We start from the raw sequence: 72,089 nt of genomic DNA, 5'->3' as shown, positions 1-72,089 counted from the left end.
CGTATAATTGAGGAATTTCCATTTTGTGCGTTTCAAAATAACTTATTCGCGTAGAAATGAAAACATTGGATACTTTGTTAATTAAATCACCTTGTGAATATTTGCATTTCTACTGTATTTTCAAACGCATCATCAATTTATCAATGATGGTAGCACTAGAAGAACCGACCTTGTCATTTTTATGAACAAATAATGACTAACAAAAATTAAGTTAAAATTTTAATACACATTGTATCATCGACTATATTATTTCCTTCTACACTGCAAAAATCTCATTGAAAAATTGAGAAAGTTTAAAAAGGTCAACAGCAGAATATGACAGCCTTGTAAAATTTGAGGGGTAACCATCAACTGATATTTTTTAATGTATATCTGTTAACTACAGTTATCCCAAACAAAAATCACTTCTTCAATATCATACTGTATACTATAAACTGCCCTCAAACTGGAAAAAATATTCTCCATAACGTTAAAGAAGCGCTTGGAATTTCATGATTTGAATAACAGAAATACAGATAAATAGAGAAATTTTCTTGGTTTTGTGTGATTTTCGAATTTTTTTGGTAAATTTATAGAATGATAGGGTTCAATTGACGTAATTAGAAAATATGAGGAGATTTACTGGAAGTTTAGTCGAATTCATCGTTTGCAACGTAGAATTTTAGACGGGAAATAATTAAAGACATAGAATTAGTGCCTCATCTTTATGCATTTGCTTTAGGAAGAGATTTTACATTTGTCACATCATAGGGACATAGCTAAGTACTTTACTGATTCTCATTTTATAACTAAATAATCAAGGTTTAATGTAATTAACTTATGACTTCATTAACTTGTCTCAAAAAACAATAAAAGAAGTAATTATTGGCCATTAACGTTTACTATCACCAACAATTTTCATTCCTATTAACGATGGCGGCTATGGTGAGATTGACATCACTTCCGCTATTGTGATTGTTTTTGATGTTATCAAAATTCCTAATAAATCTAACAAATAAATTAGTTTCAATATCCAAATAGAGCGAATAGTTTTCATTCTTAGAGCTTAAAGGAAAAAGCAACTCTCGTTGTCCTAATCTTTATTTATACGTTATTTTTATAAAGAAAAATAGTGAAAAAACGGTGAAAAGCTCCGTGAATATTGATCTGTATGTGGAGGTTAATAAAATCTATGCCCTGGAAGTATATAAGGTGATTAATGAAATAAATATTCTAACTAAATCAAACCAATATTTTGCATAAATAATTACATATGAATAAGTTGTCTGCAAAGTGTGTGCCACTGTTGTTTAATGCTGAACAAAAGTTCGTTTGCATCATAAATACAATCAAAATCCAAGTAAATTTGTCCAGAAGCAATAATGCGATGGAAATAATGAACTTTATCCGAAGAACGTGCAAAAACCATTTTTTTTATCAATATAAACGGAAAAATAGCTTCGGTTGCTCTAAATTATATGTATACGTTGCTTTTACAAACAAAAACAGCAAACAAAAACGGAGAAAAGTTCCGCAGATATTATTCTGGAAATGACTCGGCTATATTAACTGAAATAATGCTGGACGTCCTGGACCTTCGTCATCTTCATCGGAAGAAGATGAGTTTACAGTTTCTTACTAATACTTCACATAGTATTCAGATTATGTTCTTCTTCTCATCTCCCTCAGCATTTAACTCAAGACCAATCTTTTCTTAGTGAGTTTTGTCAAATTTTACCAAACCAGTGACGACAGTCTTAAATGTTGCAAGTTAGTTGACCACCTGCAGAGTCCTTGTCTTTGAATAAAAATCAATCCCAAACAAAAATTTGTTTCAATAACGTATACTTATTACTTTTTACCTCTTAATTACATTAAATTGCTTATTATATTAGTATATTTTTATAGTGTGCGATCTCACCGAGTATTAATTGCTATATACTGATATCGAGTCACGATTTTTTACTAAATATATTAGAACACAACGTAAAATTATCATAGATAAATAATTTCTTGAGCAATTAATATCATCTTGACATTTCTGAGATCATAGATGTGAGAATGAGCATTATTCTGGTGATTGTGGTTACATATTACATATCATACATGACTACATGTATGATATAATCCAGTTTCGTACCCGGATTTTCCCAAGAGGTTTCACGGAATTCAGCGAAAGCTCAACAAGAATGATGCATATAAGTTGTAAACATTTTTATTAAAATGTTTCATTTGCTTGTGTTACATCCGGAGTAAATAGTGTTTATATTTCAATCATCTTGTTTCATTACAATTCAATAAATATACCGGGTGGAGAAAAGAACATCAAAAGAAGAAACGAATTATATTGATTTGATTTTATTCCACAGCTCAACTCTATCCACTATATTGATGAATATTTTAGCTACAACTTGACGAATTTCCAAAAAAAGTGTGCTAATGACTACAAGAATAATATTATTAACTTTTGCGTTAAAAAACTTGAATTTAATATTCTCTAGTAACAAAATTATCAGGGTTAAACACCTGCACTAAAATTTTCGATGGAGTAAACTCATATAATAGTATATCTCTCCGTCTAATAATATATCTCTGATCGTTCTTTTTGACTCAGAATCGTGGGTATAGACCAATGGAAGCAGTTCTGTCATAAATAATTGTTTCTCTTGCTTATTTTCTCATTTTGGTCTAATTCTACATAAATCCCAACGTTCTTTTTAACTGAGAATTGTGGTCATAGACCAATGGAAGCAGCTGTACCACTGATAAGTGTTTCTCTAGCTTATCTTCTTATTTGGAAGTAAATTCATATAATAGTATCTCTTTGTATTTATTAGTAAATCTCTGATCGCATCTTTTTGACTGAGATTCGTAATCATTGACGTGCTATAACTATTTTCCATTGACCTCGATTAGAACCTTCATCGAGTTCCCTTGATCTTATATCAACCTCTCCAAATTTTTATCATATCTTAGTACAATTTACGGAAAATATATGATTGCAAGGCAATTACAAGAGAGTTTATTGATCTATGTTCATTAAAGATGGGCTTGATGTACTTGGGCCCTGTCCACATTAATGGATCAATTAATTGTCTTTCCGCTTAATTTGATCGTCTACAGTTTAGTAGTATATTTGAAGATGTTTCGATATCATATCTGGTCGTAATACTTTCAACAATTTAAATTTTCGTCTTCGGATGTTACTTGCCTTTGAACTTGTGTTCACTAGGTACATGCTCGTTATATTTTTTTTCTTGGCTTCTTATTTCTTAGACCCTTTCATCAGTTTTTGTTGCTGAATTGTCTTGATTTCAGGTCTCCTCTGTATGTAAAGTAGATTTTTAAACTGTTACAAATTGACATTTCGAAGTATTTTGGTCTTAATCGAAATAAATGTCAATTTTTACTTGTTTCAAAATTCAATTTCCATTCAGAAGAGATCTAATACAAATTCATTACAAAAAAAATTGTTAAATATATTATAATTAATACATTTTGAAGTTTCCTGTGGATCTATACGACTAATTACACAAAAAGTCTCAAATTGTTATATGAAGTTTTAATGCATAAAAAAATGGGCTCAACCGGGATTTGAACCCGGGACCTCTCGCACCCAAAGCGAGAATCATACCCCTAGACCATTGAGCCTCCACGTAAACATTTATCTAAGATAACTATAAATTTAGCATTCTAAATCTGTACTTCTTTTCAACATAAGTCATGAAAATAAAAAATGATTACATATTCCTAATAGGCATTAAACTTCCGGTTCGAGGTTTTGCCAGAAGATTTTATTTGCTTTTATGATTATTTCACTATTGAAATGTTTAGAGAAACTTGATTATCAGTTATACGGATTCACGATTATCCACACTATCAATTGCGACCAATTAAATAATTCAGTAATATTGAATCAAGTTACAAAATCTTTAATATATGTACTAAAAGTCGAATTTATGCAATCATAAACGAGTTGGAACTGGCATTAACCCGCCGACGCCCCACGGGATCGCTGCACCACGCGTTTCGTTATTGTTTTAGTCAGTTAGTCAGTTAGTCCTTTAAAATCTTACAATTTCAGTACCCTGCCCTTGGAGGCTCAGCTGTTTCTTCTTCTTAAACCTTTTCTTGTATCATTTACCTTAATAACTAAATGTCGTTTCAACAGACGTTTGAGTGAATGAGCTGACAACGTCCGATTACTTCCCAAATAAAAAAAAAATTCGTGGTTAAGAATTTCAGGTAAATGAAGAAGTGATAGCAACTCTAGAGTTAAGAGGAAATTATGATGTAAAATAGAATATTTTTTTAATACTTTTTCATTGAAGTCAAACCGCCCACGTATATCTATTTCCAAACAATACTTCCCGGTATTACATCTACTGTACATTGTAGGTGGATTTCCTAATAATGTATTACAATATATAATAAAGAAGATTTATGACCTTGTAATATCAAGGCTACAATATTAGTATTAATTAATGTTAAATGAAATAGCCTAAGAAAACTATAACAGGATACAAGAATTTAATAGCTGTTATTTATATTATTAACAATATAGATTGAATTGAATACGGAAAATTGCCGTAGTTAATTGCAGGTTATGTAGCGTCTACAAATCAGGGTCGGATTCGAATGATATAATAATGAGGTTTTTTTTCTACGACATAATTCGTATAGGCAATCGTTGGATAATCATAGAGCTACTTTTTAATTGAAATGATTAACCTAAATTGTTATTCTTTGTGAAAAAAAAAGGAATAATACAGGTTAAAAAAATTACATAGATTAGGTATAATAGAATTGTTTTTCAGCAAAAATCACGTCTTTACAATGTTTTCTCCACTATCAATTGTCATATTTGAATTGATATCAAGAATTCTATAGAACAGTATAAAGTTTGAAGTATTCAGATAGATGCTGCTAATGAAATAGCTCACTTAGTAAAGTATATTTGATTTTTCGTCTTCAAATTAGCAAAACTTATGCAGAATTTATGTCAATCAAGTAACTTATAGAGCTAGAGCTTTGTTTATTATTCATTATAAGAGATTTTTTTATCATTTAATTCTATGATGACCCCAATTCTTATTTCATTTGTCTGGAAGGTTTAGGTGAAGTACTATTGACCTTAATTTCGTATTTGTTATTAGACGAAAGGACTTTCTAAAGGAATTGCCATAACTTTGGTCAAATCATCGAAGGATTTGCGGATAGAAAGGATAGAAAATACTTGATGTTTGTATGAGTCTTACACTTTGTTTGAGTCTTACACTTTTTCTTCCCAATATGCGTTGAAATTTTTCATGTTTAGCGTTCGATCAAGGTTATTTTAAGCAGATAGAAGTGTTTATGAGAACATCGTATTATTATTTTTAAGGTTGAAGGTATAATGACGCTTAATCGTATATGGACATCTTCGAATGCCAACTATAATTTCAGAAGAAAAAATTCCCAGGCATCGAGTGTAAAGATATTATAAACATTATATTTAACTTTTTGAAGTTTAAAGACAACAATAGTTGAGACCAAACTTACGCGCAATTTGAGCATCGTATGTGATTTAGTTGGTTTATCTCAAAATTTTTTCTTGTACACGTGCCGACTTATGTTTTTCCTTCTCATTATCTAGCATCGTACGACCAAGTGAAGATCGTACTTTACAGGGTTGTGCATCAAATGACCAAACTTACGTCTCTTTATAGTGTTGATTGTTGAACTTTTCTAGAAAATACGGCGATAAACTTACATTTGAAAGGCTTTGTTTGAACAAATTTTTTGTGCAGAAAATAACATCATAACATCCTCATTTATTAAATTTCTCGCTTTGACTATTCTTGCTATTTATTGTTTATTTACTGTTCCCAGGTACAATAATTTTTCTGCTTGTTCTATTTGTACGTTATTAACGGCGATTTCTCTTTCTGGTACATTCTATCGTTTAATTATGACCATATATTTAGTCTGCAATTTTGGCAGACTGTAACACAACAAAGTGTGAGCCTCTTCAGTTCTTTAAATAAGCTGGTTACTAAAAGATTGTCATCGGCGTAACGTACTTCGTTGACAACTTTTGTCATTGACTGGGACACCTTTAACATCGTTTTCTAAAATTTCTTATATATTTCGTTAGAGTACAAATGAAAAAGCATTGGAAATAGTATGTACTTTTATCTCATTCCCTTGTTTCAGCCTCGGGGAAACTTTGGTAAACTACGTGGATGCTAACGGTCTCATGCCAGTTATCAATCATGTGTATATCTCTGTCATCTATAGAATTTCCAGCATATTATCATGTCTCACTCTATAGAGCACTCTCTCAAAATTGATAGAATATATATAAACATCTTGATTCATATCTCTACACTTGAGCTTAAAACAATGAATCATGCTCCCTATCCATTTCTGAAACCAAAGAGTAATTTTGATTTCTCCTTTTCTAAAACTTTCTGTAGATTATTTTAAAAAATGTGGCTTACTAGTCTCACAGCTCTGAATTCACTTAAATTCGTTGCTTGGTGCTTTTTTGGAATAACCACATTAACACGTTGATGGACATTCGTATGTAAACCGGCCCCATTTTGTCACTTACGTTTCAGAGTTATTTTTTAAAGTATTTTTGTTACATAATTTTAGGCATAACTTATTGCTTCCACAAATAAATAAAATTGAAAAGATATGTGGACTGTTTTTGCCCCCCGGGACATACCTTTTGTTTGAGATGAGACGTAGCGGTTATTGCAGTCATAGATAAAACGTACTAAATGATTTGAGATCCTTTATTGAGTATAATATTTCCAACAATTTTGGAATTAGTTATTTATATCAAGATACCAATTTCCGAAACATGGAAATGCACAGAGAGCAGGCTTACTTTGGTATATCTTGCATCTTAGATTCGTCTCTCTCCTTTTGTTTGTTTATGCGCAAATAGGACTTTCGTTTATAATTATTAATTATCTGCTCGTGGTATGTGTTCCAGATAATGTTGAGTGCCAAGCTGTACATTAGGGGGTCGCCAGAAGATCTGTTCCTCTGTCATGAGCTGGTGTTAACTTTAATAAATGACGAGCATCTTTGATATTATGATCAATTTCCACCAAATATTTTATTAATGATGCTCTGAAAGTTATAAACTGCAACTTGTATGAAATCATTTGGTAGGATTTGCTTGACCATGTCGATTTTGATCATCTACTAATGCTGGGTGATGACTCGTTGTAAGAACAATTACATCGCGCTTACCCCTCCACTTTGATACATATACTTTTTTTTTGGCGATTCCAAATGTGATCTCCCCGACCCAGTTTCTTCTTCACGACCAATGTTGGATTGCTTCTTCTATTAGAGCGCAATTTTCCAGTCACATGTGTTTGGTTTTGAAGTTGTCTATTTGCAAGATTCACGCTATTGTAATAATTGTCTATGGCTATGAAGGGCTGCAACACATAATACGACTTGCCTGGTGGGACACCTATTCTAGGTCTCATATACTTGCTATAACAGGTCTGACCCCTAAAGCCTAAAAACTATGACGGCTATAAAAGGCATGTTCTTGTGAGCAGGATGACTTTAACATGCGTGTCCATCAACGTGTTAAACAATCTGGTGGAATAGTGCCAATTTCATAGATATCAAACATTTCTTTAGAACTTTGATACCATTTTCACCCTCATATTTTCATAATCAAATCTGTTACTAACAAATAGTTCTATTATATCTTCATATTATCTTATATAAATGATATTTAGTGTTCGTTGTTTATTTAGACCAACCATAAACTTAAGCTTTTTAAGTAAGTTGCATTCCATCTGCATTTGATTTCCTACTTTTTCTTCTAATTACTCTCTCAAAAAATTTGAATTGCAAAACTGAATACCCCATATTAAATGTTTCTGAACTTGAATAGGTTATCAAGTCTGACTTACCTCGATCATGACCAATTTCGTACTTCTGTACGTAGTTACTTTTATTGCAATTGAAGAGCACTGAAAATAATATTTCTGCTAGTCATTGAGTACCATTGATCAAAGTTTCCTATAAAATTTACATATATAATTTTGCAAAACAACAGAAGTTGTTCATAGTATTATAATAGTATATTGTTTCTCATAACAAATGCAGCTGTCAGTTGGTTGTCCAATTTGTGCTACGGTTGGTAGCAAGTTAAAGAAAGAAAAATAACTGAAGGCATCTGGTTCGAAATTGTTATGTGTTGGAATTTAAAGTGTTGCACTTTCACGCCTATGATGTGCGATGATGAGTGACGTATGGGAAATATTCGCATCGCTTTTTTTGCTCTTTTAACAAAATCATATGCTTGATAATATAATTATTACTATGTATATTCACGATTATGATCGACAAAGTGATTGGAAGAACTAGCTGAAACGAAATAATAGTATGTATTTGTGAACGGTGACTTATGCAACTATAACGATACAGTCAATATCTTATCATCTCGGGAAAAAATTGAATGAAATAAATTTGATAACCTATCGAGAAATACTTTCTAATAATTGACTGAGCATTGGATATACGAGCCCTGTCTCAGTTGACTTGGATCAGCTACTAAAACAAATCCTTACAGAAGGAGAAAACTATTCTTCCTTAGTTTATATAGCAAAACTCCTAGACGACCTATTTCATATCTAGCTCCATAATTACAAATTATAAAGAATATTCTCCACTTCACTGAGACAAGGTTCGTAACTTTCACCGAAGTTTCTTTGATAATGGTTTCATAATTGTATCGTCTATTTATTGTGTTTCAAATATTCCTAAGGAGAGACTTTGAAAAATAAGAAACTGTTAACATCATCAATGCGAAAAGAGACTCAAAGGAATGAATGCTTTGTAATCGAAAAAATAATCTGTTTCTTAGTTGCTATATCAATTACTTTTTGGTCCAACGTAAGTAAACATGACAATAAATGCGCGGATAGTTTCATTCTTTTGAAATGCCATTTGCCTCTCACATCTCTTTAACCTTAATCCGGAGGTCGTTCTCTACCACATTAAGAACTTTTTCAATAATATCTCGGGTTGTCTCGGTTTTTGGCCGTCAACGCTAACGCTCGTGGTCAATCTAGCTGACACGGCCAAATGTGAATTCAGCTACTCCGTTCAGAGTGTCTATATCTTTCAAAAACAAATATTTTATGATAGCTCATTTTTTCCATTCCCTTGAAAACAGAAACTGCGCCACCGAAATGGCTGAGAATACCTCTACGAATGCGCAAATATATTTCCCATTTTATATTGATAAGATTGAAGTCGGAAGCTTTTCATACAACCCTCTTAGTTTACTCTATTGGTCTATTTTATTACCTGAATTTCATTTTCAGAGGTACACTATTGATCGTTGCACACTAGTTGCGTCCCCGGTTATTCGGACCTGTAAAGGTCTATGCTAGGTTCGACCGGGTTGATTAGGTTAGGTTAGGTTAAGATTGTATTCTAGAGCGACATCAATAATAATTTCATTTTTTTCATTAAAAAAAAACCATCAGCAACAACTAAGATTCTCCAAAACGAGCGAATGTTCAATATTATATAAAATATTGATCAACAATTGACAGAAAAAACTATTTTTTCTAAGAATGAGTACATTTTTGGTATAAGGTTCAATATAATTAGATAATTACGTATTTTGAATTTTCCACAAAGAAGCCTTTTAATTTGAGAATGGTTAGGTTAGGTTAGGTTGAGTTAGGTTAGGTTAGGTTAGGTTAGGTTAGGTTAGGTTAGATTAGGTTAGGTTAGGTTAGGTTAGGTTAGTTTAGTTTAGGTTAGGTTAGGTTAGGTAAGGCTAGATTGGGTTAGTTTCCACTCCTGGGAGCTGTAAGACCTTGAAGTTGGTGGAGTGGCTCAGTAACTTTCTCTCTTCTTGTGCCGTCTTGACGGACTGGTGGAGAGGAGTGAAGCTAAGAAACAGCTCAAAAATCCAAAGGATTAAGTGTTGTACGCTGGTGCAATGACAATTTGTTGTCCTCCCGGCGTACTCCTGAGGATTGAGGAGGGTGGTTTAGTGGGTGAGAGTCCCACACAAACTTCTTTTAGTGACGGTAATAAACGTTTCAAGCTAAATACAGGTATTGAAGATACCATCTTTATACCTGCAAATGTGCGCTCTTTGCATCCTTCTATATAATAAGTGCGCTCGATCTACGCATTCATTTCCAATACATTTAGAACAACAACACATTTTTATAATATACTCGTAACTAAAACTCTTCAAATACTTACAAATCGAATACTAAAATGAAATAATGAAATAAAATAATGGGAATGAAATTTGCAAAAATATTTATTTATCATAAAATGTCAACCAATTATGAGAGGTATGAGGTATTATGATTATTACGTTGATAATATGTATTTTACGTAAGCTCCAGGTAAAAAAATGGTTAACCAGAAATCAATATTTAGATAGTTCGCAGTAGTATTCAGTACCGCATTTTTTAGAAGATCTTCGGGACGCAATTCATATACGTCCCTTACAATAACCCTGATTTCACATCGAAACAACTTTTATAACTATAGGAATAATACGTATATACGTATAATATATATATAATATGTTGTATCGATTGAGTTCATTAAACTTTGGTCTCACTCGAATATTTTATTAACATTGTCTTTAAATGAAATATAGCAATAAGCAGTTTCTAACATTGCCCAATAAGCTATGATAGTCCACTAAATAAATTATTGATTAAAATACGGTCATAACATACAGTTTATACGCATAAATTACTTTTATTAATATTAAAGACCATTTGTATCATTTCCCACTCGAGGTCGTTCCATTAAAAGCCAACCAGCTCTTCTTCTTTACAAATGGCAATATCGTAAATTGTCTTTTTGTTAGCAAGGTAATAATATTATAAAGTAATGGCCGGTGATATTGGAGTAAAGAAATTTAAATCGAGTGCCTTACTGGCTTTTTTGTTCCAAGTCTGTACGAATAAATTCAAAATTTAAATGTACGTATACAATCCCGCAGAGTATAAGCTATAATTAATGATGAAACAGATAATACTTTCCGTTATTTAGTGCATTTCATTTGAATACAAACGGCACTTTATTTGTAATTTGATACTGTTTCAAGAATATAAGTATTTTTAGTATAAAATGCATAATTTTTGGTTAGTATATGATCATTTCATACGTTTTATCCTACATACGAGTATATTGATGCACTTCCAAGCTATTTTGCAAATATTGTGACGTTTGTCGTATGTAACAAATTCCGTAAAATATTTTCAGTGTTTGGAATAGCTTCGAAAGTATTACCATAAAATATTTATCACCTAACTTGTTTAATGAATTTTATTAAGATTCATCCCTTATTGGCTCACTATTCAAAACTAGGGTGTTATCAAATTCTCTTGTCTCATCGTGTACAAGTATTATAAAGCATTTCTTGGAGTTGGAAATATTTTCTGTTAATATCTATTAATGGATTTCCCACTAGGAGAGAACCCATAAACATTGGCCCCATATACACCATTTGACAATCAATTTTACCCGGTCGTGCTCACCTGTGCCGTTTATGAATCATGGAATAAATAGATCTTATGACGTTATGGAGGTGTTCCATTGTGTTCTGACAAACCAAAATCGAGCAAAAGTTTTCAATGGCGTATCTTCTAAACATTTGAAAGGGAAAATTAAACCAAGTCAATAGCATTTTACAAGATGCAAGGCAATTAATTGTACGCAATTTCTTGCCGGTAAAATTCAATGTAACAATGCACAATTTCTACTTCAACAACAAAAACGTCATGAATATTGTCTTTGAAGAACAGTACGGGCGTATGAAAACAAAAACCCACTCAATTCAGCTTTAAGTTACAGAATTAAAAAAAATATCTATCTAAAATCATCAAAATCCTCGAAATAGTAGTAGTAATGAGAAGATTTGAACCACATATATATACATATAATTTGATTCATAAATAATCAGAATCAAAAACCAAATTTTGTGATGGGGAGATTCAGTTATTTTGAACTTTATTGTGTCGAGAACCATCGAATAGTTTTAGTAATGGGAAGATTTCAACCATATAGAGCTTAGCCGAGTCATATAAAAACATCAAAATTCAATAAGAAGAAGAAGATGTAGTAGTAGTAGTAGGAAAATTTGAGCTTTATAGAGTAAAATTGAGTAATAATTTTGTTGCATTATCCACATTCATCCAGATCGAAAAAATAACTTTAGAAGTTTACGAACCTATTTCAATTAGCTTTAGAATCAGTTAAAATTGCATGTTTCATGTGATGAAACTGCTATAAAGGCCGATTGACATGATGCAAGGCAACGTGATGCAATGCAAGATGCAAATTGTTCCATCCAAGATCTCGCGCATGCAACATTATCGGTTTGGTGCCATTTTTATTACGTGCAGGTTGCAATTCTAAAGAGAAATGAGTCAATAATTTCTTAGTTATCTTATGTTTCGTTTTCATTAGGAGTTTTCCAAATGTTTTTTGTTTTGTTTTGTCCACTTTTTCGTATTTACTCTACTTAGCTTTGTTATTTTCATTTTTAAGCCGGTGACAAAACATTGAATGAAATTTTAGGTTTTTATTAGTGGCAATTCTGACTCAAATGACTTGCATGATGTCAAGTGATGTGCAATATTCGTCCATTAAATTGATTTTGCAAGAAATTGCATGCAATTCCGTGCGCATTGTCTTGCATCATGTCAAGCGGATCTATGATCAAAAAAGTTACAATTACGAGATCTTCTATGAATACTCGTAAATCCACTGAGCTGGTGATGAAAGATTATGTCTTTGAACAATTTTAAAGTGAAATAATGCGTACTATGTATATTTAATGCGAATTTAAAAATTATAAAAGTATGATAACAAATTCATTTTCAAATTATTCAGTATTTTGGAAATGGATAGAAATGCGAATCTTTTGTTCGCGAATCACGTGACAAACCGAGAGATTTTTCGAGAAAAGGCGTTAGAAAGCTTCCCGAAAAGTGGTAAAGGGTATAGAGTGTGATCAGCTGTTTTCGATAATTACGCTTAGCAAAACGTTCAGCGATTCATTTTTATATTGTAGGAGACTGTAGCATCTAAAAATAATGTGAGAATAACAAAAACGTCTATAAAAAAGAGAGTTGTGTTACATATAAATAGGAAATGAGTATCTAATTTATTTAAGAGTGGGATGCGTTAATAATGAAATATAATTTCAACTTTTCTCTTTTTGGAAATAATAGTTAACGATATACCTTAAAGTACGCCCTTGTTTATAACCCACTCGGCTGTCTGAGAGCTGGCAATATGCGTGTAAGAAACCTAATCTTGTCCCACGAGCGGCTTTTCATCATCTCGGTCGAGGCCTAATTGCTCACAACTGTATAATTAAATAGCTGCACAAACTCTTTATATGTCTACTTATTTCTCAAACTTGTCCATCTGTTAATTATTTTTCATTGTGCGAGATAGGAGAAGTGCAGACATGCTTTTATTAAATGGACTTATCGTGAGAGCTAGACTAAATGGAGGATATAAATTGCAGTGCAAGCTCGACTAATTTGGAGAATCTGGTCTAATAAGAAGTTGTATTAGACAGATTTTGAAAAATGATATGGCATGAATCGAAAGTTCATGATGTTTTTAAAGTATTTATGTTAATGGAACTAGGAAGATCGCCTTCTTTATTTCAGACATAATCGATACTAGTATGTATAAAAAATTACACTTCACCTTATAAGTTGAAGAAGCCGAATTCTTCTACGATGCCGATTAGAAGACTTGGTTGTCGAATCAAATATGCGAAGAGCCATCTCTCGTGTTATCCGCACTGATGACCAGAGGAGACAGATCAAGAAAATAGTCGTATTGCTATGTCAGAATTGCGTTCATTGGTGAGTGATAATGAAGTAGATAGGCTTAGAATGCAATAATAATGAAGTCGCAGTGGACACCTCGACCGGATTCATCAAATTACCCACAAATTTCTGTCACATAACAGATTCAAAAGAGGAGCTTATAAACTTATAAATTGGCTGGGTAAACGAGCACTATTGGCGGCGAAAAATGAAGATGTCGAAGATCTCAATGCAGAATTTTCTTCCGGGACAATTGGTTTCCATCATGTTACGAACAGGATGACGTAGTTAACTATCCTACGGAGTTTTCAAATTCACTGGAATAGCCTGGATTACCACTCACAAATTTGCAGTTAAAAGTAGGATCAGTTGTCATCATGCTACGTAACATTAATCAACGTCGACTGTGCAATGGAACAAGATTGGCTGTGGGATTGAATAACATCATTGAGACAACAATCATAGGGGAAAACTACAAAGGAGAGGATGTTTTGATCTCGCGTATACCGATGATTTCAACGGATTCTGCATTCGATTTTAAACGTTTAAAATTTCCGGTACGGCTAGCCTATGCGATGACCATAAATAAATCGCAAGGCCAGTCGCTGGAATTTTGCTGAATCAACTTGGAGTTTCCCTGTTTCACGCATGGACAATTATACGTCGCGTTATCGCGAGTCGGAAAACCGTCATCTTTGTTTATTTACGCGACACAAAACAAAAGAGAATATATAGTTCATCAGAAAGTTTTAAATTGATTAATAACAAACTGTATCATAAATGTGTGTGTTTATCAATACCAAATCGAAACCTTATAAATAGACAGTATTTCAGGAAAACTCTGAACTCTGTTTTGTAAGTAAGTAACATCATGTGTAATTAATCGAGAATAATGATGAAGCCTTATTCATACCGAGAATTTTTTTTATTTGTTTTAATAAAAAAAGGATTCCTCTCGTTTCTTTTGAATTTATTTCATGCAAAGTTTAGGTAAGCTGGGTCAGCTAGTTATGTGATAAAATAGTGTGAAAATGAACACTCTGATATAACTGCTTAAGAAAAAAACTCGCCTATATGACAGTTATAAAGCACCGCTCTTTGAGTCTAGAAGAAAACAATGGCGGCTCTATCTACTAGATTCATTAACCAGAACTACATGTGTATCTCTGCTTTAGGGGATGCTACTAAGTGAATTGCAGTGCTACCTGTCCATGAAAACTAGAACTTTAACGAAGAAGAACGCATGCGAGTTTTATCACTGAATTAAGCGAAAAAAATGTCTATAACGCGTTATAGACATTTGATTGTTTGGTTATTTTTAATCGATTTTTTTTGCTTAATGCAAATGTTTTGAAAGGCCCCGTTATAATTGAAAGGATTTATGAACTTACTAAGATAGTTTCATGAAATTTTTCGTAATAATTTTTGGCATGGCACGGCAGATTTGTGACCATAATGATGATGAATATCAATTCAATAAATAGAAACAGGACATTCAATAGAAGAAGTGAACCATGTAATTTCTTAATTGAAACCCATTAATGAATGATAATAACTGATTTTATGTCTCCGTAAAATCGTATCCTGTCCACACCGACAACGTTTTCAATAAAATCTCACAAACCGATTCACGCAATAAAATTAAATCTCGGTCCACATTTTAAAATTGAGATTCTATTTGAATCGGACTCTGGGTTTGAAGATCTAGTTGTTTTTCTCTACCAGACGGTGTAATCAGTATTTATCGCCCCCGTAATTTGTTCGTTATATCTTTAATGACGCTATTCTAGTATAAAGTACACCGGTTCGAATGTGTGGTCTTTGGATCTCGTGCTGTCTGGACAGCTATTCCACACTAAATACATGACAATTTATATGCCTTTCTATTGCCTTAATAACTATAAATTTAGATTGTTCGACAATTCGGTTTGACATTGACTACCCGAATGAAAACGGCTGAATGTAGGTTCGCGATATTATTTGCAGATCTTTTGTTTATGAACAAAAACTTCTTATTCTTATTTTATAGAAGTCCATAAAAGTTAAATCATCACATTAAAATATAAAACTTGGATAGTTCTAACACTATGTCGTCTTCTGAGATGTCCAATGAGGCACTGACTGCAATCACAAGGGATTAATGGTTCCTAATGCTTAATTGAGGTTATAAAATCTACGAGTAATTTCAGTACATGAACTGCGATTTAAAATGTCTATCGTATATCTCATTGTTAGAGCTAGAGTTAACTATATTATCTCCATAAAACGGATTATACACAGTCTCACAGTCTCAAATTCACACCCCACAGACTTAATAGGCGTTTTGCAATCAGCTTAACAAATGCCCCTGAGATGTCAAAGATGGATGACATCCCGAAAGATTTATCAAATCATAAAGTTCATAAAATATTTAACCTCTGACGAAGCAGCAGTATCAAAGTATTGCTTACAACCACAAATCACCAGATTACTTTAAAACTAGAGCTCGAATGTCTCTCATATATGTTTTAATTTTTCTCAACAAAAATTGGGTATCAATTGAAATTATGTGTCTAACAATTATTTTGTACTTGGAACAGCAATGAAACCTGTGCCCTGTTGACTCAAAGTGATTTCTGAAGCGGTATTGATTACATTTATTTAGAGCAAACATAGTTCTGTTGTACTTATTTCCATCAAATATTTCTGTTCAATAAATTTGGGTAACCGTTATTCATTGGTGTCATAAGTCAACGTTTTCTGTTTGCATCATAACGATAACACATTAACACAAGTGAAAATGAAAATCTTAGCAAATAGTATAAAAATTTGATGCAATAGGATTTTTATTAAGAAAAATATCGACTTAATTTAACATACAGAGTGAATTTTATGTAAGGAACGCCTCAATTATCTCGGAAACGATTTGTACGATTTTTATAAATTTTGTGTACAACGGTCTTGTAATACGGCCTATATTATGGTGTTATTAACATTGCTGTCAGATGTTTCCTTTTTCCGGAAAAATAATGAGCTTTGTTATTTCAAATGGATCACCCTGTACTTATTATTTTCCATCTAATGTTTCATATACCGTAACCATTTCGGAGTTAATAGCTACATTTGCGTTATCTCCGTCGAAGTTAAAATAATACATTTATGACTTCTACAATAACAAATTTGACATTTCAATAAAGTATTATTGTTGAAGTTTATTTAAAATCACAATGAATCGTTTATCTGAAAACGAACAAATTGATATTTTAATCATATAGAGATATGGTGATAGACTTAGAAGTCAACAAGAAACGTGTAATATCTTTAATAATTTATATCCTAACCAAAATGCCATAACAAGATCTACTATCGAAAAATTAGTAAAAAACTGTAACGAAATTGGTTCACTAAAAGATTTATCCTAATCATGGCGCAGAAAAACTGCATCAACTGAAAACAAATCTTTAGATGTCTGTATCCTGTTAGAAGACGATCCACACTTGAGTCCAAATCGAAGTAAGTATTTTCAATTACATTTGAAAAAAACTTCATTATTGAAAATTTTCAGACAATAACAATATCCCAAACGTCAATATTTGGCTACAACAAGATGGTGCCCCACCTCAACATGCGTGTGTGGTTAGGTTCACTTAAAAAACATCCAATTGAAATAATAAAGTTCATTATATTTCCGGAAAAAGGAAAGATCTGAGTATTTACCACCGTATCACAAGACCCTTGCGCACAAAAAATTATAAAATCATACAAACCTTTTCCGAGATAATTGAGGCGTTCCATACATGAAATTCACTCTGTATAACTCATACTAGGGCCGGTTTCTTCACGTTCTAATAAAGTGCCAAATAATTATTAGCCACATAACTTAAGTAGGAACTTTTAATTATCGAACAAATGTCTACCGTTTCTTCACCCTAGTTGGTTTAAATCCGAACTAACTAATAAGTTTTTGTCACTTTATTATGTTTTTAATAAATAGTCTACTGTTGGTAATACTATGAAAGATGCCTATATAGCAATCGTCCATGTTTTGAATAAGGAAATAAATAAGCGAAAAAACGTTTGTGTTTGTGACAACGATCTGTATGTAATTGTAATTGCACGTGTTTTGTTAAAGTTAATGTTGAAGTAATCCCTAGCTGGAGAAATATTTGTTGGCCTGAAAATTATAGTTTATATTGAAAATAACTGATAGGAAAGGAAAAAGAAAACAGTCAAAAAATTTCGTCATTGGAAAAAAAATTGTAATCATCAATTTTATGACTAACGGAATAAGCTTGTTCTTAAATTTTCTGTATTTCCTCAATCAAGTCTTCATCAAACAAAATCTTCTAAATCTTGAAAACCATCCATATTAATATTTAAGTATTTGTATGACGAATATTTCCAAAACTAATCAAATAAGGTATAATAACTTAATAAATCACTTTGAAGTATAAGATTTTAGGTTGGGTTTCTACTAAACTTCTTAATTGACACTTGTGACCGCCTAATAACTTATTTGGCAAATAACTCAATTTTCTCGGAGGTTTACTTTACTAGAAGGTGAAGACGCCGAATTTTTGGTTACTAGGTAAATAATAGTTAGAAGGAACTTTAGTAGGAAGTGAAGAAACCCGGCCTTACTAAGACCAATTTTACAAGCAAAGTCTAAACCTCAGATATCCACGTTTTCACGTTTTATATATAGCGTTTACCGAAACTTTAGTTTAACATGAAATGGAGCATTCGAACCCATTTTTTTCAAATTGGTCACAGTTTTTTAATATCCTTTGGTAGACTGATTGAAGATTAACAGTTTATATTTGATGAAATTGACGAAGATGATTAAGAAATTGTCGACGCGCCGAGAAACAAAAAGTTATTCGTTCTAGAGGAAATATTTAAATTATCCTACTTATGTTTTAAATTTGTTATGCTTCTATCGAAAATATTTCTATGTATTTTTTCACAAGGTTTATCAAAAGTCCTACTTCATTGTCAGATTAATTCCAATTGCAAATTGTTCCTTTTTTTTGTTTTTGTCATTTCAACTTTAAATCAGAAAAACTTCGGTCATATTTGTGACAACTGGTAGGAAAATGTCTATGACCTGTAAAATAGAACATTTTTTTTTATTCTTAGTTTAAACTAGAGTTCACACCATAGTTTAAACTTTAATCTCCAGTTTCACCTTAGGTTGTTGAATTGGCCCTACATACAGTATTAATGCAACTTTTTTTTGCACTAAGTATCAACAGGGTGGCAGTTGTGATTTTTTAAAATCAAAAATAGCGAAAATCAAGTGTCAAGACACTCGATTTTCGTACAACAATTTTGATAAATTGATAATGATTCAAGATTACAGATTTCCAATGAGGAATAAGTAATAATCTAGTCGTTTACTTTACTTTTCGTGTAAAACAATTGTTGTAAACGATATTTGCATAATGTGTTATTGACATTTGTGCTAACGACAATGGTATTAAATATTAACTCACTCATATTTCTCAACGTTGTGTATAAATAATAACAACCTTTCAGAATCATCAAAAACTGATGATAAAGTTTATTTTCATGCACATTACATATCAATAGTTTCGCAAATTGTACAAAAATACAAGTTCTCTCACCAAACACCGTAATATGTATAATTTACTTTTCAGAAAAACATGCATTATGTTGTTCCACATAAGAAGTTATGTAATAAACATTAGAGAGAAAGACAAAAAATAGGTTTTTGTGACAATAAAGACAGGCAGTACATTATGGAAACGTGTTATTGATATGGGAAACAAGTTAGTTCCGGTAAACTTGCCTTGGACTTTTTATTTTAATGATATTAAGACAATTTTTTTAACTTTGATTGAATATTTGAAATCACGGACAAAATTGATATAATAAATATAATCATGTGAATAATATACTATAATTTTATAAATTATAAAAATATAGAGATCGTCAAAAAATCTTGACATATTTTCTATCCAAGGTAAGTTTTTTGCTGTTAGAATCATTAAAAAGTGAAGTTGATGAGAATTAACGAAATCGGAACAAATCGTGAAAATAGCCGAATGTTATAATAGTGTTAAACTGGCAAGAAGGCCAAAGATAGAAAATCAGAGGTGCAGGATGAGTAAATAGACTAACAAAGCGTCAATATAGTAAGAAAAGAATAACGAAGTTTGTAGTGCCAAGAATTTGGAGTGATTATTACACTGTTTGTTATTTTTCTATTGTGAATCCACTCAGAGGTGAAAATTCGAAGAATACAACTTATCCTGACCTACCATCCACATCTGTTCCAAAAACACATACAGAAGCAGATATTGTTTTTGGAAAAGCAGTTACTCTCTCAAGGCAGCCCAAAATTAAGAAGTTTATCTGTATCCGTACCTCATCAACTCAAAGAAATGGAATTTAATTAAATCTTTTGTTCGAATATTGCGTCAAAGAAAACGTCATGAAGAATTTTCTTGTTTCTTCAGTAAGAAAGATAGCCTCTGTTTGTGCCATAATGTAAAAGGTCTATTTGAAGAAATCGCTATTCCATGTCATACATCTGAATGGAGTCTTTTAAATAATGTGTTCAAGTAAAAGTCTGAAAGCTAAACACCTACTAAACAGTGGCAACCAATATTTGAAAAGTTTTTTTCCAAAGCTGTCAGAGGCGAAAATTGAAGCTGGAAGCTTTGTTGGCTCTCAAATAAGATGAACTAATTATTGTGATATTTTTGCAGAGTTACTCAGCAGTAAAGAGAGAAAGCCAGGATCAGTTTTAAATCAGTAGCTCATGGTTTTCTTGGAAAATGTAGAGGTGAAAAGTACGAAGAGCTGATCACTGACATGATCATAAATTTTTCTATCATGTGATCTAGAATATCTCTAAAAATGCATATGATACATTCTCATGAAGATAAATTAAAGATAATATGGGAACTTATTTGGAAGAACAAGGGGAACGCTTCCATCAAGATATAGTGGAATTTGAGGGATGTTTGATATGCTTTTATAAATCATCTCTTTTTCGATTTTCTATGTACTTTCATTGATTTTATACTCATAAAAACAAATTCAGAAGTACTTTTAGTTCTAATTCTTATTTTTAGATATAAAAGCAATAAAAAGGAATATTATTACAGAAATATTTGAAAAAATATGAAAACGAATGTATATGTGTAGGCATCTCGAACAGGTGAGTTCAAATGTGAAGTGAATCGAGCTCCTATGATGAATGAATTAATATATGATAATAAAATTTTCATTTTTAATCAACAATAGTAACTACAATGTGTATCATGACCACTCCTCGTTCAGAAAATGACAAATGGTTAACAGTTGCATTGAACAGGGGTAGAAATGTTACAAGCATATTATATTACGTGATAAATTGATCGGCGTATCAGAAAATAATTTAAAATTATGTAATGATTGTATGCTAATACCGACTGTTATATATTTCTATTATGAATTCAAGAGCAATATCAATTATTTATGAAAAGTTGAATGTATCCGCGATTCGTTACTTTGAATGTATAATGGTTTCTTCGTTGTGTTAAATTGTTTATAACAGACGTAATGGTATGCTAGATGTATTATTACTCGTCTCTCGTACTAACTTCCACGTGAACATTTGGTCTACAACTATGAAGTGTTTACCGAATTGATGTAACTGTCTGAAGGAAAAAACACCATAAATATCAACTCTTTTTTTAACCTGTCCTATCATAAGTGGTATTTGCATTTTTAATATTAATCACGCTTTGTTTAGTACAGTTATTCTTGTTAAGTACTTCCACAAATTTTCTTCCTTGTTCTAACGTGCTGTTTTCATTGTCGTCGATGTAATTTTGAGCAGCCAAGAATTTCATAGGTGGTATAGTTCTTTCAATATCAATCGCAGATTATAAAAACTATTGTTTGATCTGCCACAGTCGTAGCCCCATTTTGTAAATTTGTTATTTTTATAAATACTTTTGGAAATATGTATATCTTATGCGAAAAATTATTCGTGAAAAGGCAAGGAATATAAATTATTTGCAAATAAAATAAAATAACATTTCAATTCCAAAGTATCTTTATAAATAATCACGGTAGTCAGAATCGTCTGAACTAAAGTCATCATTTGATTGAATTATGATGGATTGGAAAGAAGGTGATACCACATACTCCTCATCTTCTTCTTTGATAACATGTTCAGCACAATTTTTCCAAAGCTCTAGACGGTCTTCTGCTAGAATTTTCTTTACGAGTGCTGCAACCTCTTTACTCAGTAAGGAGGTAATATGAGAAGTGTATGACCCTGTTCTTTGCACAACTTCTCGATATAATAAATTTTCTCTAATTTTAGACCTTTAATGACAGTAAGCAATTCTTTGTTTGTTAGGCTTTTTTTACGATCGCTGACATGAATAGGAATATTTTTTTCAAAAAAAAAAAATGCTAAAATTTGAGATTTGTTACTACTATTAGTTGGTATCTTAAGTAGTTGCCGCGAGTGGTAGGATGCGTTGTCTATAACGATTACTGACTGTGGTAGAATGTTAGGTGAAAGCTGTTCATTAAACCACTTTTCATATATTTCTGCTGTCATATCCTCATGATAATCAGCACAGTTTTTAATTTTTTTAACAGATATTAATAAAGCATTGGTCACGAAACCGTCTTTGTTTCCAGCGTGAAGTATTATAATGTGCGTCCCTTAAAATATGGCCACATCAAACAGCAATTTTTACTATTGTCAACCCAACCGAAATTCACTATATCGTAACTGTCAAATCATATTTCATCTAGATAAATTATGTGTCTATTAAACCTTAGTAGCCTTTAATCGAACTATCCTTGACGATTTGGTTATTGGTTTGAAACCATATACTGAAAAAACTTGACGCAATATTTCTAAACCGGTATAATTGTATTCTGGATAACCTGCTACCTTGATATTAGAAGTGTATCACCTCTAATATCGCAACACTGTTCGCCTTTTATGAACTATAAATTGTCTTACGTATGAAAACTTGAGTAGTTTTGTAAACTGATTTCAATTTTTCTTTACATAGTTTTGGGTTCTGTGATTAATCCTCAGCAACCCCTTTTGTTACTACTCGATAAATGGAAAATTCATTTATTCTAGTTAATTCAGCAATTCTTATTATGATTGCTAAATATTTTCCTTTTTTAAACATTCGAACATATTTAAAATAACTCGCTGTATTTGTATATCTAAATCTTCATTATTAAATTCATACCTGTCTTAATTCCCACTACACTACAATTCATTGTCTCCATTCGCCCATGGTCTGAAGAACGCCATATTTTTATTTATTTAAAGAAATTTATGAATTACATAAATCTCACCAAACGAAGCTACTGGTCGAAAACTATCTCTGGCAGAAATTCTGTAGATACAGCTTCGGCCAATGGAAATGCGTTTATGCTTCAACTCAAACTAATTCTTGGCATAATAATAACATTATTGATTAGAAATTTATTGTCATAATAAAACGATGGGGTACTTTTCATGACATTCTTAAATCAACTCTTATTTTGTAACGAACTGAAGGATTATAACCAGTAATATCGAGTCCTAAATTTTTAACGAGTTAGGTATATGGGGAAAGTAGTAAAACAGGAAAGGAAGACCCACTCATTGAGTAATTTTTGGAACCATAGTATCGCGCTAGACTCTTCACCGGTTATGCTATCCTAGTCACACGTACGGCATTTATATTTTAGTCATCTATATAAGAAACTCAGCGAGAGCCACTACCGTCCATATATTTCACTCATCTATATAAGAGACTCAGCGAGAGATACTACCGTCCACCTTACGGTAGATAGCCATTTAAAGTTTATATAAAAAGAATCAGATCTAGTGGTTACAAAACGCAACATTTTAAAACATCAACACCTCCTTGTTTTATCATAGTAATTTTCTTTTCAGTTATTTCATTTTATTTTCATCTCATACTAACTATATTTTGGCTGCGCAGTTGAGTTCCTCGAATTTTGAGGGATTGTCTAAACGATGATCAGGAAAAATTATCTTGTAGTTTGTTTGTATGATCAGAGCTGTAGAGCTCAACACTCGTAAAAAAAAGAAAAATAATTATATTCAAACCAGGTCAGCTCAAAAACCTCAACCACAAGACGATTACTATTCAATTTCTACAGCGCTTTTCGTCGACGCAACAGAAGGTGATACGTGAAACTACGACAGCACAGATCTAGAATTAGACTTTTTCAACTCATCTGAACCTCAATTAATCATTTAGCCCGAATTAAACGACTTAGAGATATACATTTATTGAAAACACAATAAAATACACATTCTGGAATCGCATTTAAATTTTGACCTCAATGTTTGCGATGACTTGGTGGAGTGGAGTGAACGTTTCCACTAGTAGATAGCAGGCATAGGATAGCGTTATCAGCGAAAGTGGAGCCTTGCTATATTAGCAGACTATTGGTGAACGTTTAGCAGAGGTGTGAGGTTTTTATTCTTATTATATATTCAAAGAAAACCGAGCTAATCAAGACATACAATTCTTTCCACTGTGAACGTTTTTTGATATTTTCAAATAAGTTAATTCATGTGTATGCAAAAGAAGTTCTCTTTTTGGCCAGTTTCATCAATCCATAAAATGCTCCTCTCATTTATTATGTTGCAGATTCCCTGTTGTGCTTGCGGTTAACCATCGAAATATCAATAAATTGACATGAGCTAGAGCAGTCTCGTAGTAATCCATAGATTATAGATAGATAAAATGCTAGAAGGAAGTTCATATTGATCATATATAAGTTAAATCAGAAGGTTTATTGGTAACTACGATCGGGTTGACTCATGGAATAGTGTGACTTCGAGTTTCTCAAATTGTATTGGAAAGTTTTTGTAACAATGCGCTATGCAAGAGATTTAAAGAGCAAACCTACATCTTTCTTTCTCATTATGACATCGCGATTTCAATCGTAAAAATCCTCTTTATCCACATTCAATTTCCTCACCGGATTTGTCACGATATGATCTCTTTTATAAATGGATTAATAATTAGGTTGAGTGGAAAACTGTTGGGGGAAGAGATTTATTCTATCAATTCATTTTTTTTTTCTTAGCACGCTTATATTAGCTTCTGCAGTTTAAAGGTTTGTTTGTAACTCTTCTTTCGACTAAGAGCAAGTGGCTTATTTAATAAAAATTTCGTTCGATAGAGGACTCTAGCCTCCGACCTCCATGCTGGAAATAAAGAACTTCGAAAACCTTACCAAATATATTAGCTTTCTAGTTTCATGTGCTTTAAAACTGTGTTTTTTGGTTTTTTGTAATTAGGGTTATTAATTTTTCAATCGTTACAATAGCAACCTCGTCAAATTTCATTGTTCCTAATATATTTATACTAATATATTATTTTGGGATGGAGAGGTGTCAAATCCAGATTCTATAACTCTATAAATATGAACCTGCACTTATTTGAGCCCGAAACTCGCTCCATCAGTATGAATCATTATGAATAATTATGAAAAATATAAAAGTCGTTATAAATCATTTTTGCTGACATCATTAAATTTCCAATTATTCCTTAATATACTGAACCGTTTGTTGGTAGTCTATATATCAAATAAAATGTGTAATATTCATTATTTTTTAATATTAATACCGAATATAAATCAAATTTTCGAGAACGTTAAATACGGGCATTTAAATGAAGCATGTAAATTTTCATAGTGGACAGTTGAAACGACAAATGTCAAAAATTAGCTTTTTAATATATAGCTTCTATTATAGCCAATAATTGGACCAGAATGTTATACTTTTTGTAAGGATTAAAGAAATAATAACAGTTAATAAAAATTCCTATCAACCTCATCTACACGACCATTAAATATTCCGTTCCGCGTTAAACGAATGATTAGTACAAGGCGTATGTATAATTTATATTTACAAATTTGCAGCTTATCTATTATCTGAAATTCAATTATTTTTAGCCTTAAGAGAATACTGAATTTCCTCCAGAGTTTTTCCTTTTGTCTCAGGAACGTATAGTATGATGAAGACCATACCTATACATGTAAAAACTCCAAAAGTTATAAACGGAATATGCATTTCCAGTCTGTTTTCAAAAAGCTGTAAAAATTTGGACACAATGATAATTAAAATTTCATCTGATAGATAAGCTACACACACCGCTGGAGCCTTAACTGTCTGCGTAAACAACTCGCCAAGTAATACAAAATGTATTCCTCTAAGTCCTGCGCAGAAACAGATCACAAAAGTTACAAGAGCAATTAATGGAATGATATTGAAATTACTTAGGTCGATGTTGGTATTGAATTTGAGGTAAAAATATATTCCTTCTGTTAGTATACTTAATGCTGACCCAAGACTTGAGACAATTAATAAACGTCTTCGACCTGATGTGTCTATTAATAAAGCTGATATTCCTGTAACTACTAATTCAACAACAAAAAATATGAAGGTGGCTATTTCTTCAGAAATGTCAACTTTTGCTTCCTTGAAAATGTATTGACTATATTCATTAATTGCTGTGTCACCACTAAATTCTTGGAAAGCTTTCAGACACAGTATTATGATTATCCCTTTTCTGTTATTGGATTTACGAAATAAATCCAACGGATTTTTCTGTGTCGAGTTATTTTCTTCGAAGCCTTCTTCTATGCGCAAAATATCTTTCTCCACATCTTTTTTTCCGGATAAAATTTGCAAAACTTTTTTGGCGGCTGTAAAATAAGACAATGTAAGAATTGTGTATCAAAATAATCACAATTTTTAGTCAAAACAAATTGTATAATTTGTCAATTTAGAACAACGTAGATTGATGTGAAGATATAGAATAGTAATAAAAAGTTGACGTTAAATGTGAAACATAGTAATACGAGGATGGTCTCACAAGTACCTGGCCTTACAAAATGTTGTATATATATATATATATATATATATATATATATATATATATGTTTCTGAATCTTTATGAAAAAAGTCGAAACGTCAATTTTATCTATATTTGACCACATAACCATTTTTTCCAGTCTGGGAACAAAAAATAATCCGAGGGACCTGAATCTGGCGAGTAGAGTACATGAGGTAGAAATTCAAACTTCAAATCATTAATTTTGGCTATTGCAGTAACGGATCTGTGAGCTGGTATATTGTCTCGAAGACACAACGCTTCTTACCCAAATACGGATTGTTTCGCTCCGTTGCAATAAGTTCGTATAATACTCACCGTTGATAGTTTTTCTTTTTTAAAGGAAGACAATGAAAATTATACCATGCGCATCCAAAAAGAAAACAACGCCATGTCCTTGCATGCATACAGAACGGTATTTGCAGGTTCTCCCTTTTCAGTCCATTGTTTTGATTATTTTTTTGTTTAGGGTGTGAAGTGATGGACCCACGTTTTATCCATAGTTATGAAACGGCAAAAGTTGAGTTTTATTTCTGTGAAACATTGCCAAACATTGGATGGATACATTTTCACGACGCTGCTTTTGTTCCATTGTGAGCAAACGCGGTACAGATTTTTCATGTCCAAGTTAATATGCGATGTACTACCATTTTTAAAATATTGAAATTATCTGCTAGCTCGCGTACTTCCATTTGACGATCATCCAATACCGCTTTGTGGATTTTTTTCAAAACTTCAGGAGTCGTCACCTCATTTGGTCGACCACTGCGATGCTAGTCTTCGTAGGTCGTACGTTCTCGTTTAAACTCTGCTACCCAATATTTTACTGTAAATAACGAACGAATAGTCTTTGCTCTAGTTTTCCTTCTAATATTTTTTTAAACAACTACCGCCATCTCTAGGTAAGACCCGGTAATTCTGGAACCATCCTAGAATGTGAGAGGGAAGAAGGACACATTTTGGGTAATAAATGGAAAAATATGATGAGAAAAAAAAAAAAAAAACAAGGGATTTTGGAGATTGAAAAAAGTATTCACGTGAAAACTGTAACACCAGCATCAAAATATATTACGAAATGAAAATAGATCCCCTTCACGCTAACTTCGAAAATGCAGTTTGTTTTTTTCTACCTCTTCCAGTTAACTTACAAACCGATAATTTATATTGTGAGGATTTATTCTCGGTCACTCGCGACGCACCTAGTTGATTAAGCGTATACAACGCCTAAAACGCGAACTGGAAATATTGAAAGCTCAAGCAGCATAATCAGTTGAGGTTTTGCTGATACATCAATTCGCAGGATACGATTTAACTATAGCTACTGATGGAGACATTTGTTGGTATTTACTTCACTTCAATGTAAAATATTGTACACACTCACGTGGCAAAATCGATACTTATATTATCACTCCACTGAAACAACTTTTTGTGATTTTTCTAAATCTTTCGATTGTGTTAACCATAATATTTTTAACAACAAATTGCAGTACTACGGTTTCAGGTGAGCACTTCTCGCATGGTTTAAGTCATAATACCTTACCAACAGAAGTCAGCTCATAAGGGCTGATACAACGATGTCTTTTTGGAATCCAAGGCTCAGTACTAGGCCCTATTTTGTTTCTTCTATTTATAAACGACCTCGCCTATCTAGACATCAGTTGTAAAATGTGGCTATTTGCGAAAAATACTAGTTTCTCTTGGAACAACCCTGAGCCATCTCACAACACTCCATAGGACCATATATAGTGACCTAATCACCCTTAAATTATGGTGCGATTCTTATCTTCTCTATCTCAACGTTTCTAAGACCAAATTTTAATCTTATAAAAATAAATTGCAGCCTTTTTTATTAAATAACACCACCATTGACGTCGTTGAATCTAGAATTCGTAGTACTTGTTTTAGACAATTCCTTGAAATGGAAGTTACATATTGCCGCCTTATCTAAAAAATGCGCCGAGATCAGTTTCCAATGAACTGAACTTATACACCTCCTTAATAATCTATTATGCCCTTATTGAGTCGCATCTCCGATATGCCCTTCCCTTCGGGGGTACGTATGCTGCGCTTCAATTTGAGCGAATCTTCAAAATACAAAAAAGACATGTTAGATATTCATTCGGTCTGAATAGCAGGGCTCACTGCAGAGACTTCGTTGAAAGATTAAAAATTCTGACTATTCCTTCCTTATCCATCTTTGAATCCGTTTGCATAATTCGTAAGCACGCTTCTCCAATTTCAGGAAGGTCATTGTACGGCTATCCACCTAGGAGCGTAGGTAGGAGCCCTATACCTACCTACTCCACATTCATAATTGGTTAAGGGCTCTATATTTTACAATGCAAAATATGCACAATCACTTGCCAATTGAAATAAAATCGATATTATCTTTTCCCGCAATAATTTAAGGGTAGTAGTTTCTGTAAATGACTTCTTTAGTAATAATCTTATTAAATTTCGGGCATGCTGTATATTACTTTGATTTTGCTAAGGACTCATACTAATTATTACCTATAATTTAGTTACTCATTATGGTTTTCTCTTGTATAATGAAATTTCAATTTATTTGCATCCTTATTCAGTTATATTTAATTTGTTTTTTATTTACTTTTTACAAGCTTTTATCTACAAATTGTAAGAATTTTTTGACAATAAAGCATTTTCTCTCTCTCACTATGGTGCTGGGATGTTAGAAGATCCAGATTATGCAATACTTTATTGGCTAGATATTACTGTAGTTTATTTAATTGACACGTACAAAATGCTGTACGAAAGGAGGATTGGAAATGAAATGAAATACTCACCCTTCTTCTTTCCTCTCATAATGAGAAAATAAGGTGATTCCGGCATGGAAGCGAAAACCATTATCGAAATAATGGGAAACACGCATGATATTGCTGCTGTAATTTTGATATTACAGTAGGTACCAATTATATTTATCACGAATGATCCTAGAATCCATGACAAAGGTATTAAGGATAAAAGTAAACCTCTTATTCTAGGCTCCGATATTTCCCCAATATATAAAGGAACTGCTCAGAGGCTCCAACCAATTGCAAATCCTGCTATTAGTCTTGCTATTAGAAGTGTTACATAGTTTGTTGCAATATATATCATTATCCAAGAAATAAGATGGGGCACTGCTGATAGAAGAATGATTTTATGTTTACCAATAATATCGATTATTATAGCCATCGATAGAGATCCTCCTAAGAGACTAAATGTAGGTGCCCTTCTTAACCACTTTGATCCAGTTTTTCCAACGTGAATAGGAGATGATTTGGCCAATAAAGTACGAAATGAGATATAGCACCATCCATAATGCATTCCATTTATGAATATCGATATTACAGCTGAAAAGAAGATTGAATAAATACGAGTTTTGGGACCTTTAAGAGGTTAATATCTTGACAGAACAACAAAGGAGTAAAGGTAGGACAGAATGGAAGATTTAGGGATCGTGTTAAGACGGAAAAAATTAAACAGATCTTCAATTTATTATAAAACAAACAAAAGTGGATGAAACTTATGCAGTTTGTTATATATTCCTAAATATAAGAGACAGTTATTAAAGTAGATGTAGATTTTCGTCTTCTACAACTTATAACCGCATCAATTATCGTTGGAATCCAGTTATATTATGTATGCTAGAATTTCGCTTTTTAAGCTCACAAACCACTTTAAAAACTGTTAGATACGTCTTCAAAAGATATTATTTGTGAAAAACTTCCTTGACCAGATATTATTCAAGTAATCTTGTTAAATATTCAAGAGCTAACATGAAACACATCTGTCATAGTAGGAAATCGAGAGATGTTAGTTTGCAACAAATTTCGTGGCTATTGTTACAAGATCTTCCAATATATTCTGAGTTTGAGTACGGGTGCTATTCATAATAACATTTTGCGCCTGCGATAATCTAGTTCTTCACTTTTTTTTTGTTTTGAACTAATCTCTTAGGTGCTTCTCATATCTATTTTGATAACACGTTCAATAAAATCAATGAGTAGCAAACTTTGTTTAACCCAAATTAACAATCAACATTAGTGGCAAGATTTGTAAACATTTTCTAGACAGTTTGGCCAATTAAATTCTTTTGTTTTGCAATTTATGTGCTTCAAACACCTTTCGTCACTAAGTACCGTTGGATTTAGTAAATAATCAATACACCAATTCGCTTATTTTCGCGTAGTGTATAAGTCATCTTGTACAAAACTCATAAATTTCAAATAACAAACCGCTTTCCACAATGTCACAACGCACATTTTCAATGTTAAGGACGGTACTTCCAACATTTGTAATAGATAATGGGAATTGGAATATTGAAATCTGTAGTACTATATCTCTCATAAATCAGTTGAAATTTTGCTTATAGAATCTAAGTCGCAGGAGTGAGTGAGGCGTCATACGAAATTCGCTTATTTTCATATAGTATACTAGGTATTTTGGCAACCATCTTGTACAAAACTCATAAATTCCAAACAACAAAGCGTTTTCTATAATGTCAACGCACATTGTAAATTTGAAATCGATAAACGGATAGCGCGGAAATGTTGTGACGGCTGAATGTCGATTGACATACCCGCAAGAAGCAGCTAATATATACTTGAAACAGCGACGTTCCGTTTTTTCTGGATTGCTTCTTTTATTATTTTTCATATGCATAACTATCTTCCCTCCATTATCAACACGTTATTTATAATATATTATTAAAAATATATTGTTATGGAATTTTCATGAATTTAGGATTCAAATTTATACCACTTTCGATATAATAATACTTTAAAACTTTCTTCTTTCAGTTGTTTCCTTATTCAGAGATAAGCATTTGCCACTATCGAGTTAGTTTGAAATTTATACATGTCCATTATACTCTGTTGAATTTACAAATATGGATATATCTGATATCGACGAGATCTCATTGAAAATACGTTTTACAAAAGTTGGACACTTAAATTAATTCAACACTTAATCCTTAATTCTTCCATAAACAGCACAATACGGTCTTTTGAACGCTCATTTACTTAGAAAAATTCTATAGATTTCGTTTATTTTGTTAAGACATCGCATAGCTAATTCATGTTGAATTTCTTAGAGCATTTCTTATTTCAGGAAACGTTATTTTCCATCAGAGAATATGTTTAATAACCATAATTATACATGTGGTAAGACTTTGCGAATTGCTAATTTTTCAACAATAATCGAAAGAACCAAAACGTGGGGTCGCTCTTAACCCAGACTAATTTTTTTATCACGCTTGCGCGCGTTAAGTGTGCTATGTAGTTCAAGAGTTTGTTTCCATCTCCATTTCCCATTCCAATTATAGGAAAATTGATGAGTTAAAGAACTAGCTTGAAAAAAGTAATTGATGTATGTAAGAGCAAGCCCTCTGAGTGACAAGGAACTGTGGGATGAACATGAAATACACTGGAAAAACAGTCTTTGGAAGAAGAAGATAACGAAGATGAAGACGATGATCTATCCAACGATTTAGTACCTTATGAGATGACATAGAAATAACAATAGGAACAGATAGCAAATACTAAAGATTCTGGAAGCACTGAGACCTTGGATATACAACCTATGCAAGGGAAGATAATGAAACCAGGATGTCATACGAAACGATATAGGGGACGATAGAAAATGTTGAAGAAACGGTGTCGTTCAAAAAGAGTTGGTCAAAAAACATGAAGATGGTATGCTAGAGGTGGCTGGAATCAATTCTTTTGGATTGCATTGATTTTAAACGTAGAACCATGATAAAACTACAACTTACTTTTTAAAAAAAGCTGATGATGCTTCAGTGGAGAGTAATATGAAGAAAAAACGGAATATCAAAGTTTTCTTATTGAACTTAAGCAATCTCTTCACGTCTACTTTCGATATTCCAAAGATGTTCTTTTTCAACAACCCCCAAACTACTCACACGTTGCAACTTTTTCATAAAGCTTGATATTTATCCAAAATTTTAGGATATGTCTTTTTATTTAAAAAAAATATTTGTTTTTCATTTTGTCGCTTATAAATATTTGTATTTCATCAATTTTTTTATGAAAGTTTTGTTGAATAAATATTTGAAAACTTAAAAGGAAAGGAAACTTGGAAAATGGGTCACCAGCGATTTCACGCAGTGGCTCTTATTTCAGTTTTTCTTGTAGGGTTTAAATATGTTTCTCATTTTTAATTAAATTCCACAAAAAGGTTAAAAACATCTGATTTAACGAATAGAGATACTAAAGTTGGATTATTAGTTGGATCTGAGTATATTTATATACAGATGATAAAAATTTTAAAGAGTTCCGATGCAAAACTACATCTTGCGCGGTAGATAATGAAATAGTAAACCTATAAAAAAAAAAGGATAAGACAAACCAATGCACTATCAGCCACATTATTTATTTTGGAACTCGGTATAATAATAACAAACAGTGAATATAGAACATAGAAAGAAAGAGAGAAGTTACAATTAGCGAATAGAGCATATGGTACAAATACAAAATGTTGAAGCGTCGAGAAATAAAATCGAATACAAAATTTGAAACATTTAAGGAAGATTCTATCAAGACTTATGCTGTTATGTCAATATGAAAGAGAAAAAAGACGCAGAAATATTACTGAGAATAGAAAGCAAAATTATGCGCACTATTATGGGACCGAAAAAAGAAAATGATGTATACGAAAGAAAACAGAATGGCTAATGTATATGAAGAGCTGAACCAGAAGTTGGGATGGTAGAATGGACCGAAGACCAAAGATTAGATTGATTTGGATAGAATGAGTGCGAAAAACTGAAAAACACGACGATAGATAGGAATGGAGACATGGTAAACAAGCTGAAGGCGTGAGAAGATGCAGAGTGAGGGCTCTGTAAAGATTCGAAGAAAAGTGGGGCTTCACATAAGGGACATTATGCGATTGCATATATATATATATATATATATATATATATATATATATATATATATATATATATATATATATATATATATATATATATATATATATATATATATATATATATATCTAATGTGTACAAGAGAAAATTATTTATATATATATTTTTATGTACTCACCAGTTAAACTAGCAAGATATTGATAAAATGTATTATGCTGGCTACGCCTTGAGGCCATGCTTGAGACTTGTTTTTTATTTTTATGAAGTTATTTACGCGATCGAGGTACTAAAAACAGTGAAAATTGTTGATACAGTTTACTGTGGCAATAAATTCCATATTATCTTATATCTGATAGTATTTCAATCATAATTTAGGAGATAAATTGATGCTTAACTAAATAGGGATTAATCAACATAGTAATAAATGGGAATAGGTGTAATTTTATAACATGTGATTTATTTATTTTTGTCCAGTTCAGTATTTTGATGAAGTATGTGACTATTGCATGAATTTTTTTCACTTTTTAAATCATAAAATTCATTCTCCCAATCAGGAGGTTTTGGATTTCTCACTATAGAGAGAGAAGAAAGAGAAATGCTTTATTGTCAAGAAATTTTCAGACAAAAGATTGTAGAACTGAAAAAACAAACATAAAAATAACTAAATAAAATAAAATTTCAATATTGAGAAAAGAAACATAATGATAACAAAATTATAGGTAATATTAATAGGTAATAATTAGTATATAAGTCCATAGCCAAATTAAACCAGTATGCAGCATTCCCGGGATTAAATATTATTATTAGAATAGAAGTCACACACAGATTAGAAGGCATTCTACAGTAAACATACCCTCAACTTATCAAGAAATGCAGGAAAAGATAATATCGATTTGATTTCAATTGGCAAGTGATTGTGCATTTTTTGCAATGTGAAATATTGAGCCCTCAACTTATTCTGAACGTGGTAGGTGAAGGTCGTGCTCCGCGTTCCTAAGTAGATAGCCATGCAATGATATTTCTGAAATTGAAGAAGCGAGGTAACGAATTAGGTAAACGGATTCAAAGATAAATAAGAAAGTAAGAGTCAGAATATTTAATCTTTTGAAGAAGTCCCTGCAGTGAGCCCTACTGTTTAGTCCGAGTGAATATCTCTCTTTTGTAATTTGAAGGTTGTGTATCCTAGTGTATCGTTATGGAATGCAAAAAGTGGATGTAAATTTCTTACATCTTACTAGTTCTTCTGGTAAAGTCAACAAAATCGGCAGGGGCCATATCTGGAGATTTGGGGATCTTAAGGCAATTAATGTCTTGAGGCTACTTCCTTAAAAAATATTTTAAATAAAATGAAAATAGGCACAACAGAGTGACCAGTCAGATCTCTCAATTTGTCGCCGACTATTCGCCTGGGTTCATCTAAGAAGTATCATCTACAAGACACAACTTAATCAGGATTTATTTAGAAATAGAACACTGATAACTCCTCCTCCTCCTCAATAAGGAAATTAACAATTCCATAATCCCTTATTAGCTCTTTAGAATAGACTTTGATGCTGTCAAATTTAAGGAAGAAGACAAATTTCATTAATTAATCACCCAAAATTAATAGAAAATATACTTTCCAAACCAAAACATTACTATAATGATGAATATTATTCCAATACATATTCAATAGAACTATGTCAACAGAATGGTTTTTCAAATCTGAATCATACCACTTACTTAAGCTATTATCACCAAAAAGATCATTTGAAAAAAAATCTAGTTTGTATGAAAGAACATAATTTTTTCTCCAGATTCTATCTCCTACATGAAAGTGCAAATCTTTATTTCATAAATTGTGGTATTTTGTATTTTTTCCATCTAATATTTTCATTTCCCACAAGTCTAATAGTCGAATATACTAAAATTTAAAAAATTTTTATACCTACAAAATTGCTAAGAGTTGCTTATAGAATTTTGTAGCCTCAGACAAATTGTCAAAATCAGAAAACTTTCAGGTAGAGCTCAATCAACTCGTCCTGTAAACCTCAATCTAATTAGAAGATGCTTTATTTATTATTTCACTGTTACTAATAAATCTATAAACTGAATCAGTCTCAAGTTGAAAACTGAACGTTAAATGTGTTTTTAAAAGATGCGATACTTCTGGCTTCTCTCTAGCGTTCTAGTAATTTTTCACTTTTTCTCATACTTATCAAACCATTATCAAAGGTTATGGAAGAAGTTTTTTAGTTCAACTTTTAAAGTATTTATTTTTTTGTTTATTTTGTAAGTTCTTGATATGAAATAATGTCAGAAAGTAAAATATTTAAATAAAAGTGAAAAATAGGTTATCGTTGCCGGCAACCTAACATCTGCTGTTATAATACAGTCTCCATTTATTGGTTACGTATAAATAAAACATTTTTCTATATATAATAATAAAATGTATATACATTTTATGGGTTAAGTTATTACATTATCACATAATCACGTGAAAAATTAAAAGGATAATAAACTTAATCACTATAAAACATTAGAATAAGTTAAATTTGAATCTTACTGACATTAAAATGAAATCATGCTGGAGCGTCAAAGCGATCAACTTTCAATCTCCTTTTGTTGTATATTCGAATTTCTGTGCATCATAAAAAAAACTTCATCAGATGTTTTAGTCGTGGCATTTTCAGATCCTGACACAAAACACGATTTATTTACCTTATTTCAGATTAATCAAAGTTCAATAATAATGCTTATTTTAGAATAACCGAGAGAATAACGGTTCTATTCACTTTGTAACATATGTTCAGTGTTTATTTTATACTTATGAAGTCACGCAATATGGCGGCCTTACTGAAATGTTTAAACTACCTACAAAATTTTTGAATTTTCAATAATTTTTCTTAACTATGAATATTGATCAAAGATTTATAAAATATAGATATAGTAGAAGATGTATATAAACTATTATGCTATTTAATATTTAATTATAAAAATATAAATATATAATTAGCTAATAACAAGCTAATAAGTATGCTACAAGTAGATATTATAGATCTTATATTTTATCAGAAATATCCATTCAAATCTGTAACCATATTTTGACGATTTATCAAACATTTGATGAATATGTAGTTGAAGGTAATGGAACGAGCACATTAGTAAACTGAATGACAAATTATTGGTTAAAATTGCGACAATCTCTTCACAAGATTGCAGGAATTTACTATGTCTAAAGTTGAAGCGATAACTAAGCTATGTGGATTAACAAACTATGATAGAAAACTAGCGATCCAACTAGATTAGTTAACTCATCCTTGTAAAACATTTAATTTTTTACCTTTTCTTACCATTTGCTGTCATTGTTTCTCTTATTCATCTATTGAATCATAAATTCATAGTCGCTTTAATTTCATTATATACATTTGTCATTATTTGTACTATTATCAATCTATAAATGCTGTACTAGGTACTTCTAAAATATCTGTAATAAATTTTTTGAAATTTATTCTGTTTATTCAAATTTCCTACTGCAGGAATTCCTACTAAGAATAAGAAATATCATGATACTATGACTTAATTCTGTTAAATAAATACTGAAAATATATATATAGAGATGCTGTAATAAATCTTACCAATAATTCCACTTCTATTATCTACTAAAATATTCAACCTGTTGAATAGAAACGGGTTAGTGTCAGAGACAATAATTCTTGGTTGATGTTGGAATCTCATGGGAATTTATCATAATAATTCCTTAAATAAACACAGACTCATCTTAGAAAGTTATTTATATGAAGCGTAATCAGTGTAACTTTCTGGTATTAGCATATTCTTATCTGAGCTCGTGCAGAGAGCAAAATTAACCGATGATGAATGTATACCTCAAGTTCCCTTACGGGGGGCCCAGTGACGCGATGACATGAGGTGATGAGGTGACACATAACTTTTAAAATTCTATCAAATGTTGTATGCGTTTTTGTTTCTATAGATAGTTTCATACGTAATAATTTCTAATGAATATTAGCTTCTATATCTCTACTATAGATGATAAATAAAAATATAGGGTAATGTGAAAATAAGTTTCCGAAATCTCATTGTCCAATATGTTTTCATCAAGTTTTGGAATTAATGATAGTGAAATAGTGACAAATCCGCACTATACGCTGGTGTATCAAAACTTCCTAACCAAGATTAGATAATTTTTGGCGAATCATCAAATTTGAGCTCAAGATGGCGTTGGTGGAGTACAAAGTTTGTTTTGTCAATTATCTCCGGGTATTTATTTTGAATTTCTTTCCGTAATATAATTGCTTAAAACGAAAGAGGCCCAAAAAATAAAACTTGTGTCTAAAAGAAGCCTAACACGTCTACCAGAAAACCAGCATGCTTTAATTATTGGATTTGGGGTAACAAATACATACAAAAAAAACGAAAGACTTTCTAAGGCGATAATAGTGCCGACAATGATTATGCACACTCCTAGAATGAAATCAGATACTGCCAAAAAAAAAATGTTTTTTGAGACTGCAGATTTGCAAGTACTTATCAGAATTACTTCGAGGATATTCACAAATATGAAGATTATTGAGAGAATTTGAAAAATGAAGAAATGCGAATCATTAAAATTTGCTAGCGATAGATCACTTTAAGTCTAAATAACCGAGAAAGTGATGACGTATGTTCCAATCTTTTTGGCACAAAATATTCAACCATATATTCTGTAATAAGTATCTCTAATTAAACTCTTCATATTTGCCATTTATGGCTAAGTAACTAAAAAAGTTAATAATTCAAACTAGAAAGAGGAGCCCGTGATCATCAACTAGGTGTAAATTTCTACAATCTTTCATTCTTTCCAAAGACAATGCAAAGTGCAGTTTTCACCTTCGCAAACGACACAGCAATACTAGCGTCTTACCACAACCAAGAATCAGCAGGCCGAAATCTAAAAAACAAAATAAAAACATGGCTGAAGATATGCCAACGATTTAAAATCTCAACATATTACTTTTTCTCTGAAAAGAGACCAGTGCCCTCCAGTTTCACTAAATAACTACTAGCTCACACAGTATAGAGCGTATAATACCTAGCTAAGAGACTAACGTGGAAAACACAAATTCAATAAAAGAAAACAACTGGGGCTTAGATTTCAAGAGGTTTACTGAGTCATTGGTAGAAAATCGCAACTGTCATCACAAATTAGAATTATAGTAAATAAAACCATTAAAAAGCCCATTTGGACATACAGAATCCAGCTATGGTGATCTGCTTCTCAGTCAAATCTAGAAATCATACAAAGGTTTTAAAAATAAGGTTCTGAGACTTCTAGTTAACGCCTCATGAAAGATACCTACACATTCCCACGCTGCATTGAGATATAAAGAGATAGGATTAAACCCCATCTTAATGTATCTTAATGTGCTCGCGATTGAGTTATTTAGCGTGATAGGTGAAGTGTGAGGCCTAAAAAGTTTTAAACCAAAAGACCTTTTGACTAGGCTTAATTAAGTATTAATCCGTGTAGTCAAAACAGAAGAATATAGCTTAGGAGTGGAGATATTTCAATGAAAATATTTCCTACAGATAAAATTTTGTCAAGTCATAATATCAACTTGTTTTAATATATTAAACAGACTGTAAATTCCATGAAGTTGGGAAAAAATCTCTCATTAGGTATTGGACACCTTGAACATCTATTTCGCTTATTTTTATAAACATTTTACGCCTAATTATTCCTCATTTTTGACTTGTCGCCTAGTTCTTATGACAAATGAATGAATACTGAAAGACTTTCCAGCAATTGAACGTCACTGGTCAATACTTTTACCATCGATGTCTGGAGATAAAACAAAGTGGATTAGAAGAGGAAGCTCGTAATATTGTCCTTTAAATCGTGTTTGCGGAACGTTTTACGTAATGAAATTCATTTGTATCAACGCTTTATAACTTTTTGGCAAAAAAAAAATGTTAAAAATCTAATTTGAAATCACATTATTCCACTTTGATATAAATTATATCGGATTTTCACAGTTAGTTTCGAAAATGGCAAATACTTAGTTATCTACTTCATATCAGTGTTAACCATTTCACTAGATGTCGATAATATCGCGTGCGTTTTCCGCTAATTATTCAATCTACTGAAATAACAACTTTGTGGCTACAATAAATTTTGAGGTTTTGATTTTTGGTAAATACATAAAATTATATTTTTGAATTTATTAGTGAAAGCAGTGTTTTTATCTCACGACTTATACATATTCTTCCATGGAACAAGTCCAGACTATCGATGTGGGATAAGTGTCCTGCAGTTTGCTTGTTACAATATATTTTTCAAAAAAGACTAGGTATTAATTATTTCATTTAAAATGATTAATTTCCCTACATTTTGTTATAGGGTAATCTGGTTTATATTTATAAATGGAAAACAATTAAAGGTAGTTATCCTTAAGAAACGTTGAAGGAAGTCATACAAGAGATTAAAGTGAAACTGCTTACAAAATATATGATGTACTGTTAAATACCAAAATCAATCATATATAAGAAAGACGTGGAATGAAATCAAAATCGTTTGGCAGAAATTGTGCCAAATCAACTGACTGAAAGACGTCTTGTCAAGATTGAGTTAGGAGAATTATAGATTTGGATTACCTAGAAAAAAGGTTCTAAAATTGTTTGTATAGTTCGTGGAGGGTACTAATATACAAACTTCTGTCAAAGATTTCAAGTATTCCGTAAAAAAAGTTGTGATCCATTTACTATCCATGGAGATTACGCACCGTTGGAAAAAACTATAACAGAGCTAGGACTACAAAACGAACCTGAAACACTATGGAACTTGAACGAGACTAGTATCTGGACTGTTCCATCAAAAACCAAAATAGTTGGTGGTAAAAATTTGCCATGCACGTGAGAGTGAGTAATTCAGGACGAGAAAATACATTTTTAATTGCGGCATCTGTTTCACGTGATAAAATTCCATTGATAATATTTGAAGGAAAAAATATGTGGAACCCATGACACGTACCAGAGAACACCGGCCATCATAGAGTCACTTACGCTGCAACTATTAATGGCTGGATGGAAGCAAAGGTTTTTGAGAATTATTGTGAAAAGATATTCTTGAAGAAAATAGGCAATGATCATTCGTATAATACAAAATATGATGATCATCTTACTATCAATTTGATGGTACCTCGAAATAATGTGACGATGCTTAAATTACCCTCACATGTTAACCATGTCTTGCAGCCTTTAGACATTAGTGTTTTTAAGCCATTTAAAACTTCCTAGGATGAGAGATTAGTCAAATGGCAAAGGAAACACAGCTTCTTAAAAAATATTTCTCCGTAAAGATTTGAGAAATTTAGCATGATTCAAATAAAGAGGCAATAAAAATCGTTTTTTAAGACCCAGAATTTACACAATTTCATACTAAAATAGTGGTATGAAACCGTAGGAAAACAAACGAAAAGAAATAATCCAGAAATAGTCGAAGACCCAACAACTTCGATGCTGTTTTACACCTTCCTATTCTACTTGACTCCACTTTACATGTACGAGACATTCCTCTGGAAAGTACAGTAGCACAATCTTCCGGAAACAGAGAACTTTTTGTCGAAGACTTTTCTAAAGTTATACCAGCAGAAATAAAGATTACTTTTGAAGATCTACTTAGTTCTATTAAAAGCCAAGCCTCTAGACTTCTATACAAAAAAAGAAAGTTGGATGCGGAGCAGAAGTAGAAACGGCAGAAGATGTAATGGCTAGGAAGATATTGGAAGAAATTGATAACAAAGGAAAAGGTATAATTTCAAAAAAACGAATCATTTTTGAAGAAACTAATGACTTTTTTACCAAAGTCTAAGTTTGGTTTCATGGTTCACGGTTCACGGTACAGTAAATGAGTATCTACATATTGTAAGATATATGTTATTACTTTTTTGTAAGATGTTTGAGTTGGTTTAATCCAATTATGTATTTGAATGTTTTAAATGTTTGAATAAAATTAACTAATTTTCAACTTATTTTTTATCATTTTCCGTGTTATCTGACTTTTCATTTATCCGACCCTGGTGAGGCAGGTTTAGATCGGATAATTGAGACTCTACTGTACTGAAAATAACGATTTGAATCAATGCATAACATGTAAGAGGTGGGTGTGTGGTATATGTAAAAAGAGATCAAGAATCAAACAATACGAATGTGGAGACGATTAATATAATCTTTAAAATACGCGTATAAATCATTTTATGATTTAATTTATATTTTATATTAAACTTCTGACTTGTTCTAATAATTAAGAATCGCCTAACTTCAAAGCAATTTATTTTAGTGCTGTAAAGAGTAGTATAAAGTAAAATGTGTGAAATTCTGCTCTTCATACAAAAAATTTAAGGGAAATGTGTAGTACTTGCTATTTGTTACAGTTTTTTTTATTAAACATTTTTTTGAATGAAAATGTATACTTTTATCGATACAAAATAGTTAGTAGTAAAATTACAATTCAATGATACTGAAACAAGTGTATTATTCTCAAAATAAATACAAATTTTATTTTTTTTCCGAAATTTTGATTAGGAAAAACCAAGGGAAATTCATCCATCTAAAACTTTCGATTCCATTTCCGAGCTGTTGGTATCTATCAGGTAATTATGGTTTCAATAATTAAAATATTCCCATTGTATATTCTTCAAAGTGTTTCACATTGGTTACAATAAGGAAGTGTTGCGAGATTATTTTCACGATAGTTGCATCTTTAGTATAAAAGGGATGAATACAAATGAGAATTTTGTAACGATTTCAAATCTATGCTACACGCTGGTCAAACTTATGAGACAGGAAACTGTCGCGTGATTCTGAACCACTAAATATGCACATATTCAGACGGTTTCGAGGCATTTACTTACTGGTTTTGTGAAGATCAATACTGCTGATAATATAAAAGAAATAATATATCGAAAATTCACACCCAGAAGCAAATGGATAGATAATTTATAATAGTTAACACTACACTGCGAGTTTTATGTATGAAACGCCTCAATTGTCTCGAAAACGGCTTGTACGATTTTCGTAAATTTTCGTATACAGGGCCGGTATTATGGTGGTATTTACATGGTTGTCACATCTTTCTTTTCACCATAACAATAATGAACTTTGTTATTTCGAATAGATCACCCTGTATATTTTTCGTTTTTGGAAATCCTCAAGAAATACATTTTTCATTTATTGTTCCCTATACCTAAATGACATAATTTCGGAGTTAGCTGAACTTACGTTATTTTCGCCGAAGTTAAAATAATACATTTATGACTTCTGCAATAACAAATTTGACGTTTCAATAATAATTATTAATGAACTATTGAAAGTCACAATTGATCGTTTATCTGAAAAAGAACGAATTGATATTTTTATAATATTAGGATATGGTGATATCTTTAATAATTTATATCCTAACCGAAATCTAATAACATGATCTACTGTTAGTAAATGAGTAAAAAAGTTTAACGAAACAGGTACAGTAAAAGATTTATCCACATCAGAGCGCAGAAAAACTGCATCAACTGGAAACAAAACTTTAGATATTAGTGTCCCACTAGAAGACAATCCACGCTTGAGTACCAGACAAATACCCAGGGAACTTGACATTTCGCAAACGTAATGAAAATTTTACGTTTAATAAATTCCATCCATACAGAGTAACGTTGGTTCAAGAATTATCAGATGAGTAATATTATGTTTTACGATGAGGTCACTTTTTGTATTGATGGAAGCGTAGAACGGCTTAATTGTAGATCCTGGTCACGTAACAATCCTCGATGGATGCGTGAAACCCACACCCAATATCCTGAAAAACTTAATGTATAGGCTGGAATACTAGGTGACAAAATGATTGATCCCTTTTTCATTGAGGGTAACTTAAATGGTCCGGCATATTTAGATTTCTTTGCGCAAAAAAATTCATGAAAATAATCGTACAAGCTGTTTGCGAGATAATTGTGGCGTTCCGTACATAAAACTCACTCTGTAGAATAATCTAACGGAACTAAATTAGAGAAAATGGGCAAATATTCATACATTAACACTCACTTATATTCATCTCAATCGATATTGTTGTAGGATTCACATGATGTATGAAAAATATAAATTATTCCTTTTTAGGAGAGTATACAATCAGTTTTGAAGCCAACAGTAAACGCAATGAGAAATCGGTGTGAAGTCACTTGTGATTACATACTAATCGACAAAATTGGTGTTTCTAATAATATGTTGAAGAAATTGTATAGTTTGTACAAAATAAGATAGGTGCTTCTTCTTATAACAATCTCAATTGAAATTAAACTTGAATGATTCAGAGAAAAAATCACACATGAAAATATGTTAATTGTGATCCATCTATAGGAACAGTTTTGTGTCAAATGTGCAGATTTGAATAGACAAAAATAAGTGTAACGATTAAATGTATGAATTTTTTCCAACAAATACGAAAATTCTCAGGTAAGCTCGAGGAATATTGAATAATTTTGAAGCCAACATTGGACTCAACGAGAAATCGGTGTGAAGTCAATTGTGATCACATACCTATTGACAAAATGGGTATTTCTAATAATGTGTTGAAGACATTGTATAGTTCATACTAAATAAGATGAATTAAATGAATTAAAAAATAGAACAGTTTTGTGTTAAATTTTCAACAAATCAGGTTTAAATAGATAAAAATGAGTGTAATGAGAATGATTATTTCTTTCCAACCATTTGGGAAGGTCTTTTGTTAGCCCCAGAAATATTAACCCATTTTGAGGCCAACAGTCGAATCAACGAGAAACCGGTTTGAAATCAATTGTGATAACATACTAATCGACAAAATTTGTGTTTCTAATAATGTGTTGAAATTGTATAGTTTATACTAAATGAGATAAGTGATTCTTGTTATGAGATTCTCACCCAAGGAACAGTAATGAAGGAATGAAGAATTAAAATTAAACGTCAATTTGAAAAGATAAAAATAAATATAATGAGAAAATGTATGAATTTTCCCAAACAATTAGGAAAATTCTCCGCTGAGCTCGAAAAATATTGAATACTTTCGACCGCAAAGTACCACTTATATGCATACATGTCAAACGCTCAAATGCTTCTAAGCAAAGCACCCATTCTTATTAACCAATGTACGTAATACGGTCCTTGAGTTCTTGGCCTCATTTAGTAAAAAGAATGCGTTACCTAAAATTTTTCTCTAAGCGTCTGTGACAAGTCTTAACAAGCTTTACATAAAGTTTCAGCTTGTCGCTTCGATTCATTTTATGATTGTAGAGTTCGATCGGCCACACAGTCAAATTGTTTGACAAAATGTCTTAAATTGAGTGTTTACGCTAACTTATGTGTATCATTTTCAACTATTAAAAATTAATCTGAGTTGTTTCTCTGGGTACGGAAATCATGAAGAACGTGCAGGAGGTGACTACTCTAAAAAACAATGATGCAAGGTGGGTACCTTGAATTTCCAGCGGAGTGCAAAACCAGCGTCGATTAGAATGTTGTGAGCGATTTTTAGAGATTTTCCACGGGGAACAAGGAAATGTAAACCGATTACTTGTAACGGATGATAAAACTATTATGGTCTCACTAAAGCAGTTGCGTCAATAAATTATTAAGAAAGGCGAAATGAGCGCTTGCTTCATGCAATGCTTCGCTTTCCAAGGCTACTGTACACGAATGTTGCTGCACAGAGATTAAGCAGCCACCATATAGCCATGATCCTTGTCTAACTATTTTTCGTTCGCAAAACTGAAAGTTAATTTAAAAGCCAAAATATTTAACAACGACAATGAAACTAGAAAGATGGTGTAGGAACATGTTGACTTTAAAGTTGCATATGTTTATAATGACCTAGATGCTTTGGTAAGACTTTTTAAAAATATGTGGAAATGGATATATTGATGATTTTTGTTTATTTATTACTTTCTTTCCTATGTTAGGTTAAGAAATCATGAACCGCACTAAGTATAGTTGGAAATAGGTGCTGGTAGACAAAAATAAAGAAATCATCCGCCTTTCTAACGGAGAATTATTATATTAAGCATGCATTGTATTGAACTATGTAGTAAGATTATCTTTCGACATATATCCATTCTCGTTAATACGGTCTTAATGATTTTACAAAATTCAGTAGCTATTTAGATAACATCAATAGTAATAGCTAAGGACGCTTTTTTCAAATAGAATTCGTGTTAATAATACTAATGATAAAACCTCCGAAATATGAACCGCACCTTTCCTATTGTATTCTACTCATAATGTTATCTCGTCCATATATTCAAATTTTATAATCAGATCACATTAACTTGCTACTTAAACTTGATTCTCGATCAACTTAAAAGACCGTGAGACAGTTTGTGTTCAAATGTTGTTCGTAATCTTTTAAAGATTAATATTGTGACACAATCAGAATTTTTAAAATTCAAATCAAATACTTGTGAAATATATGAGGTTTATTTAGGTATTGGTATTTATGAAGACTCTTTTGAAATAATGAGCTAGTTGTATTCAAAAGAATAGATTTGGCAGTAAGCACGACAAAATCTTTGCAAACAGGTCGAAAATTGTGGTTTACCAATTAATTCAACTCAAACTACAATGTCCTCGAATACAATTCACAAATTTTCTGATATAATTATCCTTGTACCACACAAGAAGTAGGTAATATTGATATTTCATTAAAAAGAAAATGAATAAACAACATTAGATGTATTGTACTAAAATCATGTATAATTTAGTTCTAATTTATTTCCAAGTGTGTGAATTTTATTAATGATCGCAAAAGACTCCCAATAGTACATTTATGCACGTTCTAGGCAAAGTACTCAATAACGTTTAGTTTTAACCCTCTGACCGGGGCATCATTCTGTACCCTGCCACACGTAACATCAATCATAATGTCTAAAAAGATGGTTTATTATTAGTTGTTTTCTTTTTCAGGGACATTTAATCTTTATGAATCAATGATTCCTCTTCAGCAACTACTTGAAGTATTAATCTAGAACAAAACTAGAGCGTCAAAACGAATTTATATTTCAAATTATCTCCTATAAAATTTGAACAATAAATATTATTGTCACATGAACAAATCACCTAAAAAAAAGAACCTTTCTTACAAAGAAGGTATCTTTCTAGTTACGTGACTAGTAGTTACAGTCTTACATTTCGTTTGATAAGAGTAAACCAATAAAATAATAAATAAAAAAATAAAAAGAGTATGAACCCTGTTCCTCAACCAAAAAAATGTAAAAACGAAATGGATCTCAATGAAAGTTTTTGTTTTTTGTACTTTCATACACAATTCTAGCAAAATTTTCTTTTATATTCAGCACATGCAGGTTGGTCATACTTTATGCATTTGAATCCTGCCTTCCTATTCTTTTGGTAAGGGTAAAATCGGCAACTTACTCTGCGTTGAAGTTTATCTGGTCGAGGTGTGATGGAAGATGTTTCTTGATCTGGGTTTGAAGCACCACTGTCATTATTTTTCCGCAAACGTCTTACTGATTTCTCTTTCAATTCAGCCTCTTCATCTGCTCCTGAGATAATCATCCTCAAGTCTTGGGGCAAATTATGTATTAGCAATCTCTGCTGAACGAAATTATGAATCAATCCATTTGCGACGAAGTCAAACCTACTCATAACATTGTTGTCTTTGAATAGTATATGTGAAATATGCGCATTTGAACTTGCCATAGTAATCAAGCTATAAAACATTGCTAGCGGCCATCTCCTTGTTTTGCGGTTTGCACTATAGTTGTGCACTTCATATCTATGCAATCAACGCTACCTTTTGTGGCATTATAGAAACCTATTATTTCTGGTTTATATGCCCTGATATCTGCGAATTTTGTATGATGCATCGATGATAAGAGTACAACGGATTGGAAGAACTACGAACATAGAAGAGCAGCGTGAGGTCCTTGGTGAAACTGTAAAGACTACGCTATTGGTTAACTGATTTATACGACCCATTAAATTAGAGACTTGAGGTATCTCAAATCAGGAGAATCGCAGATCATACAAAAAAAGCAGGTTGTTGACCTTCTGGGAAAGTCAAATTTTTGTACTACGATTAGCTTTGTCAAGTCCCATACAGAAATAGCGTCGACATTCGCCGATGCATTATATTAATCTTTTTAATTACGACATTTGTGCCCGACCATATCCAGATAAAAATCACTGTTAATACTTAATAAGAACGCGCTTTTAGTTAACAATAACAAAAATGAAAAATATCAAAACACACACATACAACCGAACGGTACGACTGTCAAACAAAACTGACTAGAAGATACTTCTCTTTCTTTTCTGTGTTGAAATTCTGGAGGTATATGAGATTTATTTTTTTTCGGATCACAGTCAAACCATTTTTCGACAATTCATTTAGCAACTTCAGGGACGTGAACCAATTGTAATTTTTCTGTTGGAATGATACAGGCATTTGGCCAGATGAATCACGGCCTGGGTGGGTAGCTGGTTTCTTGGGATCGTAAAGGAGAAACCGTACTTGGTCCCTGAACGGTACTGGGGTATCATCAATCGTCATTTGGACAGTTCTAAAGGGTTCTAAAATGCCTACCACTTTATTTGTTTTTTCTCTTTATGCTCTGGTAATACTGTCATCGATCCTGTAAGCTCTGAAAAGTACTGATCCTTTTTTTTTCAGTCATTATGGCTCGAAATATTTGGCGCTCAGAAATTGTGGTTGAAAATAAGGAAGTGTGATTCGCGTGAAGATTTGAAAATGGAACATAAAATCATTACTCCAAAAACAGCATCTATTTCGTCTGAGGTTGTTTCTTTATAACAGACATTGTAGGAGTTCTGTATTTTTGAACGCAGTTGTTCTAATTTTGTGTTGGTATGAGTTACGATTTTATCGACCATTTCTTGTCTAAAGAGCAAACGCCACACTTGTGCTGGAATAGGATTTGTACCTAAAGCTAGCGCAGGACCAATCACTTTTTTCAGCTGTACTTTTATCACATTATGTTTTGCAGTTTGTGTGCCTTGGCCCACAAGCCAAGATCACCAGAAGAAACAATTTTTTTCCGAAGTAACTAGTGAGTTGAGGATCTTCAGACCTATGTTCTTCAGTTTCATCGTCACTTTCTATGATTCGACGTCGAATCATAGAAAGACGTCCTCGCCGCCGAGAAAGAGTCTCTTCATCGTCTGATGGATCATTCACATCTTAGAAAGAAGTTGATGGAACTGAGGTGTGTTCAGTATGCGAAAGCTGTACATTAAAACTAGGAACATTGAGATGAGTATCTCCTTCCAAAAAAATTTCATCATCTTCCAGCTCTGAATGAGCTTCTTGTTCTAATGCTTCATACTCCATACTTGGATTGATGATATCCGTATTTTCAGGAACGCATGAATTATCTGAATCTATTTCAGAGTCAGTCTCTTCGTCTTGATGACTCAAAGACAACGCCATGCCTACTATATTCCTTCTGCGTTGTGAAACGTTGAGTATGCAAGCAGCCGTAAAATAATAAAACGTTGTACCTAAAAAAACATTTGCTAACAAAATCATGGTGCAGACAGAACATCCGTCATTATGACCTGCATCTGAATTATGCTCCAGATGGAATATCGGTCATAATGACGCATTAGGCTTCAAAGAAAAATTACTCACCGCTGAATGACGAGTGGCAGCACCCTAACGAATCTAAATGCGTGGACGTAGTGAACCAACTGAAGCTGTCACAGAAGACCAGCTCGCTGGTTTCGACACTAGCGCCATGAGCAGTAATTAAAGTAAAACATATCAGTCCAAATGACGGATATTCCGATCAGAGGGTTAAAATCAGTAATACAGCCCCAATCATTATGCTAACGTATTTTATTGTTGGTATAATATATTCTGGCTGACATTTTTGCAATCTCGTAGCACTTAAATATCGGAAAATCTTGGATAGAGAGATGTTTAATTTTAGATAAATCAAGCATTTTGTCCTCAAACTGTTTCATTAAATGTTATATTGTGTCATATTCACCTCAAATTCATCTGACGACATTGTATGTAATCAATATTTTGAAAGTATTTCGAATCTCATTTATACAAAACTTTGTAACTCGCTACAAACCAGCTTCTTGAAGTCTCTTACTAGTAGTTCGAGGTTTTTTTGTTTGTTGCAATTATCTCATTTGAATTCGGATTTATATGCGAAATATTTGAAAATATGCGCATATATATGCACAAAAAGTTGGCGATAAAATAAGCATAAAAGCTGAAAAATCGTTTTGTATATTTTATATGAACTGTACAATTTATTTGCATTTATTTAACAGGTAGCAGATACCTACAAATGGAGATTTTGTACATTCTTCCAACAAAACTCAAAAAACTTTTATCATAATTGATGACTAGATGTTATCTATCTGCAAATTTTGCCCTATATCTGATAGTATATTCTGACTATAGTATATAGTTAAAATTCAAAAAGCTCCTTACAACATCACCTAGGTAACTTAAAAAAAAATCGTAGAATGGTACCGCATAAATTCCAACCCCCAGTTTTGGGTAGTCACTTAAGTTATATTTTCGCAACTCTGCCAACGTGATTGAGCACGAAAGTAACTGCTTTGGTTGAATTGATCACTTATAAATCTGTAGAAAGCATTCGCTCAATTTTAAACCTCCCATAAGAGGTATATTTTGGTTTCAGTACTACCGATCCCATACATACGCTGAGAGAAGTTATAAGTCGAACAAAAAAATATGAAGTAACACTAGCCATGGTTTCAATCGATTTCGAGAAGGCCTTCGAGTCGATATTTTCCAAAGCAATTATAGAAGCCCTGACAAATCAAGGGGTCGGCAAATCTTATATAGAAACTCTCACCAGCATATACGAGGAAGCTAAAGCGAGAGTAATGATATATAATGGAAGTCCTGAATTCCCCACCAGCAGAGAGGGAAGCTATTCCTTCATCAATGCCTCCGAAGCCCACATTAACTTTGGAAGAAATATTCCGTAAATTAGAAAGTGGCAACAAAGGTCTACAAGAACAAATAAATGAATTCAACACAGCTAGCAAGTGAGTAAGACTAAATATAAACCTAGCTAAAACCAATGTAACGTACAATTAGCTGGTAGATAGACAGGACATCCTAATAAATATTACAATGGCCAACTATTTCATAGCTAGCTACTACTAGAAATTAAGCGAAGAATAAAATTGGCATGGATTGCATATGGGAGGAACTTATTAATATTCAAATCTAGAATTCCACTTAATCTGAAGAAAAGAGTATTTGACCAATGCATGTTAAAAGTCATAACATACGGAGGCGGAACTGGGACACTCAAAATCGCAATTACCAAGAAACTTCAGGCTGCACAAAGATGAGTGGAAAAAAACATACCAGGTATAACAAATAGAGATGTTGAGGAAATAGAATTGATACGGAAAAAGACTTGACTGATAAACATCATTCACATAATCAAATCCCTCAAATGGCAATGGGCAGGACCCTTGGCAAGGATTTATAATAGATGGACCTTAAAAATCACAACATGGTACCCACGAGACATAAAAAGACCCCGGAGAAGACCTAGCCTAAAATGGAAACAAGACGTAAAGAAGCTAGCAGGAACAACTAGCAGGAACAACAGGCAGGAACAACTTGGACTCGACTAATTAACGATAAACATCAATGAGCTCAAATGGAGAACCAATACATAAACATGTGAGGAAGACCGCTACGTGAATAATCATGAGAATGAGCTTCATATGATGATGATGATTTATATAAATAAAGAAGGCCAAATACCTGGACAATTCAAATACAAATATTTGTATCTGTTGATATTATGAGAAACTAGAGGTAGACTTTTTCATAATTTTATCATAACATTTTAGGATTGTTGATTATTATTCTGATCTCAATATTTATATGAATAATATCGCCTATTTTATCAAAGATTCATAATCAATGTTATTTAAAAATCGTACTTGTCCGTTCTCAACCTGGATTCGAATGGATTGTTAGTTATTATGTAACGAAATTCAAGAGCCGTGACAAAATGATTCAATGGAAACAATAGACAATTTCTTGCCATAATTTTATTGTATCTCAAAAGTTCGACCTTGATCTGTTTCCTCTGATTCACTATTTAACCGACATTTCCTAGCGGATGCTCTTTTTATTACACTATTCAATTTTATCAGTAGCAATGTATAGATTGGAATAAACTAATTGACACTATTTGAAAAACGGCAATTATCGACTATATATTCAATTTTAGGTGATATTTTGTAAAAATAATAATAATAATATTGTGAAATAAATTTATTTGTGCCGACTACTGATAAAAAGGAAATAAACATTCTTAGGTTTTCTCAGGCTTGAGATGTGCTTTTTCCAGAGGAATTACTTTCATTTAGGAATTTATTAATAATAAACCCGATTTCACTAACAAACGTTTGAAAACAGAATTTGCACAAATTCTAAAAAACAATCCTTTATATTCATGCTTCTAGTTTGTGGTGTCTGAAATAACTCCATGAACTCATAGTTTTATTTCGATTCCCTTCACTTCCTAACAATAGAGCATTTATCAGGCTTGTAAATATATGTCTGAGATAGATGGCTTTATGTACTGATTTTTTTTCTTTGACTCAGTCAATTGAAATCTTTTCCATCGACATTGTTTCTTTTGAACAATTTCTATATGAACAAGGTCTATTTCTTTATTTGTGTTGTTTCTTTATTTTTTTGAACTGTTAGAATTGTTTTGGGATATATATAAGGAATTTATGTAGCGCAGTTTAGTTCAGTTTATGATAAATAGTCGTAGTGAACAGACCGAAATAGAAAGTAATCGAGAATTCAAATAAACTATTTGAGTTATTCAAGTGATAGTGATAAGTGAATTTTATAAATTAGTTAGGTGTAGTGTATAGTGTTTAAATAAATAAAGAACGTAAGAGACAGTGTCTTTTAACTCACCCCACGAGTAGAAACCGTATAAATAAATGAGAAAAACATTCCACTATCTTAACTCTTGACGTTACAATTTCTAGAACCTAGATTCCATCTCATGTCGAAATTATTTGTGTTAAAAATGCAGATCATGTTTGATAAGTTTGTGTAACAACACAAAATTGATAGTGCTTCGTAGTCGGAATTACACATGGATCTAACATCCGTTTTTCCTTTGACCTGCGTACAAATACTTTTTTCTTAGACCCAAAAACCTTAAAAGTTTAGTTTTCATGTTCTTCAACCCACTGCAACCTTTTTATTTTATTTCGACGTCTTTGAGGTGGTATGCTTCTCTCAATACCTTTTTCACTGTGAAAGTACTCAAAGGCAGACCATTAGATTCATTTACTGATCAATACTATACGTCTGTCTTCAGTGATTGTGGTTTTTCGAGGCCGCCCGTTTTCTATCGTCAAAGCTCCTGGTGGATGCATACTTTTTCACGTTGTAGTCCACGGTACGTCGCGATATTCTTAATTCGGTGACAAAGGTACTGTTACTTTTGCTTAGACTACGAATATTGCATTGGTTTCAACCTATAGTTTCTTAGATTTACCCATTTTGAAACTCACAAGTCTGAATTTGAGAGAACGAAAAGAATGGGATGAAACTACAATCACAGACACCGAAGACATAATTCATACTTAAGGAATAATAAACAAATTAGCCAGCACTTGCAAATTTCAAGCAAACAAATGACGGACACTATTGTTTTTGGTTTGTGAGACACCGTTTTGACCTTTGCTTGAAAAGAGCAACGTATTATTTTCAAAATTTTGAATATTAATTAATAGGGGCTGGGCAAAAACTTTTGACCAGTAATGTATATAGAATATATTTTTCTACGTTCATGCAATGAACAGAACTATATTTACTGGAAAAAGTGGAGCTTCATTGCACTAGTGCAACAAATATTTATTGCACTCAAAAATATAATACTGGATTACGAAATTACTAGAAAATGCGATTTTTTTTTCTAAAATGCCATATGATTACAGTTTATAAACACAAACGTAAATGCCTCAAACATACGCGATCCCGACTAATATGATTTGGATAATGCAACTCTGGAGTTCAAGAAATGTCTGTCAAAAATTAACTTTGACAATTAAACGAAGTTTAAAAATGAGTAATATTATTAGAAAAATAAATGATAGTGATGAAGAAGAATTTGTTGGGACTCCACCAGAAGTCAGTGAAATAGCAAATACAGCGTCATTAAATTTATTACCTAGTAAATCAAGAAAACTAAATGAAATTAGTTATAATGGTTTTAAAGTGTGGTGCTTCAATAAAAAAGTTGTAAATATTACAGAAAATGTGCTTCTTGTATATTTTTCAAAATTATCCATATTAAACCCTCATCACTTTGGTCTGAGTACTCAATGGTGAGAGCTTGCCTTCTCACGAAAGAAGATATTAATATTAAAAATCACAAAAAACTAATGACATTTATGAAACAGAATTCTTCAGGATTTAGTCGTCAAAAAAGTCAAAAGTATTTAATAGAAGCTCCAAATTTCCAGTATTTGATGAAAAAAGTAAGTCAATAATAATTGTTTAGCCTTTGTAAGACATTTTAAAATTACTTGTTGTAGGTCGCTGTAATATTTAACATCGCAGGGGCATGAGCTCCAAAAATTGAGTATTGAACACATCACAATATTAATTGTGAAAGTACCACGTTAAAAAAAGGTAAGAAGTTTTGTCATTAGAGATAAGATTGAAGAAGGATTAGCTTTGATCGATATATACTGTATATACACGAATTTACGTCCCAGTTATATTCCACATAAACGTTTTTTTATCAATTACTGAAATGAAAAGGGCACCGTTCAAGCTATTGATGTAAACACGTTTATTAAAATTTCGTATGAAATTGCAAAATTTCGATAATTCTGAGCTATACAGACGTCAATGCTTCAGGAGATCATCCGCAACACTTCTTGCAGATACTAGAGCAGATATACTAAAGCTCAAAGGACACGACAGATGGTAATCGTGGAAAGTATCGGAAGGATACGTACATCAATCACTTGCAAGCAAACTCAATGTTACAAAACAAATATTTCAAGCTGAAGAAAATGACAATGTACATATACCAAGTACTAGTACACTTAGAGAAGTCAAAAATCAAGAAGTAAAATTATAAAATAATTCACTAAGAAATATTATTATTGAAAATTTCAAAAATTGTACATTTTCTTTTGATATAAATGGTACAAATAATGTTTAAATTTAATTATTCCTAATTACTATTTCCTAACTTTCTCGATGTTAACCGATAGTTAATTAATTATTGAATATTTTGTTCTTAAATTACGCTTTTTATTTTTCTACACCTAAACAAATCACAAATGAACGTAGAAAAGATATTGTATGCAACTCGTGCAAATGTTTATTCGGCCTTGCTAGATAAATTCACGTCGCGTGCAATAAACACTTACTTTTTGCACTTGTTGCATAAATAACTGTTAAGCTGGTATTTTTTACGTTGACTAGGATCAAAATGTAGAAAATAGTGGAATGGAAACTATATTGTAGTCCAAAAGTCAACCCAAACTATTGAATATAATTTTAACAATAAAAGACTATTCCTATTTGCTACAAATTTTCACAGATGTCCGAAATACAATAGGTAAATTGCAATTTTTGTCGGTACGGTTAAAACTAAAGGAAGAAAATATCTTTCAACTCTCCGAAGGCTCATAGATGATATCGTTGGGTATATCTCCACACCGAACCAATTGTCCCTGGCGATAAATGTGTATAATAAAAGCAGGAAGAAAATAACAAACCGAGTGATGCCGGCAATTATTTTAGAAGTAATGAAGAGTTCACACAAGAATGCGGCGCTTGTGATCGCGGGTTATCGATAGTCGAAAATCAGCCGCGATCGGCTACATTAATCAGGACCGGCCGAGATTACTGACAGGGACGGAATTATGCCTATTTAACTTTAATAAGAATCTAATTATCAAATTATTCTCCTCTTATGTGTCGAAATAATTCGATTATATATATAATATGAAAATAAATAAGATCTAGAGAGGGTTCATAAAGTATTTTGCAATTAAAAGCTTTTCGTCTTATTTTTTCTTAAATTATTCGTACAATTAATGGTTATTAGAAGCTTTATAACTAAACATTTGCTCAGTAATTGGAAAATTTGTTTTATCGGCGATTCAATAAACCAGATCTAATTGGTATAATGAGATCCAACACTTACCATATTTTGAATGAGGATATTCAACAAGAGAATAACTAAGACCGATCCTGATTTTGGTACGATATGAATCAATGTGTATCGATGGAATGAGTATCGATTCGGCTTTAGAGATTATGATCACGAATTTCTGTAGGAACACGATATTGTATAGGTTAAATGCCACCTTCATTACTAGAGTTTCATGCTGAATTTATTGTATTTACACCAAGTATATGGCAGCCAATTATTGTCCGGAAACTGGGAGATTTATAAGGTTGGGTGGGAAAGATCTATAACTTGCGATTAATTGTCACATTTAACATATATCGGAGACAGAATTCGAGAAAGTTCTCATGATAGGATATAGGAATGGTGAGAATTTGTAACAATATTTTTATTAATTGGAGAAAGTGTAGAAAAGTATTCAAAAACGAAACATATATGGTTTTAGTCTCATTATCTAGCCTTGAAAAAGCAGTTGGGGACAATATTGAATGAAAATTGCGTCACAATAGATTATACGCTATAAGTAATTATCTGAATAACTCATTTTCTACATAATTTTGTCAATTTAGAAGAAGTAGTTGATGTTCGAATTATTTGGGACATATTGGAACAAGAATATTTCGAAATTTTTCTATTCATCGTTTACTACATCGTTTACAAGATTATGTAATCTATATAATAGTATGAAGAATGTCCCTAGTTGACAGAAATGACTTCTAGAAGATATTTCATCTTGAACTTGAGTCCATTAGCTTAAGAAAAATATTCTTGACTACATCCTCATGAAACCACACTTGTATAGTACTGTAATTATTTCTTTTGTAGTGCAATCCATATCAGTTAAACGTTGTTTGAATATGATCCATAAGTTCGGAGTTGGATTTGGACCTGATGTTTAATTAGTTTCTAGTTTTCCAAGACCAAGTCGAGATCAATTCTGAATTGCGACAAGGGACCAAGTCCTGCTGAAATGTTCTACCAAATGTTTCCATGAACAATCCAACGGCGTGATATTTCTATATGTTTGACAGAGTTTGTCTGTCAAACATCTATTCAGAAGGGTGGATATTATCGAGTCAAAAAAGGTTCACCTGAAAATCATCACACTCTAGTTTTCCAGCTTTTGGTTACTGAAGACACTATTTACCCCCACACTCATATTTACACCGTTTGACCCGCGTTTCGATAACCATGTTATAATCTTAAGAGACTGATGATAAATTAAGATCTAATGACCTCTCTTACCTATTTTATACTAAATTTTCCCATTAATTAAGCTTCTCCCGTGAAATTTGTTATCGAAACGCGCGTCAGACAGTGTATTTTTTAGTGGTAGTGTAAACAGTGTGTTCAGTATGAATATATTCAACGGTTCCAGAAATTCCAATTTACTTATTCGACCAGTTGAGGTTCTCACTACAACACAAAAATTCTTTCGAATATACGTGATTGTCTTTGAGTTTGGTTTGCTATTTTTTCATATAATTTTATTATTTTTTCGAGTTGTTTTCCGTTTCTGTTGATATTTTATTTTTATTTTTAAAGATAATGATTAGGAATTTTGAAATGTTCTTCAAATTTTCTGTTATACTATTCCAACTGCCGTAGCTACATCTCTAATAGTTCTAGAGGTGTGTTTATTGAGAGCATTTATTCTTAACTTCTTAGGAGAAATATCCATCTCAGAACAAGCAAAAGTAACATAATATTATATCGGAACATGATATTTTATCCATGAATCGATAAGTAGATACCTTCACAACTGTACTAATGACTAATGACAAGTTGAAACTAATCATCCAGTTTTAGGCAATTGCAACTTAACACAGATTAGTAAAGTAAGCGCCTTGATTCCATATATATCGAATACACTTGGAAAAATATAAGCCCAAAGTTCTATACTGAAGCGTTCTTCAGTATATTTTGAGTTCACTCATATAATAAAATTGTTGAGGTTCCTCTCCCTCATTGAATTCGATATATACATATATACAATACCATATTATATTGATGAAACTCTACAAATTGTTACGCTCTCATAATCGAAGATAGATCCAGCTCCACACACTACCGAGTCAATATTTGCTCATTTGTCCTCTGTCATCGAGATCTGAAATTTTCGGATATTTTCTGTCGTTTTCTCAATAAATAATGAAGAATTGTTGAATATTATTGGTTTCTAATATGGAAGAAATAGCGCTAAGCTCAAAGTTTGGAACGAGAAAACTTTGAGTTTGAATTATCTACATGGTTGTCCAATGGCCAGTGATACGCAATCCTTTGGTCGCTCTAAGTGTTGCGTTATACTTGAAAGAATCGAGAAGTACACAAAATAATTTTGGCGAACCATAGAACCATACAATGAGAATATAAAGTTAAGACAGCAGATTTATAACGGCCTGCTGTCTATTCTTCATTTCTTTTTCTGTACTTTCTCAGGTGTAGGAAGTGGGTTTGTTTTTCCTTCACTGCCTTTTATCTTCCTCAAACTTTTATTTCTAGTTGATTGATATCTACAGAACACCTAACGCTGACGTGTATACTTTCTGTCAAAACTACTGACACTACTGGAGTTCTTATCTCTAAAAATCTAACTAATTCTATGTGGAGATTTCAATATTGATTATTCCCGAATGTATACTGGTTAAGAATGTCTTCAGTCAATTTTTGATATTTTGGTATGGTCATGCATATAACGGCACCAACTAACTAAGACCAGTTCTAGTACTAGAGACCATGTCGTGTCCACGTATGATTCAGAATCCACCGACTGTAATGTCTAACACATGAACAAGTGATGCTAAATAATGTCTACTCTAGCCTTAACAGCTATCACTCCACTGCAAAAACTTTTTGTGATTTTTATAAGGCTTTCGATTGTGTTAATCATAATATTTTAATTAACAAATTGCAGTAATACGGCTTAATGGAAGCAGTTCTCGCATGGTTGAAATCATACCTTAAAAATAGAAATAGCTTGTAAGGATTGACACAACGTGTCTTCTTGCAAGCCAATAGAATGTGGAGTACCCCAAGGCTTATTTTGTTTCTTCTGTTTATAAATGACATCGCTTATATAGACGTCAGTAGTAAAATATATCTATTTGCAGACGATACTAGTTTCTCTTGAATACTAGTTTCTCTTGGAGCACCCTTAATCTCACAGCACATATGACCATATCTAGTGACCTAATCACCCTTAAATCGTGGTGCGATTCTAATCTCCTTTGTCTCAACGTTTCTAAAACTGAAGTTTTATCATATAAAATGCTGCCTTTTTCATTAAATAACACCACCGTTGACGCAGCATCAGCATTGATGCGTCAGCGCATCTTCAAACTACAATAGATAACTGTTAGATATTTACTTGTACTAAACCGAAGGGTACACTGCAGGGACTTCTTTAAAATATTGAAATTTTGATTTTTCCTTTCTTATTTATCTTTGCCTAATTCGTAAGCACGCTTTTCTAACTTCAGAAGGTCGTTGTACGGCTATCCACTTAGGAACGCGGTGCACGACCTTCACCTACCTACTCCACGTTCAGAATTAGTCAAGGACTCAATATTTTACATAGAAAAAAAATGCACAATCACTTGCTAATTGAAATCAAATCTATAACATCCTTTCCCACATTTCGCAATAATTTCAGGGCATATTTATTGGAAAGTGCCTTCTACTCTGTAAACGACTTCTATACTAATAATATACATACTGGTTTAATTTTTGCCATGGACTTATCTATTATCTATTACTATTACCTATAATTTTGTTACTCATTGTTGTTTTCTTCTGTATATTGAAATTTTATTGTATTTGTATCTATATTTAGTTATTTTCATGTTTTTTTCTTAGTTTTTACAATCTTTTGTCTACAAATGATTACAATTTTTTGACAATAAAGCATATCTCTCTCTCTCTAGTTTCTTTAGTATTAGCAAATATCTTTGAATTAATTTTCTGCTAACTGCTATTTTAATCATCACTTATTTATATTTATTTATATTTACTCCATTAAATTATCGAAGTATTTTCTTGATTTGTAACCTCACGAACTAATTTCAAATCCATCTAATAATCTAAATAACTCTTTAACTACATTTTATATATTATGCACTCCCACAAGCCTATAAAAGTGAATCTTGGATAGCGACAGGATGAAATCGATTATGTAAAAGAAATTTAGAATGTTCCGAAGGTCTTCATTGATTTCTCAAATCTTCTAATATAATGATTGGCAAGTTCGTGAATACCGAAGATAGTGTCATGAAAGAATTCCCTATAAAATGACTCAACACACGCAGGCATCATAAACAGGTAGGAAGACAATAACATAACCTAACCTTCTAACAACACATCATCCGTCAAGATCTCTAATAATTGTGAAACGGCTATTACAGTGGGAATTTATGCAGCATCTCGCACAGGCGTCCCCTTATTTGGAACTATAGCAGAGGAACAAACCTTATTCTCGGAAAATAATCAGTAATCTGTAGATACAATCTAACGCAGATGCGATGTTTTGTAATGAACGTATTGCATCCACCTACATACTTGATTAATAATTGTTACGATTCTGTTGGTGGCTAGTTATGTGAATGGTTCTGTAACTTTTAGTGCAATTCAATTACGAGGTAACGTCAAAAATTATTGGAATTCTAATATTCAAATTATAAATTCTGCCAATATCATAAGTCAGGTAATTTATTAACTTTTATGGTGAATTTGTTCAATGATTATTAAATGATATTCAATATCAATAAAAAAAGAAAGAGTTGACGATAAAAAGAATTCGCAAACAAAATTAATAGCCAATCCACATAAAGCAAATGAAACAAGCATTGAAATTAACTTTAGAGATGTTGCTTCGTGAGTTACACATTCCTTATTCCCTTCTGTTGATTAAGGGAAATACACGTTGATTATAAAACTTCATATCATGACAAGCGATGGATTATCAACCATAAATAATAGTGCAGTAAATGAGAGAAATGATGGAACATTGTATGAATCACTTTGTGGGCTGCTTAATTTTATCAGTCTTATTTGATCCAGCAGAAGATTTTTATCTAACAGTTAAATACGCTGGATAATTTTGATTCGTTCCTCAAATTTCGGTCATCAACAATTTCGTCACAATTTTGTCTGTTATCCCTTCTTAGGTTAAATGTCTTCACCACTAGATCTCAAATTTAGCTTGGTACTTGATTAATATACTAAATTTATTGTTTTCTTGATTCAGCCCTTTTGATGGATGCTTACATTCCTCAACATTGTCTCACCTGTCTCTTGTATTTTATTTGTCCTTTGATGTTTCCATATTCTATTCTATTTCCTCCGTTTTCTATCCTTGCTTAAACGCGAATGTGTCGAGTATTTCTTTCACAATGTTCAATTTGTGTGCTTTTTGTTATCTATAAAATTATTCTTCAGATGATAAGACATTCGCTTCTATGATTTTATATAATTTTCATCTTTTAATTAGAGTAAATCTATAAATCCGGAGATATATCATCAAAAGTGATTTTGAAAAAAATGATTAATTCCATTGAAAATAACTGAATTCTTACTACCCAAGCATCATTTGAAGATCTCTGGTTCTTCTTCTTTACGTATTAATTAACAGTTTGGATCCGTAAATAGAAACAGACAAGACACGATTTCTTGAAAATTGAGTTCAGTAATGACCATTGAAAACCGTCTGACACAAATATGATGAATTAGCTGAAAAGTAAGTTACATAATTTAGCTAGTTCATGCAGATTCTTCCATTTGCAATAAATTAGTTCGTCAGGATTCAGGACTTGATTGATTATATTTTAATTAGACTCAACATTTTCAAACTTGTAATTATGATTTTGAACATTTACTATATTACTTTTAATTGTTTTTTCACTTGGTGAATAGTACTCGTTACTTTGGAAAGGTATAAATAAATGAATATTAAACAAAATAATTATGACTGATTTCCATCGATGTAATAACAACAAGACGATGACAAGTGAACCAGATAAGATTATACACTTGGGATCGGATACGAGTTGATTTGTTAATATGAGAAATATTAGGAGTTCAATGAAAGGTTTACAGTATAGAATAAGAAATGACTTGCTTCATTCGGCGACATTGTGAACTGATTAAATAGGTGGTTGCCAATACTTATTAAAGAGACTAACATTGATGTCGGATGTACTTATTTGGAATCAAGAATTCAGTGAATAGGATGATTTTGTTTCTCCTTTTCTTCTCATTATTATTGATATAGAATAATACCTTCTATTATTATAGAGGGTGTCTCGACATTAATTTTTTTTATTGGATATACATAAAAAAGTATCGTATTATTTTTTAATCAATTTTCAGCAAGCTTTTTGAGATAATGATCAAACTTTTCTTCGCGCTTCAATTTTTTGTTTCCGATAATATCTTGACAATACAATTTCTTATTAACTGGAGTTCCGAAAAAAGGGAATGCACCGATTGGCTTTTAGAGGATTTTGGACGTCTTGTCATGGAAATAAAATTTTTTTTTTATTCGTGATAGCTACAATGATAAGAAGAATCATTGATTTAACAAATGAACTCATGAAGAAAGCAAAAAACCAAAGCCACTTATTCATTTTTTCAATCATACTGACTTTATTCACTTAAACATATATGTGTGATAAAAAATATTAGTTATTTACACTTTTTTTAAAGCGTTAACATAACTTTATATTCATGTCATTTATCAATCACGATCTTCGATTTTTATTATTATTATTAAGATTATTATTATTATTATTATTAAGAAATTTCTTCGTCTCGTAAGGAAAGGGGATGAAAGATAATTTTTCCTAACCTAACCTAACCTAACCAAGTATTTTCAGCTACTGATATTTTGTGCCTATATTTAGATTATTATGGAACAAAAACATTGCGCAAATTTCTTCATCCAGCATCGTCATATTCTCTCTATGCTTTTTGTAATATCTCTTTCAAAAAAAAATGCTGTTTGAATTTAATATGCTTCAATGTGAGTATGAAGTGAAAACTTATTGTGACTTCTATTCAACATAATGAAATCAGTGCATTAAGCAAATAAATTTTTTTGGAGTTTACTCCTTAAGAATCGATTTGCATATATAAGGGGCCCGGTATGAGAAAAATGTGAGGAGTAAAATCTATCGATGAATGACCTCGTTACGTTTTTGGTGCGCACCCTATGATGCGCAACTTTCTAATTTGTCAGTGTCAACATACTTATATTGCTGTTTTTATTATAAATGTCAATAATTAATATTGTTATTGTGATGTTTTATTTTCATCATTGTGTTCCGCTAAAGTGAAGTGAAAGTAATTTCAAATAACTATGGCAGAAAGAGGTGTAGATGATATTGCCGGAACATCTAACAAACACGTGGTTGCAAGGTACGTTATAATTCATGTATTATATGTATGAGCATGTGCAATTTGTATTTATCAAATATTTTAATAATTATCGATGTAGTTCATATAAATATATATTTGAAAACAACACATAAAATTAGATAATCAACCCAATATGAATTATCGAGATTATTGACTATTGTAAAAATATTTCGTCGATTAGTTATAATAAATGAATAAATATATATTTATATATGTATATTATTTTCATTAATTACAAATTTACCCTTTTATACGGTATCAATCCTTTTTAAGTTAAATAAACTCTTTTTGCGTCTGGTTAGACTATCGAACTTAAGGAGTAAACTCCAGTCGTGCGTCGGAGCTGACACACACAATTTTTTTATTATTAGCATAAATAGGGTTATTGACCATTTAAAACTTATTAATACTAATCTTAATAATAGGTATGACCTCCTCTTACTCTAATGACATCTCTCATACGATTAGGCATATATCTAATCAAGTTTGCTATCGTTTTTTGTGGGATGTTTAATCACTCTTTTTCTACTTCAACAATAAGCTCTGGGATCGAGTTTGGGTTAGGAAATCTAGCTCGAATTCTTCTTTTTAGCTTATCCCAATAATGTTTTATCGGATTTAGGTCAAAACTGTATACTGTCCAAGCTATAACCCGAAAACCGACTTCTGCAATGTAATCTTGCACGATTCTAGCGGTGTGCGGTCTTGTATGGTTATACATAAAGGTAAATTCGTCTCCAGTGTAATCGAAGTAATGTATTTAATAAAATGCTAGAATCTTCTCGATGTATCTAACAGCCTTTGAACCTTTTCTTCCGTGAAAACGGTCGCCACTGCGAATGAACACAGGGTCGGTTTGTGCTTCTATAGAAATTGCAACTCAGTTTACGCAGGAACTTCGGTATACTTACCTTTTTCAGTCGCTACTGTGAAGGCATATTCTGGTCTCATCTGAGAACAGAACAGATCCCTATTGTTCCAACGTCCAGTTCAGAAGATCCTGTACAAAACGCAGGCGTGCTTACGGATAACCTGGAGTAAATTTTGGAACAATCGCAGGATACGTCATTTTCCTGCAGTCTTCGTCTCACTGTCCACTGTTTAATAGTCATTCCTGGCACACCGCTGCACTTGAACGGCATTATGTCTATTCCAGGTCGCCTATGGAGGGATGCAGTCTGCTTATAACGCTGAACACTCCATTGCGCGGATCATATCCAATTGTTTAGTATCAGCTTCCTGATCAAGTCCATTTTTTATTAAAGCAATAACTTTTGCGGCTTTTTGTGGTGTAGAATGCATTAAACTAACACACTTAAGCATTATCGATGTTATAATATAAAACGAAAAATTTGCAAGTGTCTGTTGCAAACGTAATATTTTCAATATTTGACAAGTTTCTTATTTTCGTTTCATATTTCTACGCATTTAAACTCACATTAAACCATATTAAATTGTCTTTCAAATGGCATTTCTTTTGTTGATCTACTGGATAATTTAAAAAAAAAAAATATAGTAAAAATCGAAAGCTCACAATGGGTCGATTTCTATGCACGTCAGTTCACATACTCTATTATCCAAGAGCTGGAGCTGGATTATTTTTTATTGATAAGCACCACCATATTTTGGAAACTTTGATAGGGCTGAGAAATTTGGTGTTTCAACGTAAGGCAATTCCAGATGCAAATCAAAGCAAAAATACAAGAGAACGATAAAATATTGTTAAAACCATACAATTGCAGAAAAAAATATACAATAGAACTTTTTGTAAAGATTATAAAGTTGACAATGAGATAATTAAATTCTGTGAAGGTTTTAAAAACCTAGATGACATTGGGTTGAACGATAATTAAGATACAAAATAGGTGATACAGGTGAAACGATTTAGGTACTAATTATATTGAATTAAATAAATAATTCTATCAGAATAAAAGTCCATCGACAAACATATTGCTCTTAATACGTTTCCTGTTTTGTTTGTATCATAGAAACCGCAATTAAGATCATTTCCAGGTGAAAAATGTGGAATAATTTCCAGGGGATTATTCTATAGAAACAACTGCTGAAAAATCATACTTCCAAACAATTTTTAGATTTTCTTGGTGAAATTATTTATTTCTACTGTATAATAAATATTCTAATTCAGTTAATGTTTGCCACTCATGTCTCGTTACATCTCGTAATCGATAATTTACATCGATTCGTGACTTACGACTTATCGACTGTATAGATGAAATCATAAAAAGTGGATTTAGTTTCAATCAGTTACTGTGTGTGGGAATGATTTCAATTAAATTTGATCGCATATGGTCAACCATGGTTTTCCCTTTCATCAACCTTACACGATCTACTTCTGGACTGATTTACAATAAAAATGTGCAACGATTTACATGATCATTTATAAATTGAATTGGTAATATACCTTTTATCGTTATAGAATTTATTAACGATAAATTATTTCTTATTCATTTCAATCAATTATAGAGTGCGCAAGAGCCAAAATTTTGGTTACTATACATATTTATGAAAATCTCGAAGCACGTCAAATTCAAATAGTGAATTTACATTATTTAAGTTCATTGATAGCTGCTTTTTTGTTGTGTACTAGCTTTTATCGTGGCTTTGCTCGCATTGACGCCATTAAATAAGTATCAGAGATCATTACACTCGAAATGAAGCAATATGATTATGATATCAAATTGAAGGATCATATTAAAACCTGGTACCATTAAATACCGACCAATCCTAACGCATGAAATTTCGACGACGCGTGGTCTGCATTTCTGCAATATTTATGCATTCTTCTCGCCTGCGATTATTCTGGCGTTTCTATCGCTCCTCTAACTGTCTGCCGCGTAGCTTGTCTTTCTGAACGAATTCGTATCTGAAGAGAAATTTCAGCTGCCCTCAAAACATTTTGTCGGTCTGCTTGCTGTTGTGTTCTCATCTCTGGGTGAACAGATTTTTTTCATGCATATTTTGCTGCACGGGGCTTCTGCTTCCGAGGCATTTAAAAAAAAGAGAGTAGGAATTGAAACCAAAGAGTAAGATCTAAATGAATAACATGTAACCACAGAAATGACACCTACAATCAAAAAATCAAATAGTTCTATACTACATATATAATGATAGAAAAAAATAACAACAAATGAAAAAAAAAATCCAAACAGCTGAAGCTGTAGTCAATTGGATTGGATATTGACGTGAATATTGGTAGTACAGTGGAATGGTATTACAGTACTAAGGGTTGGAATGAAGTTACATTTTGAGATTTTTGACAAACTTACATTCACATTTATAATATTAGTAAAAATTATAATTTCATTTCACCTGCAGTTGAAATAAACTTAAAAATGAAAACATTTTTGGAAAGAGGATTGAAGACTTGATTGAAGATAGAAAATCGTTGCATGTTCACGCTGAAATAGGTCAAATAGTGGATTCAAAATTGAACTTGGACATGTTTTGGTATTTTTCATTAATATTTACAGTACAGTTGTTCAATTAATGCCTAATGGTTGTTCTATGTTTTATAAGATTTGATTGTTCAATAAAAATTGAATAAAACCGCGACAACTTTGTAGCATTTGTCGTTTCCATTAATTATTTATGTAGTTTGAAAATTACTTTCTCCATAAAAAAATATACAGGGCGTAATCTTCAATACGAATGATTTCCTTCCCGAATTCCTCATGATTCACTCTGTATATTATTCAAATATTATAATTGCTCTAACTATTACTTGTTAGTCAGTCACACTGTTTACTGTAGTTTGTAAGTTTTATGAGTATTAACTGAGTTGTTGAGTCAAATGTTTCCAGTCAACAGCAAGGGGTGGCTCTTGGTGGTATACGGTTTCTGTCACATTCCGCTGCCTAAAGATCAGGTCTTACCCCACTCTCGGTAAACATCAACCTAGCCGGTTAAGGGCTGTCTTCGCTAAATACCAGCTCTACGCAACCTACGCTGTACGTAATTGTTGTGTATTCTTCAAGTTTACCACTTGGGTTATAACATCGTAAGTTGCAGATGAAGACGACTCCTAAAGTTATAAATTCGTTTCTAGTCATTTTTTTCGATAAATATAAAGTGAATTGATAAATCCTCGTAGGCAATCTTCACATTTATTCCTTTATACTAAACTATAAAGTGAGCTGTCCCTATTTAAGCTATTTTTCATTTAGCAATTTCAATGCTTTCCAATGCATCGAACAAATTATTATTGGATACACCTTTCAACATTTTACATTATTAATGTTTATGTCATTATAGTGATCGGTAATATTCGATTTTTCGGTACGTCCTTATTTTGAATGAACTTTGTGCTCTTCAAACCAGACAATAACGGATCTCTTAGTCTGCCCTATATACTTTTCGTCACAATCACAACAGCTAATTTTATATATAACAAATTTTCCAAATTTGGTATTTTATCATTAGGTTTGCTCAACAATTTTTTAACGTATTTCTGGATTTATAAACCAATTTAAAACCGACTCTGTTAAATATTCCTTCCAATCCTTTTGTATAAACAGGATTGAAAGTTATCAGAGAAAATTTCTCTTGTTTCTCATTTTGGATTTGGAAAAAAATAGTTTCACGTGCATTTATTTCATTTTCTTAAAAGTTTTTTGATGTAAACAAACTTTTACCAGACATAAATGAAGATGAACCTTAGACCAACAATGGAAGGAATAAATTGTGTAAACTTTGATTGAACTAGACATTTTTTGGGAGAAGGTAAAATCATTATTGCTTGGAGGAGAGAAAATAGAGATAAAAATTAATTTCCATCATCGTACATATATGACGACCATTTTGTAAAAGACTGACAGGATAATTTGGTTATAAATTCTAGTAAGGCAAAATACTGAGTGATGACATGATGTAAAATTAAACAAAAGTGTGAAAATACTCGCTTTTTTCTTTAATGATATATGCATCATGATAATCACCAGTTAACATATTTGGTATGGCAATTTTTGAAATTCTACATCCATTTACAACCTGTTTGTTCGAATATATCAATATAAAGGATCAATTCTTCACGCTTATATTGTATTACCAAAATACAACAATAAACATTCTCTTCCGTTTTATGTATCTACTCAAATTCTTTTCTCATCATTTTGCTGCTTCACTTTCATTATATCTAGTGAATAATTCTGAATATGCTGTTCGTTTTTTTAAATATAAATATGTGATTTTCGATTGGTCACGCACTACATCTCAGTCAATAGCAATTGTTTGCTTACACGTATTACTTTGTTATGCGCTATGCTATATAATTTGATTTATATTATCGTTTTCAAGTACTCGAACAAATGAATACAGTTGCATATATTTCCACAAAATATTCCGACCAAAAAATATTTAAATTGAATATGTCAGTACTTCTCTTTTAGTTTTGTTCACATCAACGTCACCCATCCAATCAAATAATTATCACCGAAAAAATAACAATTTTGATATGATTCGTATTACAAACAACAATTAATCACAGTTATAGATATTTCCAGTTCGTTTATAAGCAGGAATCTTGATTATGAGTGACGCTGTATATTTTAAATTCATGAAAATAATGGAAAGTAATTTATATTAGAAGTGATCAAAAACTACCCAATAGGTAACAATTTGTCTCAATCCCTTGATACGTACATCTTGGATTTTCTTCAGTCAATTTTTCTCAACAATAACTGAACGTCATCAACCGATAAGGGTCTTCTTTTAAATTCGCAATATCAGCAAAACACATCTATTCATAAAGGACATCCATCACCAAATGCGCGCTGGAAATGATTAAGACTTCGCTATTCACTCACATCGACTTTCAAATTACAGTATATCATATTGGGCATATATTACTTCATCTAATTCACTCGGTGGTAGCAGCGACTCAAGTCAAGAGGTTATTACTTAAGGATGACGGTATTTAAAATGCAGTGTTGCCAGCTATGACTCCTGTCGTTCCATGGCTTCTCAAAACAAAGTTGTCCTCGTACGTCGTAAGTCTTTATAAAACTAGAAATATATTGCACAATTGCTGGTTAAGCAAGCCTCGTAGAAGATACTTGTTGTAAACAAACAAAGCAATTTCCCTTCAAAAATAATTCACAACAAATTTCATTCTCAAATGTTCTAAACTTCAAAATAATTGAAAATTGAACCTTTTATTCCATTTTTATTGTATTCTGTACAATTTTATTCTTTATACTCTCCTCTTATTAGTTATTATCTTCAATTTTCTATGCAGCTTTTTAAAAACTAGTAGTTGAATGAGATATCCTATAAACACCAACTCATTCAACTTGCTCCATTTCTACACTAACTACATTTTATTCCCGGGATCTGTGACTTTCGCACTCTGCTGCAAGGATCTTCACGATACACATTCTCTACAACTATACAGTTATGATCAACACACGTAGAAAAATTCTAGGATTCGACCTAACGAAAGTGCCTTACTTCAAAGTCTGGGGTGCTGGGTGCTTCGGCATTTCTGAGATTCGTGTACTTCTATTCCCTACAGCGGCACTCTTAGATAAGTTTGATACGACGGAATTTGTTTTTTTTTGTTCTAGATTGATCATTTAAGCTAAGGACACATTTTTAACGCGTGTCGTGTTAACACGAGTCAACACGACACGTCAGAATGCGACACATCAGATAGACCGGATACATATCTGTGTTGTAAAACGTGTGTGCCAGCTGACATTTTGATATTTTTAAACTGGTAAGTAAGGTAATATCCTCGACCTTTAGGTTCACACAACACAAATTCACAATCCTCCGCACCTACAAGAAGAGATGGATTGGTTGGATGAAGAAGAGGTAATGGTTGTTGTTACTTCGGCACTGCTTGTGCTACAATATGAATCCAGGGAGTACTGGGTTCATCCAATAAACCAAAGTAGACACGTATGTGGCGAATATCATGTTCTGTGGTCCGAAATTAGCAATGACGATGACTGGTGTAAAATGTATATCAGGATGACAAATTTTAGAGAAGCAATATCTCCAGAGGAACGACTTTTGATAACTTTAAAGTAGAAAACAACAAAATACAATATTATATTTTCTTAAATACAACTTAATATAAATTATTATAGAACTAGACATAATATATTTTTATATTATTTGAAAATTAGATGAACATATTATACATTTGTAAAATTAATTAATGTATTGGAAAAGGAGCTTTATTGAGTATTATCTGAAACATGAGTATTGGTTTGAGATTGTTCATCATTTTGGGGCAAATAATGTGTGGATGGCGACCTTACAACGATTTCAGCATCATTTGAGTAGGTAGTTACTAAGGACAGAGTTGGTGAGGGTTGGTTAGGTTAGGTTGTTACAGTTACAACTTGTGCTTCAAAAAAAGCAACATCGAAAAATTTTTATTTCCACTAATTCGTCCGTCCGACAAGCTCCAGATAAGCCTATTATTAGTGCGACCTAAAACAATGAGATTTTTTCCAAATACTTACCATTATCGGTAGAAATTCATTTGTAGTTTTGTTTAAGAAATCCTCTATATTTTTCTGAAAAATACGTTCGATTTCTGGTGCCTGAAGCCCACATTTTGTCGTTTTAGGAAGGCCAACACTCTCCCATGTTTCGAAGTATCAGTTTTTTCTTCAATTTGTAGCATCGTTAAAATCATACTGTACATTTCCCACAAAGTAGACCGTTTCTTTTCTCTGGTTTGCTAAGAGTACCCTTTCGGAACTGGTATTCATCATCTTTTTTTCTTCGCACCATATCCTATAAAATTCCATATCTTTTAGGTAGCGATGCTTTTTTCTGGCAACAACTCGTGTGCTGCTGCTGCTGCTGTACAGTCCATTACATCCGACTTTATCTAACTTTAATTTTAATTTGTTATAGTTGTTTACCACATGCAACAATAATAATATAGGTACCTGCTTGATTAATCTGAGAAAAATGCCTGGTAACTTTTTATTAAATGTAATATTTCAGGTATGTTCAGAACCAAACAGAGATTTATTAATTTTTTTTGTTGTTATTTCTTATTACCACAGTTACTGTGCTTTTTTTCTGTTCAACGTTTGAACATGATTAAGACATTTTCAAATAAATCGAAGCATTTCCAGAGTATTTTCGACAAATATATTAATTAGCACACAACCAGTATATAAACTATTCTAACAATGCCCATATGGGTGATTCCGTTCTAACTGTGATTTTTTGTATTCAAAATTTCAAGATTTTAAAATTTAACTTTTCTAACTTTTTTATGCATATTATTCATCTATTTTACTGTAAAAATAAAACTCTAAGAGGAATTTACTACAACTTCAAAGTATCACGAGCAAGACACAAATGTCGGATTTTGAGTTCCACGGTACTGACTCATTTATCCACGGTACTGACATGGTAACTTAAGATATTAAACAACAAGTGCATCAATTTTCCTCAGTTTGATCATAAACATTAGAATTTATAAGGTAATTAGTTTAAATCATTTGTTACGACAAAAAAAATTAATAATTTATCGGTAAATTCTAGGAATGGACATGACACGGTACTGACATTCAAGTGATGTAGTATAAGTTTTCTTTAAGTGGCAAGTTATATTGTATAAAAATAATGTTTAAATATCTTAAGAATTATTCAATTAACACAAAATTTTTATTAATTGATTATTAATTAATGACTAGTACAAAAAAACAATACAGGACATTGAATATCACAGTTATAATGGAATCACCCATATAGGTACATCGTTACTTTTTTAATATGCCTTGTATATTTGAGTCGTGAGCTGTCTTGGAATTCTGTATTA

The 72,089-nt window shown here is 32.0% G+C and overlaps 1 protein-coding gene and 1 non-coding gene across 2 annotated transcripts; both read right to left on the bottom strand.

The window, feature by feature from the left end:
• Positions 1-3,558: 3,558 nt before the first annotated feature.
• Trnap-ugg (transfer RNA proline (anticodon UGG)) lies at positions 3,559-3,630 on the bottom strand. Its single transcript has one exon. It is a non-coding gene; the product is annotated as a tRNA-Pro (tRNA).
• Positions 3,631-22,429: 18,799 nt separating this feature from the next.
• LOC130897835 (facilitated trehalose transporter Tret1-like) lies at positions 22,430-33,929 on the bottom strand. The gene is made up of 3 exons (XM_057806757.1): positions 33,811-33,929; positions 29,542-30,090; positions 22,430-26,549 (listed from the first exon to the last, which is right to left on the bottom strand). Exons 2-3 carry the CDS (start codon positions 29,600-29,602, stop codon positions 25,783-25,785), a joined length of 828 nt encoding a protein of 275 aa, XP_057662740.1. The 5' UTR covers positions 29,603-30,090; positions 33,811-33,929; the 3' UTR covers positions 22,430-25,782.
• Between the last annotated feature and the right edge of the window lie 38,160 nt (positions 33,930-72,089).

The sequence above is a fragment of the Diorhabda carinulata genome, chromosome 9 (assembly GCF_026250575.1).
Source record: "Diorhabda carinulata isolate Delta chromosome 9, icDioCari1.1, whole genome shotgun sequence".
Classification (NCBI taxonomy): Eukaryota; Metazoa; Arthropoda; class Insecta; order Coleoptera; family Chrysomelidae; genus Diorhabda; species Diorhabda carinulata.
This window is presented reverse-complemented; position numbering and strand designations above follow the sequence as displayed.

Coding starts and splice junctions, on each gene's coding strand:
- LOC130897835 (XM_057806757.1), bottom strand. CDS start 29,602: ATGGTTTTCGCTTCCATGCCGGAATCACCTTATTTTCTCATTATGAGA. Junction 26,550..29,541: donor TATGAGAGGAAAGAAGAAGG/GTGAGTATTTCA, acceptor CTTATTTTACAG/CCGCCAAAAAAGTTTTGCAA.